The sequence below is a fragment of the Lithobates pipiens genome, unplaced genomic scaffold (assembly GCF_037356315.1).
Source record: "Lithobates pipiens isolate NorthernLeopardFrog02 unplaced genomic scaffold, aLitPip1_a1.2 Scaffold_23, whole genome shotgun sequence".
In the NCBI taxonomy this organism is placed as follows: Eukaryota; Metazoa; Chordata; class Amphibia; order Anura; family Ranidae; genus Lithobates; species Lithobates pipiens.
In genome coordinates, this window is record NW_027507785.1 from 70,166,147 (window position 1) to 70,238,235 (window position 72,089).

Below are 72,089 nucleotides of genomic sequence, written 5' to 3' on the forward strand. Positions count from 1 at the left end.
CCCTACCCATTCACCTGTGAAATAAAGTACAAAAAAAACACAACACAGGGGAAAAAATATTTTATTGCACAGCTCCGGGGGTCTTCCGTCTTCGGGGGTCTTCTCGCCGGACTCCTCCGCTATGTGTGTGTAGCTCTTTTACTAGCGGAGGAGTCCGGCTTTCTTCCTCCCCGCCGCCGGCCTCTTCTCCCGACTTCGGGGGTCTTGTCCCCCTCTTCGGTTCTTCTGCCGGGCCACCGCGCCTTCTTGTAGCTCTTTTACAGGCGGTGGCCCGGTCTTCTGTCGCCGCTGCCTTCCGTTCTTCTGTCGCCGCCTTCGGTTCTTCTGCCGGGCCACCACGCCTTCTTGTAGCTCTTTTACAGGCGGTGGCCCGGTCTTCTGTCGCCGCTGTCGCTGTCGCCGCCTTCCGTTCTTGTTCTTCTTCTTGTTCTTCTTCTTCTTCTTCTCCAGGCGATGTTGACACGTCGCTCCCTCCGGCCGGAATGCCAGAGCCGCGCTGTGCGGTCACTTATATAGTGACAATGGGGCGGGGTCACATGGTATATGTCACATGGGTTGGTCACATGGGTTGATGTCACATGGGGACTATGACATCGTAAGGGGGCGGGGTCACCATGTGACCAACCCATGTGACATATACCATGTGACACCGCCCCATTGTCACTATATAAGTGGCAGCGGAGCGTGTCCCTGGCATTCCGGCCGGAGGGAGCGACGTGTCAACATCGCCTGGAGAAGAAGAAGAACAAGAACAAGAAGAAGAACAAGAACGGAAGGCGGCGACAGCGACAGCGGCGACAGAAGACCGGGCCACCGCCTGTAAAAGAGCTACAAGAAGGCGCGGTGGCCCGGCAGAAGAACCGAAGGCGGCGACAGAAGAACGAAAGGCAGCGGCGACAGAAGACCGGGCCACCGCCTGTAAAAGAGCTACAAGAAGGCGCGGTGGCCCGGCAGAAGAACCGAAGAGGGGGACAAGACCCCCGAGGTCGGGAGAAGAGGCCGGCGGCGGGGAGGAAGAAAGCCGGACTCCTCCGCTAGTAAAAGAGCTACACACACATAGCGGAGGAGTCCGGCGAGAAGACCCCCGAAGACGGAAGACCCCCGGAGCTGTGCAATAAAATATTTTTTCCCCTGTGTTGTGTTTTTTTTTGTACTTTATTTCACAGGTGAATGGGTAGGGGTACATTGTACCCCATACTCATTCACATAGGGTGGGGGGCCGGTATCCGGGGGCCCCCTTCTTAAAGGGGGCTCCCGGATTCCGATAAGCCCCCCGCCCGCAGACCCCGACAACCAACGGCCAGGGTTGTCGGGAAGAGGCCCTTGTCCTCATCAACATGGGGACAAGGTGCTTTGGGGTGGGGGGGCCGCGCGGCCCCCCCTTCCCCAAGGCACCCCCCCATGTTGAGGGCACGCGGCCTGGTACGGCTCAGGAGGGGGGGCGCGCTCGCTCGCCCCCCCTTTCCTGGCCGGCCGGGTAGCGTGCTCGGACAAGGGTCTGGTGTGGACTTTGGGGGAACCCCCACGCCGATTTTTTTCGGCGTTGGGGTTCCCCTTTAAGCCCATTCCAGGCGGCGGAGCCCGCGACGTCTCCTTCGCGGGCCCCGCCTACCTGTACACGCGCTCGAAATGGGCGGATTTGCCTCCGCCTTACGTGGGCGAGTCCGTTCATTTCAAAAGTTGAGCGGACTGTTTGGCAAACAGTTCGTTGAAACAGTCCGCTCGTGTGTGGGCAAGTCCGCTCATGCAAATTTTGAGCGGACTGTTTGCCGAAACTGTTTGACGAACAAGGTTGGGCAAACAGTCCGCGCGTGTGTACGCGGCCTGAAGGTTTTTTTTTTTTTTTTAACTTAGGTTATGGTACAGCTCATGGTTTCGCATCCAGGGTTCTGTGGTACCCTGGTAATCTATGAGAGGTTCACAGGGTGTCCTGCTACTAGCAACAATTGTAGCGTATTGATATCCAACCAACAGTTCCATAGCTCCCAATTGTCCCTGATTTCGAGGGACTGTCCCTGATTTGGAGCAATGTCCCTCTGTCCCTCGTTCCCCCTCATTCGTCCCTCATTTTGGTCTGATCCATATATTTGTATAGAAAATGCACTTTTATTTTTTTACCATAAATTTTTTATTTTTTCAAAAGAGAATATAACAATTAAGATTGTTGCAAACGGTACATATCATTGTAATAAAAAAACATTGCAAAGGCATATAAAGTAGGTTTCGTTCAAATCTTGATGGCCTAATCCAGCCTACCCCAAATGGGTTCACGCTGTAGGTCTGGGAGGTCACCACATTGAGCCGCAACTCAGCCTGTACAACTATAAGTAAGGGAATAACATTGGGAAGGGGGAGGGTAACAATATATGAAATTCAGAGAGTAGAGGATAACACAGATAGTGTTCTACATCCGCCTATTACTTAGTTAATTGAACAGATTATCTCAGGCTGTGGGGTAAGTTCGAATTTGCATTCTTTTAAAAAATTGGAGGCTCTAGGGTGGGATATCCAAGTCTTCCATTTTTTACTAAATGTGGTATCGGAATGATTTTTGTAAGCTAGCATTAATTCAAATTGTGCTTGTGTATTCAATCTGGTTATAACAGTAGATAGGTTGGGTGCTTCTGTAGATTTCCAGAGGTTAGCTATTGTAAGTCTTGATGCTATTAAGACGTGGACCACTATAGGTCTATGTATAATGGGATATTCCTCAAGGTCAATACTTAAAAGGGCTGAAGCTGGAGTAAGCGTGGAAAGGTTTCCTGTTATTTCTGCTATAAAGAATGAAACTGAGTTCCAAAAGCTTTTCAGGGCTTTGCAACTCCAGAGGGTATGTATAAGATTTCCAGTTTGCTCATTACACCTCCCACTATCTATCTTTTAAAAAGTGTTTCCCAGTGCTAAACCTTTCATCTAAATTCTAAATTGCTGCATTTGTAAATTTTAAAAGCCAATATAAAGGAATAGTATTAGTAAAAAAAAAAAAAAACCCTTGTGGATTTAATTAACCTTTTTTTGGTTAATTTTTTAAAGGGGTGTGACAGGGTGTGTGTCCTATGCCTACATACTTTTGCCAGTAGGTGTCCCTCATTCCCATCTCAAAATGTTGGGAGGTATGCAGTTCTATTCTTCTCCTGGCTACCATTGAGGCAGTAGACTGCTCTAGCTCTAGTTCCTCCCCTTGCTTTACTGCCACAGACACAAGACGAGGCACCATAGACTTATAAAATGAGGGGGATTCCACCATCTTAGTTGCTCACATGCTCCTGGCCAAAGGTCCTCCACCAGAAATAAATGAAAGTCCACATGGTCAGCCTGTTCAACAATTTACTGTAACATGAACAGGGTACACAGTTCTTCCCAATACATAAATACACCTCTTCCTTTTTCCATACAATCTCAGCATTACTGTACAATCCGGACTAGACTTTAACGTGAGGATACCAACCATCACTTCTCATTCCCTCAACTGCTGTTTCCCTTGGATGGGGTCTTTGACTGGGCCTATATTGGGCCTATTCCGAAGGGCATACACCACTACTATTACACTACTAAAACGTTTGCCCTACATGTTCTGTAGGTTACCTTTTCCTATCTATCAATCACTGCCCCAAAGCTCTTCACGCCCAAGATTATAAAGGAATAAGCTAGCCCCATCCGCAGTGCCCACCAAGGGGAACAGTTTCCCTGAAAGGTGTACTAACCGCTGCCTACATACCTAACAACAATTTGCTGGCAGACAAGTAAAAGAGATGTTTTGGTAGAAGAGACTTCTGCCAAAAATGTTAACTCAAATTTTGGTTTCCCTACTATAGTTCTACTTTAATTAGGTAAATGACAATGTTTATCTTTCTTTTCCAATGATTTTATTACATTTTAAGTTTAAGCCGCGTTACAATAAATGGTTGTAGAAGATGATTTCTCACAAATGTATGAAGCATATGAACAACGCAGAGGATATTATTTATTTTTTATGTATTATTTTATCTACAACTCATTGATCACATTGGTGTACCATGAGCTGCACAAAAGTATAATATTCCAGGGGTCCCCTAAGAACCTGCGTTCCTCCAGGGTAAAGAGGTTGAGGAAGACCGGTATAGCGAGTAACGGTCACATTGAACACATTGTGTAAGTGTAAGTGTATACCTCATGACTGAGGTATGAAACTTCATTTAATGTCTAGTTGAAGTGATGCACCACTATGGCCACTAGGTGGCATCTAAATTCTCAAAAAAATAGAATTCAGCTCAAATGTTACAGTATCTATCAGTAAGCATAAACACATTGACATGAATGACAAATCACTATTAATTTAAGAAGTGAAAACACTGTAATATCCTCCCTATTGTCTTATGCACAAAGCCGACCTCTAGCAGGATGCTGCATGACATCTTGTTTTTGTTCCATGTTCAGAAACAAATCCATACACAAACAACTAATTTATCTTATCTTATAGTTTAGTTACATGGTCATTCAAAGCATATGTAAACATTTCACGTATTTGCTTCTTTTCAGTGAGATAAAAAATAAAGACTATTGTCTAAAAATTAATAGGTCCATAAATATTGGGACATTGACACAATTCTAATCTTTTTGGCTCTATACACCACAATGGATTTTAAATAAAACAAACAAGATGTGCTTTAACTGCAGACTTTAAGCTTTCATTTGAGGTTATGTACATCCAAATCAGGTGAACGGTGTAGGAATTATAACAGTTTGTATATGTGCCTCCCACTTTTTAAGGGACCAAGAGTAATGGGACAGATTAACAATCATCCATGAAACTTTCACTTTTTAATACTTGGTTACAAATCCTTTGCAGTCAATTACATCCTGAAGTCTGGAGCGCATAGACATCACCAGACGCTGGGTTTCATCCCTGGTGATGCTCTGCCAGGCTTTTTCTGCAACTGTCTTCAGTTCCTGCTTGTTCTTGGGGTATTTTCCCTTCAGTTTTGTCTTCAGCAATTGAAATGCATGCTCAGTCAGATTCAGGTCAGGTGATTGACTTGGCTATTGCATAACATTCCACTTCTTTCCCTTAAAAACTCTTTTGTTGCTTTTGTAGTATGCTTCGGGTCATTGTCCATCTGCACTGTGAAGCGCAGTCCAATGAGTTCAGAAGCATTTTGCTGAATCTGAGCAGATAATATTGCCCGAAACACTTCAGAATTCATCCTGCTGCTTTTGTCAGTAGTCACATCATAAATAGATACAAGAGAACCAGTTCCATTGGCAGCCATACATGCCTACACCATGACACTACCACCAACATGCTTCACTGATGAGGTGGTATGCTTTGGAGCAGTTCCTATCCTTCTCCATACTCTTCTCTTCCCATCACTCTGGTACAAGTTGATCTTGGTCTCTTCTGTCCATAGGATGTTGTTCCAGAAATGTGAAGGCTTTTTTTAGATGTTGTTTGGCAAACTCTAATCTGGCCTTCCTGTTTTTGAGGCTCACCAATGGTTTACATCTTGTGGTGAACCCTCTGTATTCACTCTGGTGAAGTCTTCTCTTGATTGTTGACTTTGACACACATACACCTACCTCCTGGAGAGTGTTCTTGATCTGGCCAACTATTGTGAAGGATGTTTTCTTCACCAGGGAAAGAATTCTTCAGCCATCCACCACAGTTGTTTTCCGTGGTCTTCTGGGACTTTTGGTGTTGCTGAGCTCACCGGTGTGTTCTTTCTTTTTAGGGATGTTCCAAACAGTTTATTTGGCCACATCTAATGTTTTTGCTATCTCTCTGGTGGGCTTGTTTTTTTTTTTTTTTAGCCTAATGATGGCTTGCTTCACTGATAGTGACAGCTCTTTGTATCTCATATTGAGAGTTGACAGCAACAGATTGCAAATGCAAATGGCACACTTGAAATGAACTCTGGACCTTTTATGTGCTCCTTGTAAATGAGATAATGATGGAATAACACACACTTGGCCATGGAACAGCTGAGCAACCAATGGTCCCATTACTTTTGGTCCCTTAAAAAGTGGGAGGCATATATACAAACTGTTGTAATTCTTAGCCCTTGTACACACGGTCGGACATTCTGACAACCAAATCTGTTGGATTTTGTCCAACGGATTTTGTTCGAAACTGTCGGACAAAGTTGTCAGAAAATCTGATTGTACATAATGTGATGACGTTATTTCGTTACGACGGAACTACGTTCAGACTAGTAGCCAATAGCTTTGGTCTAGGAATTTGATCTGAGCATGCGTGGAACTTTGTCCGTCGGAGTAGGCTACACATGATCGGAGTGTGTCCAATTTGGAGCATTTTGTCGGAAAATTTTATGGACAAGTTGGAAAACTTGGTCCGTCGGAGTAACAGTCCGATGGAGACCACACACAGTCGGATTATCCAACAAAACAGTCCGATAGGACACATTCCGTCGGAATCTCCGACCGTGTGTACAAGGGCTTACACCTTTCATCTGACTTGGATGTACCAAATACCCTTAAATTAAAGCTGAAAATCGGCAGTTAAAGTATATCTTGTTAGTTTCATTTCAAATCCATTGTGGTGGTGTATAGAGTCAAAAACATTAGAATTGTGTCAATGCCCCAATATTTATGGACCTGACTGTATATTGAAATTAAATTACAAACAGGTGGACTCTATTTACTAATTAGGTGATTCTGAAGGCAATTGGTTACACTAGATTTTAGTTAGGTGTAAAGGGGGCTGAATATAAATGCATGCCAAACTTTTCAGATAGTTATAAAAAAATTGAAAACCATTTATCTTTTTCCTTCCACTTCACAATTATGTGCCACTTTGTGTTGGTCTATCACATAAAATCCCAATAAAATACATTTACCTTTCTGGTTGTATCATGACAAAACGTGGAAAATTTCAAGGGGTGTGAATACTTTTTCAAGGCAGTGTACATTATATGCACAGTTAATTGGGCAGGATTGCTTCTCCTTAACTATAAATAGTATTTAATGACAGTTAACTGACATAACCTACACGACACACCATATACCCTAAAAAAGTTCTCAGTGCTTTTCTTTACCTTTCCGATTTAAATCATTTGACAGCTAGATAAACTTTTTGCAAGAATTAATTGAGAGGGGTTCAAGAGTAAAGTATTTAAACCACTTGGTCGACTGCCCACCATACATACACTGCAGCAGGGTGGCCGTTCTGTGCTAGATCGCGTACCTAGTAAGTGATCTGACGCTTCCAGGGTCTGGGGCATGCGTGCGTGCCGCCGGCGACCCTCTCCCACTGTGATCACACACACAGTGGGAGCTCAGTGGCGGGCACCACGAACTCTGTCCACTGGCACCTGCCGATTACACAGTACAGAGGCAGAACGGCAATCTGCCTATATAAACAAGGCAGATTGCCATTCTGTCAGAAGGGAAGGTATTGATCCTGTGTTTCAGCAGTAAGGCCCCTTTCACACTAACGTCCCGTTCAGGCCCGCCTGTCAGTTTTTCAGGCGGACCTGAACGGGTGCTCCATAGAGCTCTATGGAGCGTCGGATGTCAGCGGTGACATGTCCGCTGACATCCGACCCGCTCCGATCCGAAAAAGTGTGACGGAGGAAAAAGCTATTTTTCCATCCGTCTGCGGATCGGATCGGATGACGACGGGCACTGCGGTCCGTCGTCATCCGATCTCCCATAGGGGAGAGCGGCGCTGTGACAGGTCCGTCCCTGCACAGTGTGCGGAGACAGACCTGTCATCTCCCTGCTCAGCGGGGATCGGCGGAGTGATCCCCGCTGAGCAAACGGACATCCACGGGGCGGATCAGAACTGATCCGCCCCGTGTGAAAGGACCCTAACATGGATCTTTGCCTTCCCCTAGTCAAATCCCCTCCCACCCTGTGAGAGTAGGCACAAGCTAGGCACACATTTAACCCTTTTGATCGTCCCTGATGTGAACCCCTTACCAGCCAGTGTCATTAGTACAGTGACAGTGCATATTTTTTTAGTACTGATCACTGTATTAGTGTCACTGGTCCACAAAGTGTCATTTTGTTTTAACATAAAGCTTATTTATTTTGAAAAACATCAAAACAAGAAAAAACAGCGGTACATTCTCAACAATCGTCAGAAAAATAAAATTGATGCATAATTCTATTAATCGTCTTCAGTTCAGAGGAATCAAACTATTCGGGGTATATTGCAATACACCGTGATGTCAGAGACCTAACAGTTATCTTCAGCAGTTAATGTGACAATTTAGGTTGGTTAAGAAAACACATTGCTTCTATATCTCCTTAGGGGGTGGGGGGAGAATCCCCCGTGGTTTAAAATGTTTGTAAGCATTATTCATACCTGTATCGGTAACGGAGGGGTATAGTGCGGTCAGGCCCCACTGCCATTTAAAGAATATGAGCTAGAGGCGGATATTCATGAGGGGAGGGGGCAGGGAGAGAACAAGGAGTATCCCGTCCCTACAACCCCAGTGTCCCGCTAAGTGAACTCCTCAGTCCTTTAGAGCTCAATCCACACAAAGTGTCATTTAGGTGTCAGTTTTGTCCACCGCAATATTGCAGTCCCGCTATAAGTTGCTGATCACTGCCATTACTAGTAAAAAAAAAAAATTAATAAATAAAAGTATCCTATTGTTTGTAGACGCTATAACTATTGTGCAAACCAATCAATATGCACGTATTGGGATTTTTTTTTTTTTACCGAAAATATATAGCAGAATACATATTGGCCTAAATTGATTAAGAAATTAGATTTTTTACATTTTTTATTGGGTGTGTTTTATAGCAGAATGTAAAAAATATTGTTTATTTTTCAAAATTGTCTGCCTTTTTTTTTTATAGCGCAAGAAATAAAAATCACAGAGGTGATCAAATACTACCAAAAGAAAACTTCTATTTGTGAGAAAAAGAGGACAACATTTTATTTGGGTACAGTCTTGCAGGACCGTGAAATTGTCAGGTAGAGTAACGCAGTGCCGTATCACAAAAAAATGGCCTGGTCATGAAAGGGGTAAATCTTTCGGAGGTCAAGTAGGTAAACTTACATAGTAAATCATGTTGGAGGAGTCAGTTTGCCAGATTCCATAAGAGGCACTAGTACCAGGATGACTAAATGTGGAACTGAAGAGGGGTGCTGTGTTTTAAGGGCAGTTTCACACTGGAACATAGTGTGGGAAAGGTACACTCCATGCACACTTCCCACACCACACGCAAATACACTTACGCATATACTGCCTTTGTGAGACACGCATGTGTGCCATTAATTGTTAATGGCACCCCAAGCACATCTCGCAATTGCATGTTGGCAGGCACCAAACCGCATTGTACTGCATCTAAGAATTGGTAAGCTGCAATATAATAAATTAGGGTTGTTACTGATTAAAATGTTCGTGTTCGATTAATCAATTTTTTTAAATCGATTAATCGACTAATTTTGATTAATTATAACGCACATACAGATCCAACTATTTTTAGCTCATCTCCTTGCATTGCAACTCTGTATTAGTCAGTGGTAAATGTGGTATACACTATATACAATCACCCGACACTAGTTTCCACAATCCATGACTTCACAGTTCACACAAATACATTTTAAATTCAAACTGTAGCACTGACGTAAGTAATTTATTTTTTGTCCACAGTAGTGTGACAATCCCTCCACCTCCGGTCTAACTAATCACTCTCACCTTATGGCATGGACCCCTATGCAAACAGGTGGTCATGCAAGCGGGTATCAAAAGGGTTAACACGGACCATAAAGTTCTCTCACGTCTCCTTAGATCTCAGCAAAGACGCCAGGTCATGGGTAGAAAGAAAAGATCTAAGTGCTCACCGCTTAACTGTAAGATTTAATTTTTGTGTTCAAACACAAACTACTCACATAAAGATTATAAAAACGCAGCATGTAAAGCCGACAATCGTGTTAGTTCCGTAGGACAGCAGCGGGTGACGTCATGCGCAGCTCCTCCCCCATATGCGTCACTTTCAATCAGAACTTCAACGTCACCGGACTCCTCCCCCCTTCCCTTTGTTAGCAAAGGAAGGCATTTGGGGAAGGGGGAGGAGTCCGGTGACGTTGATGTCTGTGACGTCACCAGATCTCAGACGGAACTCCCTGAAGACCCGGAAGCTGGCGGAGAGGTGAGTGAGTACCGATTAAAAGAATTTTGATCAATCAAAAAAATGTATTGATTAATCAAGGAATTAATCTTTAATTTCCACAGCCCTATAATAAATGTTTTCTTTTGGGTTAAATACCACTTTAAAGTGATACTAAACACACACTGTTTAATTGACATTGTTCCTTCCATTTCTGTATGTGGATGAGGTCACTGTCATTTTTTAAATTAAATTTAAAGAAAAAATTTTACTAAATCTAAGTACCTTTTTGCTGATCGATATACAGCTATCACATGACCCAGATCTTTCCCAGCCTGTTTGCAGGGAAACCTAATCAGGAGTAGCTTCTAGTCCTCCAGGGTCCATGTTGGTCACATGTTCAAAAAAATAAATAAAATCAAACAGCCTTTGGAATACAGAGTAAAAGACATAATTAATATCAATAAACTTTTTGAAATTATCATACAAATATATATTTGAATTCAAATCTTTATTATCTTTTGACGATAACATGGCGTGGGCAGATTTCTGCCAGTCACAGGCTGTGTTACGCTCCTCCAGCCTATGTCTTAGAATAAGAGGGAAGTTAAGCATCCATTAATCTACATGTAATATCCCACCCCATTATGTTTAGCTGTTTAGTGGACATGGAGGAGGAGGGAGGGAGGGAGTGGGCTGGCATTTACCACCGTGTATACGCCCACATCAGGGCTATCTTAATAGCATCATGGGCATATTGGGCGAAGTAAGGCACTGGGGCCCCTACCAGTCAGCCCCAATTTACACACCCATTCTCAAGAATTAAAGTATAAAAAGTTTATAGAATTATAGAATTAACATATATTTATTAGTACTTTCATTAAAATTGATTTTAAACAATAAGAAAAATCCATAAATCAAAGAATAATCAACAAAAATGGCACAGTACAGGAAGGGCGGAGGCAGAAATGCACAGTACAGGGGGAAGGGGTCAGGAGGGCACAATACTGGGAACAGAAGGGCACAGTACAGGCTGCCCAGGACACAGCCATCTGGGGATAGCTTAGTAAAAGGCATGACTGTCCCAGCAAATGCGGGACAGTTAGAAAATATGATGTACAGCAAGATTATCATAGGGCCCCCATGCACCTGGGGCCCCTGGGCATTGCCCAGGTGTGCCCATGCATTAAAATGGCCCTGGCCCTCATGTGTGATTCTATAGTCACCTGTGCTGCTCAGATGCGATAGGGAGGAAATGCTCAGCATAGAAACTCACTGAAAACTGAGCATGTGCAGAGTTGCCACCAGAGCTGCAAAATCCCTAGCTGAATTGGAGACATGAACAGAAGGGGGAGATAGAGAGCAGCAGGATCAACCAGTCTTTTGCAGAATACAGAAAACGCATCTCATAGGGCCTGAGTGAGTATGAACCACATGTAACACCATTTATTATAGTTTTGTATGATGTGGATTCAGTGACACTTTAAGTTACATAGCTGAAGATATGAACTTGTGTCAAATTTTCCATGGTACAGATCTTAAAATGGCATCATATGTGGGAGACACATGGTTTTAAAGCTCTCCACCCCTATTTGGGGATGGTTGTTTCAATTTGACGTAGATCACCTCTTTCTTGCAAAACAGTTTTCTTTTCCATGTCCTACTGAATATAATGAGATTATATATTGTGAACAAAGCATACATTATTATGACATTCACCACTATTACAACAAACAGGCTCCATTTATTCATTCAGGAGATAAAACCCTGAGTAGGGTATTGATTTTAGATAGTAATACAGCTACATTGACTCATATACTTTAGCCTCATGACTTAATGCCAAATGTATTTTTCTCACGTTCCTTTATTCTGGCATAAACATTCGATTCAGTGAGGTAAAGATACAACTCAAGGTTGTTGTTCAACGTGTTATTGCCACTACTGTACTAACCCATGTATAACAAAGAGGGAGGAATGCAAGGCCCGCATATATGGCAAGGGCTCACAGTGACAAAGATCCCACTCCTACATGCAGATATCTTTAATAATGCAGATTTGATCTTTCCCACACAATGAGCCAGCGATAGAGCGTTCATATTTATCTACGTACAAATGGTAAAAAATGTGAATGCGTAAATGTGTGAGTCACAAAAAAAGGGCAGGTACTGAAACTGGACATAGTCCAAAGGATTTGTTTTGTTTGCCATTATAAAATGTATTTTCACTATCAAATCTATTTTGTAGTATCAAAAAAAAAAAAAAACAGGTTTGCCTTTTAATCATTGTGATAACAATTTAGGAGGACTTCACTTAGGAGCTTTCACTTCCACAGCTACAGAGCAAATTAATTTTGCATGCTACAGGGCCTAAGGCAGCTAACGTTATATAAGGAGACAGTGATCTTCATACTTTCAATTCATTTTTTCCATCTATCTTATAACAGAAGACAGATATGGATATAAAAAAAAAAATCACAATGGTTTATTTAAATGTTAACTCTATTTTATTTTAAGCCTATATTGGGGGTGGTCTCTATGTTTATCCCACCTGGGTGATACTGTAAGCTGTATGTTTTGAAATTCTGTATGTTCTATTGTTGTTGTCCATGTGCCTGTTATTTCTTCCGGCATTAAATAAAAGAATTACAAAAAAAAAATGTTAACTCTATGCTGTTGTAAAAAAAAATATAGCAAATAAAGAGAATAATATAACATATACCATTGCTAAACAAGCCGTGTTGTAATGTAATGTTGTCAAAAATTACCTTAAAGTGGAGCTCCACCCAAAAGGGGAAGTTCCACTTTAAGCACTCCTGCCCCCCGTCACATTTAGTATGTAATTTTTTTTTGGGGGGGGGGGGCAGGGGTATACCTAGAGCATTTGGCACCCGAGGCAGATCCTATATCTGGCACCCCACCTTCACTGATCATGTGTATATGCACTCAGCCCCTTCATCACACCTCTACACATTCAGTCCCCCTCACACCTCTACGCACTCAATTCCCCTCACACCTCTACGCACTCAGTCCCCCTCACACCTCTACACACTCAGTCCCTCTCACAGCTCTACGCACTCAGTCCCCTTCACACCTCTACGCACTCAGTCCCCATCACGCCTCCACGCACTCAGTCCCCCTCACACCTCTACGCACTCAGTCCCTCTCACAGCTCTACGCACTCAGTCCCCTTCACACCTCTACGCATTCAGTCCCCCTCACACCTTTACACACTCAGTCCCCCTCACACCTCTACACACTCAGTCCCTCTCACAGCTCTACGCACTCAGTCCCCCTCACACCTCTACACACTCAGTCCCTCTCACAGCTCTACGCACTCAGTCCCCTTCACACCTCTACGCACTCAGTCCCCATCACGCCTCTACGCACTCAGTCCCCCTCACACCTCTACGCACTCAGCTCCTCTCACGCCTCTACACACTCAGTCCCTCTCACACCTCTATGCACTCAGTCCCTCTCACAGCTCTACGCACTCAGTCCCCCTCACACCTCTACGCACTCAATTCCCCTCACACCTCTACGCACTCAGTCCCCCTCACACCTCTACGCACTCAGTCCCCCTCACGCTTCTACGCACTCAGTCCCTCTCACAGCTCTACGCACTCAGTCCCTCTCACAGCTCTACGCACTCAGTCCCACTCACGCCTCTACGCACTCAGTCCCCCTCACACCTCTATGCACTCACTCCCCCTCACACCTCTACACACTTAGTCCATCTCACACCTCTATGCACTCAGTCCCCCTCACACCTCTACACACTTAGTCCATCTCACACCTCTATGCACTCAGTCCCTCTCACACCTCTATGCACTCAGTCCCTCTCACACCTCTACGCACTCAGTCCCCCTCACACCTCTATGCACTCAGTCTCCCTCACGCCTCTATGCACTCAGTCCCCCTCACACCTCTACGCACTCAGTCCCCCTCACACCTCTACGCATTCAGCTCCTCTCACGCCTCTACGCACTCAGTCCCCTTCACACCTCTACGCACTCAGTCCCCCTTAGGCATTAGACAAATGATAATTCACCTTTAAAAATGAACATTTAAGCCCAAAGAATGAGTTTACACTACTATGCTTTTAAATGGAATATGCATGTAAACAAGCATAAATGCGCATACATACACGCATAAACGTGCACACACACGTGGCATATGAGGCTTTTTTATGCCAATACCTGGCAGAATGTTTGGAGAAAAAATGTATACATCTGTGTGCATGTAGCCTTATACTTTTATTACCCTTAATCCTACCTGTCTATACTTCCCTTCATTGTTGGCCTACTGCTGCTGTCTGAACACATGGATTGGTGCCTTGATCAATTGTAATCTTTTATTTAGCCCTAAGGTTGGCCATACATTTGACAATGCTTACAGAGGCTTGATGAATGTCATTCCAAAGTACTTCAAAGTTGACACCCTGATAATTAAATAGTTCATGATGGGAAGCAGCTTCCATTTACAATGTCATCTTATTCATTTATCTCTCAATATCAAAAGTACCTGATTAATTACCTTAAAGTTCATTAAATCTTGTTTAAAAAAATACAATGAAATTGTGGATTCATATTGATTTTATATTTTTATGCATATAATTTCATTTTATTTTATTATCAAGATTTAATATGAATTTTAAGATAATCACCCAGGTACTTTTGATAGTGATAGATTAATGAATAAGGTTACTTTGTAAATGGAAGCTGCTTCCCATCATGAACTATTTAATTATCATGGTGTAATTAGCAATTTGGCCACAAGGTTGGAGATTTAATAACAGATTAATAAATTGCATAATGTAATTTTATATATTAAAAAAAAATATATATATATATATATATATATATATATATATATATATATATATATATATATATATATATATATATATATATATATATTTTTTTTTTTTTTATTATTATTTATTTAATATGGTTTATTAATTCATATTGTAATAGCAATTTGGCTGTATGGTATGCACACAGCCACATCTGCTGTGCTCATATAAGCACCCATTTCCATCTTAATGATATAATACTTTAGCTTACCTTCCAACCCATTCATCCCAATGAACAGACATGACCCGCATTCCTACATCCTCATTTCTGCCTGACTGCTCCTCAGCTAGGCCCCCCTGGTTCCCCATTAAAGAGACATCACCAGCATTCTTACATTCTCCAAACAATCAGCATGTCTATCCTCTCTGCCCTCGACCAATCTTTTATTTACATTTCCAAGGAAGCCACGCCCTGGAAGGTTTGCCTCCAACCAGCTAAACACCTCCCACAAAGGTTGTGACCTCACAGCAGTAACACAGGATGTGAATGCCCATATAAGGACAATACAATGCAATACAATTCAGAAGAAAGTACCAACCACACGCATGTATACATTTAAATAGTCAGTGACGCAAACTGACTAAATTCTTTCAATGATGGAAACCATACAAAACCAATGAACGATGACTACAATTCCGTTGCTAGAAATCCTTAATATACATTGTTCCAGAGAACAATGTATACCTGGATTACTCTACACCTCCTTGTGGATGGAAGGTTAGACACGGATGTGCACTGCCCATCTCCATGTGCTGATCAGACACAGCAGAGACAATGAGCACACATCCGCCTACAACCAATCCCTGCAGAGCAAGCATATGCCCCCAGACGATTGTCTGTACAGTGTACAGGGGCCCTTTTGCTGGCGGACATACCCCCACTCCGCAAACACATTTTTCCAATCCCAAGAAGTTATCCACTATCTAACAGATCTCAACCAGCGTCAGTCTGCCCCAGTCAGCTCTTTTAGAGCGGGCTGGGGGAGAATGAACACAGGAGAACTCTTATGACAATACATATAATAAATACATCTAAAATTTTCCACAACAATATGAATTGATGTGAAGATATATTTATGAGGTTAAATTAATTTATTCTCCAATGTCTGAAGTTCATGGTTCATAAGTTGCTCCCATTGGTAGCAGTGTGTATATATTCAGTGATCCAGCAGCACTTTCAGCTGATTCCCTTGAAAATGTCTCCTATGATGAAACACGTCGGAAGGGCTAGTGCTGACATCATCATGTTGCCAGACTCCCACACTTATAACAGTGTACAACGAAGAGTACCTTTTTATAACAAATAAACAGTGGATGTGGTTTTACACTTTAGAGTATTTGTAATTTATATCTTTGCCGGTATTGTGCCACATCCTTGCTAGTGAGGCCTGTAGTTCCCAGACTCCCATCTATACATGAGTGCACCTGACAGATCTCTTGCTTCATTGAGTGCTACAAGACAATTTGTTGTCATTGACGTATCACGTTTTGTATTTGGATGTGTTTTTGAGTGCTGCTGTACACAAACTTCTTATGTTATTTCTTAATTTTTGTTGTATATTTGCCCCAAGCGTTGCCTTTATCTTTTATGAGACATTTTTATGTTTTGGCACTTAGATTGGCATCAAGTTCTCTATGCTCAAATGTTACAACCCTGTGCAATAGTCTTACATTTTATGATCCTGTTCCATTGCCACGCAGAAAAAAATGGAGTAGATAATGCAATATGAAAGAATCTGTAAAGCTCAATGGTTGTCCTTGATAAGTTCGTAAAAGAAGGCTTTCTGCCCATTTGTTCAGCCCTGAGATGACACACATAGAAATTTTCTTGCACTGAATGTTGTTTGTTGACAAAATAAACACGTAAAACTGTATTTTACCGAGCAGCAGGAATACTCAAGGATCGAATACTTTGTATGGGGTAGAAAAATAGAATGTGCAGTGTATCACAAGTCAATCCCCTCAAGCTGTGCTGTATGAAGTACAGTGATGGACCAAAAATTGCCAAATAAATTCCTCTTTGGAGGAAGAATTTTTTTTTTACATCATTTAGGATAATAGGATAATGATTAGTAAATCAATGGAACACCATGATTAAATCAGATCAGGTCAGGTTATATTTCTTTAAGTTAAGTCTGTTCTTGTAACAGTTACAGGTATTCATTTATTATCTCTTACAAAGATCTCAGTACTACCCCTTGCGATACCTTCATCTTCTTTTCTCTACAGAAGAACAGAATGAAGAACATCACCACCATCTCAGCCATTGTCCCTTGACTAGAGCCCAAGGACTGATTTTTAATAATAGATATAAGGCAATCATTTATATATATATATATATATATATATATATATATATATATATATATATATATATATACACATATACACACACACACACACACACACACACAGTACCTCACATTTTTGTAAATATTTTATTATATCTTTTCATGTGACAACACTGAAGAAATGACACTTTGCTACAATGTAAAGTAGTGAGTGTACAGCTTGTATAACAGTGTAAATTTGCTGTCCACTCAAAATAACTCAACACACAGCCATTAGTGTCTAAACCGCTGGCAACAAAAGTAAGTACACCCCTAAGTGAAAATGTCCAAATTCTGCCCAATTAGCCATTTTCCCTCCCCAGTGTCATGTGACTCGTTAGTGTTACAAGGTCTCAGGTGTGAATGGCGACCAGGTGTGTTAAATTTGGTGTTATCGCTCTCACTCTCTCATACTGGTCACTGGAAGTTTAACATGGCACCTCATGGCAAAGACCTCTCTGAGGATCTGAAAATAAGAATTGTTGCTCTACATAAAGATGGCCTAGGCTATAACAAGATTGCCAAGACCCTGAAACTGAGCTGCAACACGGTGGCCAAGACTATACAGCTGTTTAACAGGACAGGTTTCACTCAGAACAGGCCTCACCATGGATGATGAAAGAAGTTGAGTGCACATGCTCAGCGTCACATACAGAGGTTGTCTTTGGGAAATAGACATATGAGTGCTGCCAGCATTGAAGGGGTGGGAGGATACAAGAAAAACAGTGACGCAGCGCCAATCTAAGTGCAGCAATATTGTAACATATTTATTTAAGTAGTAATGCACTCACTCGAAAATGGATAAAAGTAGGCACATCATGGTAAATGTCAGATGGACAACAGGGTTCCAGAATGATCATCCAGGCATCGCTGTGGTGCCTTGCTCGGTGGCACCAGTGGTTTCCAGTGTCCCGGGCTAGAGTGTACAAGAGGAATCCGTCACTCAGGAAGTCCCTGGTCTCAGTGGGGGGAAGCTATGACGTGTGCGGGTGTGGAGCATGCATGCTCCTTCATCGGGCTTCAGATGGCGCTGCTGAGCAAAACACCACAGTGATGCCAGTAGGATTGTTCTGGAACCCTGCTGTCCATCTGACATTTACAATGATGTGTCTGCTGTTACAATATTGCTGTACTTAGATTGGCGCTGCTTGTCTATTTTTCTTGTATCTCCCCCCCAAAGTTCCTCTACTCTCCAGCGTGCTGCCTTCTCTGTGCCAGCTATACTCCCTGTAGTAATCACCCAGGCTATGGATTTTCCTTAAAAACTCTGCACCTCTATCAGGAATCATTCTTAACATTTTTATTTATTTACTCTCTGCTGCTCATTTGTCTTGGACTATTTGTTCAGTATCCTGACTTTTTAACCATTCCCTCACCACCCCAGACAACACAGCTTTGCCTGCTGCAAATTGTATATAAAGTGAGAAAAAAACCGCGCTATCCACAAACAACAAATAAATAATAGCTGCCAGCACCGCAGACTTACTGCAACAAACAAAATGGTGAAATAATAAAAAAGGTGCAGCGCTTAGATTATGACAATATCTATATAATCTTTTACCAGTGTAAATAATATAATCAACTTTAATAGTGAAAAAAACTCTGCATAAATTAACACTATTAATGATTCTATGTTTTAGACAACACTAAATCCAAATATACAAAAAAAATTGATATACGTATATCCACCAAGGTGAACGTGTTAAGAGTCCATAAGTGAAACAATATGGTGACAAAGTGCAATATCTTGAGAAGTTATAGTGACTTCAGTGAATACTTTGCAGAAATCCACCACCACTTGAGAGGAGGCTTACCAGATGTAATGGACCCAGTTAGGTATATACCTAGTGAGTCACACGAGTTTATTGATGTAAAACAGCTGGCAAAACTTGTAACTTCTCATGGGTACCAGAGTAGACAGAGAGATGACCCAAAAATAGATGAAATGGCTATCCACCTTTTGGGGTGACTGAGGACAGAGATTCTTCCACGTATATTATAGGCCAAAAAGAAGAAAATACAGCCTCATAGTGAAATACCGTTTAAAACTTTTATTAACATTAAAAGCGTAAATGGGTACTCACATATTACAGGCAAATACAAGCATGGAAATAAAATCTGGCAACGCAGTGGCATCAACGGATGCTCCCCAGATGATGCCTGTTTAGGAGAAACGCGTCGGGAAGGGCTCGTTGATGCCACTGCGTTTCCAGATTTTATTTCCATGCTTGTATTTGCCTGTAATATGTGAGTACCCATTTACGCTTTTAATGTTAATAAAAGTTTTAAACGGTATTTCACTATGAGGCTGTAATTTCTTATTTTTGGCCTATAATATACGTGGAAGAATCTCTGTCCTCAGTCACCCCAAAAGGTGGATAGCCATTTCATCTATTTTTGGGTCATCTCTCTGTCTACTCTGGTACCCATGAGAAGCATCACAACTAGGGTTGTCCCGATACCACTCTTTTTAAGCCCGAATACAAATACCAATACTTTTTTTCCAAGTACTCGCTAATACTGATTACTGATACTTTTGTGTGACCGTTTTCAAAGCACAATACAGATTAGGTGGCACTGATATGCAGCACTGATAGGATTAGGTGGCGCTGATGGGAACTGATATGCCACACTGTTGAGCACTGACTGATGGCTGGCACTTATGGGCACTGGTATGCATCACTTACCCATGGGCACCGACTAATGTCTGGCACTGACAGATGGTTGTCACTGATGGGCATTGGGCACTGATAGGTGGCATTTATGGACACTGATGGGCAGGCACTGAAATGCCATGAGAGGAAAGGCTGCCTGCGATGCCCATCTTGGTACTCCTTGCACTCGTCCACATAAAAGCAGCAGCAGCTATCTTGTTACACCCAGCCCAAGCTATATGGCCTGAGTGTAATAAGATATCCGCATCTGGCTTACTGCGGCCAAGTACAGGGTGTACCAAGATGGGAGTCGAGATGTCCAACCGCTGACGTCGACATGGAGCATCACTTCTGTTGTACCGCCCACTGACTTCTGGTTGCGCCAGGTCGCCTAATCTAATGAAACACCGCCTCTCCCTAATCTAATGAAACACCGCATCGGGAGCATTTGTGCGAGTACAAGCACAAATGCTTCGTATCCGTACCGATACTGGGACAACCCTAATTACAATAGAGCCATTAAAGTGGAACCATAGGCAAAATCAAAGCTGGCCTATATGATGCAGTCTGTCAATATCAATAAAGGAGAAGTCCAGCCTGAGATTTTTAGGCTGGGCTTCTCCTCTGGGTCACTGGAGTGCAATTCATTTTGCACTCCTGTGACCCGTTTTCAGCAGAGAGTGGTCTGAAGTCCACTCTCCGCTGACGTCACTGCTATCAGTCGAGGCAGCGCGTCACCCCGAATTCCCAAGTCCGGATCCGCCAGCTGCCTTAACTGATGCCAGTCTCAGCGAGCCTCCACAGCTCAGTGCTCCAATGAGCATGGAGGATCAAAGCAGGAGAGATGCTGACTGACAGTAAGGCATTGCAGTGTGAAAATAGCAAATATTCATTCGCTATGGTCACACAATTGGGTGGGATCAGGGCACACTCTCTGCTCCCAAGCCCCTCCCCCCCGGCTCTAATCAGGTGCTTCAAAAAATACACCCCCTCCCGCCCCTGCCATAGGAATCCATGCGATTGGCATCCTGAAAGGGCTGGGCACATGGATAGGGAGGCGGCAGGTGGCTAGTAGGGTGTAGAAGTTTATAATGGTGCACAAAGAAAACCTGTGACTTGGTGTAACTGTAAGGCAGGCTTGATCCCCACCCCCACCCCCCCCAATGGCTTGTGTACAATTTTTGGGTAATTTTTAGGCATTTTGCCAAGGCACCCCTGACAAAACTTCAAGGCACCCTGGTTGAAAAGGCTGCTCTAGTATGATATCAGCCTTAAGCAGGATCAGAAAGTCGATTGCTGCACCTCATTTCACAATAATACTAAACTCTATTAGACATTTAATACCAAATAATGAGAATTTGCCTTCTTAACATTGCTTTTTAGAGCATTTATGTACCCTCCACGTAACATGGCCAGGACAATTCTCATTTATTAACATTGTTTAGCAGCTCTTGTTAGCATGTATTCTGCAAACATACAAAATTAAATATGTATAATCTTCCCACACAGAAAGTGTAATCTTCCCACGTTGAAAATCATTCTGTGCGAAAATATAACAGTATATTAAAGCTCCAGTTTATTCTGGTTAATATTTTGCCCTACCTGGTTCCTTCTTACACCCCCCTTTCACCATATGTTAATTACATTTTTAAATGCAACCTTTCCATTTTTATTATATACCTTATTTTAGACCCAGTAATGTTGTCAATGGGTCTCCCTGTATCTCTATGCAATGTAGATAGATCATGGCTGGTGAGAGGGGCAAGCAGTACATATGTTCCCTAAAAGGCTAAGTTCCCCTTTGGTAACATGTGTAGTGCTACCCCCATCTGAGCCACTTCATAGGATGGGTATTCTGTTCTTTGCCTCAACCTCAGTCCCTCTGATACACTAGGTTGGGTGTAGAAACATACAATATCTCAGGAAATCACTGAAAAGTAATACTTAGTAACCAATAGTAGTGTTATGTCAAAGTAAACTGTCACCAAAACAGGTAGTAAAGGCAAGAATATATTGTCAGCCAATATGGTTGATAACTAGGCGAACATAAAATGGATTAACAAAGTTAAAATACAATTTAGCATACAATGTGATTAACAGTAAGGACTAGGCATAAGATGAGATTTGGCATCCAGATCAGCATAAACAGTAGCTAGGCCACCTCCAGGGCTGGTCTGGGACAAAAATGTGGCCCTGGACTTCTTCCAGGCCGGACCACTTTAATTTTGCAAACATGCACAAAAACAGTATATAAACTATACGCAATTGCGCAAAAAACATAAGTAGAAACATTCCACTGTAAATATAAACAGATTTTTTTTAACTCTTTTAAAAGAAAAAGATTCCAACATTACAGATGCCTTTAGAATGACATGTGCAAGTTATATAAAAGGTACTGGGCATAGGACAGAACATATATCTGTTCTCCAAGTTTTACAACATTTATTCTTCTGTATGAAAATGTGTTAACTGAAAATATACTCTAACTACATCCTCACTCACCTCTATTATTTTACTTATTTATTCTCCTCTGCATTTTACTCCACCTTCCTTATCACATCACTGCGTGAAGTGGAAGGGCTAATGTCATACAGGAACATTGCTACAACCTCATTGGCTGGAATTTCAGAAACCGGCATTGCTGCATGGCCATTGGCTGCCTTTCAACAATGCAGCGGCGCTGAGGCTGAGCCGGGTTGTGCACTATGAATTGAGGTGATGGGTATTGTGGATGACAGGTCTCTCCCATACCAGCCAGCCGGACAAACCCACCCCAATCTCCCAGGTGGCCGGCCAACCCCCGATGGACACCCAAGGCCCCCCCATTCACTGGCCATTAGCCTTTCTACTTTTTTTCTCTTTCTCATATAGGCAGTACAGCGTTGCTCAGAGATAGGCGTGGACCAATGCTGTGGTGGAAAATTTCCAAAGTACATACCTTAGTGAAGGACACCAAGGTACATTTCAAATTAAAACCATCAAAAAAACACACTGTCTACTCTCTGGCCTAGTTCTACAAGTACAAATAAGTTTAAAATAACATTTATATAAAGACTGCTTGTGGTATATATTTATATAAGTGCCCACAAAATTCAGCCTCATCAGTGCCCACAAAATGCAGCCTCATCAGTGCCCATCAATGCAACCTTACTGTGCCCATGAAATGTAGCCTCACTGGTGCCCATAAAATGCAGCCTCTCCAGTGGCCATCAAATGCAGCCTCACCAGTGCCCACCAAATGCAGCCTCACTGTGCCCATCAAATATTCACTATTTTCCAAATATGCATTAAGTGCTGATACCTGGCTTTTATGGATATGAGATTGAAGACTTCCTGGTTGAGGACCCAATCGCCCTCTCTCAGCTGTGTTCTGCTGAGTAAGTCCGCCACCACATTCTTTTCCCCTTTTAGAAACACCACCGATAGGGAGAGTGTTTGGCCTTGGCCCAGCTCAGGACAACGGGATTCTGCTCCTCTCTCTCATGTCGCCTTGCTTGTTTACATATGCGATGATAAGGAGTTGTCTGAGCGCACTTAAATGTGGTAGCCTTGTAGTTCCCTCCGGAAGGACTTGAGTGCCAACCGGATGGCTTTCAGTTGCTTCCAACTGGATGACCTTTTGAGCTCCTCGTCCCTCCAGGTGCCTTGTATCAGTAGGGTTCCTAAATGTGTGCCCCAGCCTTTGCCGTTTGCATCTGTGATTACCACTGTGGAGCCCGGGATGAGCCACAGACGACCCTGCGACAGGTTTACCACCTTCTTCCACCACCAGAGGGATATTTTTGGGGAGGAACGTATGGTAAGGTTTCTAACAACTCCTGGCTGTGGTCCCATACTTTTAGGACAAAGGATTGCAGGGGATGAAAATATAGCCCTGCCCACTGAACTGTTGGGATGGTTGAAGTTAGCAGACCCAGAGTTGACATTGCTGACCTTATAGAGACCTATTGGTTGTTTTGGAGAGAGGCCACTGCCTTGTCCAATTTCTGTAATTTTTCTGGTGGGAGAAAAACTCTCAACTGAGTGGAGTCTAGCAGATACCCTAGGTAGGTAATGCGCTGAGATGGAATCAAGCTGGACTTTTCCAGGTTCAGCAGCCACCCCAAACCTGTCAGGATTTTCTTTGTCAGTTCAAGATGTCTGGATAGCTGTTCTGGAGATGCTGCGAAGGAGCAGGTCGTCCAGATATGCCATTATTGAGACTCCTTTGAGTCTCAGAAAAGCCATGGCTTCTGCCCTGACCTTTGTGAATATTAGGGGTGACAAGGATAGACCAAATGGAAGTGCCTGAAACTGTAGATGGATTGTTTCTCATTTTATGTTGGATGGAGAAACCTCTGGAATGCTTCTGCGATAGGGACATGGAGGTAGGCATCCTTGAGATCTAGTGACGCCATGTAGTAATTCTGGGGTAGCAAGGCTCTGACCGTAAAGATTGATTCCATACAGAACCTCTTGTAGGATGTCAACTGGTTTAGGGATTTTAAGAGGGCCTCTGCCTTCACCTGGGAAGGTGTGTGACTAGGAGTCTTCATGGGGGTGGTCTTGTAAATTCCAGGTGGTACCCCCTCCTTATGATCCCCAAGATAAAATGACCACTCCCCACTGTGGGAGGAAGGTCTCCAGTGTTCCTCCCACCATGTTTGGAACGTCATTGGCTTTTTCAGGGCTGTTCAGGAGGATGCAAAATCGTGCCTCCTCTGCCCTTGCCTCTTTGGCTCCAAGTTTTCCTTTCCCCTTCAGGCTCCCCCTTAGTTTCTGTGGATTAAACCCTTTCTTTGTCTGACCTGGGGGCTTTCTTTTTGTATGCCATGCGGTCTAGCACAGTTTCTAGACCTGGGCCGTAAAGCAGATCTCCCATCAGTGGGATCCCACACAGTTTAACCTTAGAGGTACTATCGCCCAGCCACGTTTTTAGCCAGAGGGCTCTTCTGGCCAGGTTGGCTAGAGCTGAGGTTCTGGCAGACATGCGAACAGACTTTGTTGATACATCCACTATATATGCCACTCCTCGCAAAATAGTAGGAAAAAATGCCAATATAGTTTCCTTGGCAGTTCCCGCTTCAATATGAGCTTAAATTTGGGAAAGCCAATGCTCCAGGTTTACGGGTCACTACTGTGACAGCCATTTCTGGTTTCAGATTCCCTATAGCTGATTCCCAGGTCTTCTTTAGGAGGGAATCCATTCTTTTATCCATATTATCTGCTAGAGCTCCCATATCCTCAAAGGCCAGATCTGTATGTCTGGAAAACTGGGAGAAGGAAGCGTCCAGTTTGGGGTTTTTATTCCACATGGACGATGGATCTTCTGAAAATGGGAACCTTCTTTTCAAAGATTTAGAGAAAAAAGGTTTCCGTTCAGGATCCTGATACTCCTTCCTTACTGTTTCTACGAGGACATCACGGACTGGGAAAACCTTATTTTTCTGTTCCCCCAAGTCCCTGTACATCTGGTCGTGGAGTGTCAGGGGTTTTTTGTACGCCTGAATTTCAAGGGCGGTGTAAATTTCTCCCAAGAGGTCCTCTACCTCTTCTAGGGAAAGCTTATATCTTGAGGGTTTCCTGGACTCCCCATCCCGGTCCTCTCCCTCTGGCTCCTCCTGGGAACCAGAGGCTGCACTATCCAGATCTTCCCTAGACTCCTCTCTGGAGGCCCGGTAGCTCCCTCTGCTGTTGGGAGGACCCTGTGCTTGCAAAGGGGTTGTAATTTGGGGTGCAGGTGAGGGATTAGTTGGAAGCTGCAACCCTTCAAACAAAGATTTAAAAGACTGAAAGATGGTATAAAGTTCCTTCACTGAAGTCGCTAACCTCAATTCCTGCTCTGATTCCCTTTCTCTGACTAAAGTATCTATAAAGTCTTTGCACAATACTTTTGTCCAAGATTCCACTAGGGTATCACTACAAGAGGTGCACTTTCTCCTAGAGCTATGTAACAAACTTGATTATTCAGTAGCTTTCTGAAATACATGCAAGAACAATACAAATAACATCACCTTCCCTTGCATACAGGTTACAACCTTGGGAGTGTTCTAGGCCTTTTAAAAAGGTAAGGACCTGAGCCCCCCCCCAACCACCCAGAGGGACCCCCCCCTCCCCCACACTACAGGAATCATTGTGGAGGGGAGGAATCCTAGATAAAGAGGACCCCCTCCCCAGGGTACTCTTACCTTTGGATGGCTGGAGCTAGCATCGCTGTGCGCTGTCTGGGCTTCCGTTTCAGCCATGGCCACACTGGTGGTTGCTGCTGTGGAGTCTCACGCTGCCTGTGCTGTGTTCCCAACTCCTCTACAGAATGTCCCCGACCCACTATCACAGAACCGGAGGTCGCAGGTCTAAGGGAAACATCCGCCCTCCACCGGAAATTATGTCACCAGCCGTGATGTCACCGCTGACAGGGCTTCCATCTTTACTTGATCTCCCTTCCAGGTTCGCAGGAAGCCACCATTTGATTGCCCAAGCCACAATGACGTTACCCCCGTGCATGCGAGTGGGAGTCGCGCCCGCGGACCGGCTTTCTCTATGGATGGCTCTCCGTCCATTGAGAGTGCAGTGTGCATGCGCCAGTGACATCATCAATGCTGCTAAAGTAATAATCTGCTAAAAGGTGCACGTTTAGGAGATAATGTACCTACAGGTAAGCCTTATTTTAGGCTTACCTGTAGGCAGGGCTGCTGTTCGAAATCATGGGGCCCCATATAGCCTTCCTGACAGGCCCCCCTCAACCCTGCCTCCACCCCCCTAATGGCTCCATGGAAGAGCGGCACTGACATTATCTGCCTAAGCCCCAAAAATGAAAAAAAAAAAAAAGTTTCTCCTCTTCTCCCACCTCCTGGGCCCCTCTGTTGACGCGAGGTGGCCCAGGGAAAGTAATTTAAGTCCTAATAACCAAGCAGGACTGGGGATGTGGTCTGGTAAACTCAATGTATTCATTTGAAAGAATTGAACAATAAAGCTGCCTTGGGCCTCCCCTGTTTAGCTGATGAGACCTCGGCCCAGTGCAACAGGACCGGTTGTATTGCCTTAAAAGCAGCCGTGCTTGTAGGTATAAATAAAAAAAAAGGCTTTGTTACCACTTTAATATGCTTTAAACCCCTGAGTGCGCCCTACAATTTTTGGCAGTCCCCACACCCAAAAAATACCTACATGATGCATGATGAACAACTAAAAACTAAAAAACAATGATTGGTGGAAGGATGCTATCTGGAAAAACGTGTATGTGAAAAGGGAAGGATAGAAATTAGTAATATACCACAGCTGACAAATGATGGCTATAGGGAGCTCCAACAGTCTTTTAGCTAGTACAAAACATTTTGTTACCCAAAAAGTGTTTTTTCTTTTACAGCACTCATTTTATTATAATAGAAACAGACATTTTCTAGTCACATATGCAGTAAAATATATTGAAATTAAAAAAGATGGAGCACTACAAACGCAGCTAGTGCGATAAGGAAATAGTTCCAAGGTCCAGGTGTGCCAGTAGGCAAAGTTAGTTTACTGCTGAGACCAGACCAGGGTTTAGGGCAGCCTTTCTCAACCTTTTCAACACAGAGGAACCCTTGAAATAGTTCTCTGGTCTCAGGGAATCCCTGCTAAAAATTTGAAATCTACAACTCATGATACATTAGTGTGATGGTCATTGGGAAGAATTACCTCCTTACAGATAGCTAAAAAGATCAATGGAGTCAGTGGGAACTTATCTGAGAGGCAGAAATTGCCCAATGCTGAAGGAACCCCTAGCAACCTCTGGAGGAACCCTGGTTAAGAATCACTGGTTTAGGGCTTCTGGTCTGTATCAGTGTGGATAGCCAGCTGTAGAGAGCAGAAGCGACTCTGTGGATATGGGTGATATAGAGGAGCGGCGCCACTCTGAGTGCAATAGGTCAGTTAAAATTAAATGTTTAACAAAAGAAAAATCAACTCGAGGCTCTGAGGCTGAAGACGGTCACACGACAAGCACGTCGACAGTGATGGACAGGAGGCATGGTCAAGCTTGCGTTTGGAGCATGCACGCTCCTTCATCAGGCATATGGAGCAGCCATCTTTGGTGTGGGTTTTTATGGGGTTGGAGAGGGGCAGTACTTGTGACTGCAACTCACAGCTGACCAATGTCAGTGCTGGATCTTCTGCTGGTCGCTTGTTGCCGGGTTACAGATGATTGGGTTATAGTGCTAGCATTAATGGTGATGTTACACGCTGTTAGCATGTTTGAGTTCATTAGTAGGATAATTATATTGAGATCAAATTAAGGAATATAAAAAGGTGGAAATTTAATATAATAAAATCAACATGAAAATGAATGAGTTCGTTAAAAAATTGAACTTATGGATTAATATCAATATAATTGCTGATATAATTTTGTCCACCATGGTATACTTACAAAGGGGGTTTGCAGAAACATGACAATCACTAATGACCGTAAGGGCCTGATGTATATAATAAATGATCTATAAAAATATCCATTAAAAAAATCTCATGAATTATCCATAAAAAGGTTTATACATTTTTGTTGCATACATACATCTACACATATATAGTATGTGTACGTAAAGGCATGGATACATGTATACTTGAACATGGAAAAAAGAGACCCTCTCCGTGTATTGGGAGTAGGAGGTATAGAGGGGCCTGCACACAGGTTTTGAGTTTATTTAATATAGCAGTAAACATTAGGAGATTATGGAAGTATATGCAAAGTGGAAGCAGTATAATATATTGCAAGATTATATTTTGCTTACTCCTTTTAAACCAGTACTCTAAGCTTTAGACTCCTTTTTGTGTTTTCAGGTTCTCCTGTGTTTCTTTGATGCAAAAGTACTTTTATCTACATAACTCAATCGTTCATCCTGAAATTTACATTTAAATGACGCATCCCTTATAGTGGACCTGAACTCAAAAAGTGAAGATTTTATATGTAGGAGGGAATATAAAGAAATGGTCATTTTGCCTAAACAGTACCCTGAAAAATCACCTTTTAAATTTTGCCTAAAAAATAGCAGTGTGCAGCTTGACATATGACTGTGCCTAGTCGCTTCTGTACTGTAGCCTCATACTGTATCTGCTCTGTGAGATCCCCTAAGGCACTGCTGCATCTGATTGCTAGTCTCAACAGATTTGCGTGAGATTTGTCAATACTGTGATGTGCAAAGATCATGCTGTGTGGAACTACCCGCCACGAGGATATGCTACAAGAACTGTTGTATATTTCCATGTATATGATGAGGATTTGCGGTTTTATCTAAGTCTCATGCTGTGGAGCCCTACACAGCTGTTTAGTGTGAGTAATTTTCTTTGAATTTTAATAAACTGTTTTTGAAGGAGAAGTCCAGCCTGGGCTCATTGGCTGGACTTCTCCTAATGCGCGTACACACGAGCGGACTGTATGGCGTACTTAGTTCGTCATACAATCCGACGGACAGTCCGTCGTACTTTCCACTGAACGGACTTGACCACACACGGATGCACAAACAGTCCGTCGAAAGCTTGCGCGATGACGTGTACAGCACGTACGACGGGACTAGAAATAGGAAGTCCAAGACACAGCAAAGCACCCTTCCGCCGAGTAAATCCTTTCTGGGCATGCGCCATTCTTAGTCCGTCGAACTAGCATACTGACGAGCGGATTGTCCGCTGAAACCAAAGTACGACGGACAGAATTTCGAAAAATCCGAAATTCTTAGTACGCCGGACTGCACGCTGAAAAAGTCTGCTGAAGCCCACACACGAGCGGATTGTCCGCTGAAATGTGTTTCGACGGACTAAGTACGCCATACAGTCCGCTCGTGTGTACGCGGCATAAGGGTCACAGGAGTGCAATTCATTTTGCACTCCTGTGACACATTTTCAGCACTGAAGTCTACGCTCTGCTGATGCCGCACAGATTAGTGAAGGCACCGCGTCATCCCGACTCTGGGAGTCTGGATCCGCCAGGTGCCTGGACTGACGGCTGTATCAGCCTCTTAGCAAGCCGCTGGGACGACTGCTCCCTGCCCCTCCACAGCTCAGCACTCCAGTGAGTGTTCGGTGGCTCGGTTCTTAGTGTAGAGGCGGCGGGGGACAGATGCTGCATCCACCTAGGTAAGTATGATTATGGGAAAAAAAACAATTCCCATACTTCTCTTTTAAAACAGAAAGCACTATTATTCCTTTGTGTCTCTCTTGAGTTGGAGCGATAATCTAAGGCAGAGTGGAGGTTGGATACCTAACCCCTTGGACAGATGCAGTATATGCTGGTTTGACCACCCTTAAAACAGGGGTTCATCAGTAGAGGCGAGCACACACCCAAAAAAGGGCACCAAAGTTCTAGGATTTCACTATTACTGGAAACTACATGGTGGTGGTGTGGACATTCAAGATTTTACATAAGACAGTTTGAGGAACTTTTAACCGGTTCCCGACTGGCTCCCACATATATACTGTGGCAGAATGGCTATCCTGGGCAAAATCCCATATGGGTATGTCCTTCCCCTTTTCGGCCACCAGAGGGCATGCTGCTGCTGCACAACGAAGGACCTGATGCGCGTGTCTGGCAGGCGCAATCGCCGATGGCCATGCGCGATTGCATGCATGAGCGCCAGCACGGAGATTTGTGAGTGTAAACACACAAATCCCTGTGCTGTCAGAGGAGACATTAAGTTTCTTCCTAGTAAGTAGGAACAGCGATAGGTCTCCTCTCCTACTCAGTCCTATCCCCATACAGTTAGAACACACTGAGGGAACACACATTTAACCCCTTGATCGCACCCCAGTGTTAACCCCTTCCCTGCCAGTGACATTTACACAGTAATCAGTGCATTTTTATAGCACTGATCGCTGTATAATTGTCAATGGTCCCAAAATGTGTCAAAAGTGTCCGATCTAATAATAATAATAAAAATGCCATAAAAATAACATAAATCTTTCCCATAGATTGTAGATGCTATAACTTTTGCGCAAACCATTCAATATATGCTTATTGCTAAATTTTTTTTACTAAAAATATGTAGAAGAATATATAGCGGCCTAAACTAATGAAGACATTTTTATTTTTATTTTTTAATTTGGGGATATTTATTATAGCAAAAAGTAAAAAAAAATGTTTTTTTTTCAAAATTGTTGCTTTTTTTTTTTGTTTATAGTGCAAAAAATAAAAACCACAGAGGTGATTAAATACCACGAAAAGAAAGCTCTATTTCTGGGAAAAAGGATGCAAATTTAGTTTGGGTACTTCATTGTATAACCATGCAATTGTAAGCTAAACCAACGCAGTAACAAATTGCAAAAAGTGCTCTGGTCAGGAAGGGGGTAAAATCTTCCGCGGCTGAAGTGGTTAAAGATTGTGGACTATTACACAGTCGCGTGCCTTAGTACAGTGGTTCTCAACCTCAGTTCTCAGGTACCCCCAACGTGCCATGTTTTGGGAACTTCCTTTAGATAAAATAGCTCTTATCAATACCATGTCATTGATATTGATTTAAAGCAGCTGTGCAAAATAAAGGAAAACCTGAAAACATGGCCCATTGAGGGTACTTGAGGACTGAGGTTGAAGACCAGTGCCTTAGTACACTAATATGATTATATGTGGATATAAAGTATATAAATGGTTTTATTTTTTTTACTAATATAATTTTTTCACTAATATGATTGATATTATGTTGGTATCAACCATGACTTTATGACCACTGACAGGTTTAGTGAATAACACTGATTATCCCATTACAATGGCATCTGGAAGTTGGTGGGATAGATTAGGCAGCAGAAAAAAAGGGCATCACAGTTTGTTGTGTATGGGGCTGTGTAGCTGCAGACTGGTCAGGGTGCCGGTTCTGACCCGCGTCCTCAGCCAAAGGTGCTTAAATTGGGCACATGAACATCAGAACTGGACCACAAAGCAATGGAAGAAGGTGGCCGAGTCTGATAAATCACATTTTCTTGTGGGTGGTGGGGTGTGTGTGCTACACTTTCCTGGGGAACAGATGGCACCAGGATGCACTATGGGAAGAGGGCAAGCCAGCGGAGGCAGTGTGATGCTTTGGGCAAAGTTCTACTGGGAAACCTTGGGTCCTGCCATTCATGTGAATGTTACTTGACACCTACCACCTCCCTTTTTTCTCTCAGTAAACAGTCAGACTATCTAACCATACTGGCTATCTGGCCCATACTGGCCATCCCAGCTATTTAAATCCATATATAGGCTACAACAAAAGGAAACAGGTTTTTGTGAACAGGCAAAGATCCCATTGGGGTGGATTTACAAAAGGCAAATAGAAAGAGTACTTTGCAAGTGTACTTGCACTCATTTTCCCCAGAGCTTAGTAAATGTGGTAAAGCTCTGTTGATTTTCATCGCCCAATCATGTGCAAGCAACCATGATTTTCCTTGCACCTGACTAGGTATGCTTTACAGTGTATGCCCCATCCGACTTTTTCCATTGAAAATTCAGACAGACTTAGATAGAGAACATTTTCTATATTTTTACGACTGAAAAAATTCCTATTGTAAAAAACGCTCATCTGTATGCTGTTCCAACGCACCAAAAACCATGCATGCTCTGAAGCAAGTACGAGTCGGAATTGCTTGGTCTGGTAAGTGAACTAGTGTTCATAAAGCCGCGTACACACGTAGCCGTCTGTCCGACGTACTTAGTCTGGCGGACTTCCCGCCAGACTGTCCGTCGGACTTTCCGAACGGGCTACTTGCCCACACATGGCGCTTTTTCAGCGGACTAATACGGCGTACTAAGTCCGCCGTACTATCCGCCCTACTTTTGAAATGAACGGACTCGTCCACACACGGGGCCCGCGAAGGATACATCGCTGGCCCCGCTGCCTGGTATGGACTTAAAGGGGAACCCCAACGGCGAAAAAAATCGGCGTGGGGGTCCCCCCAGGTCTACATCAGACCCTTGTCCGAGCACACTACCCGGCCGGCCAGGAAAGAGGGGGCGAGCGAGCGCCCCCCTCCTGAGCCGTACCAGGCTGCGTGCCCTCAACATGGGGGGTGCCTTTGGGAAGGGGGGGCCGCCACCCCAAAGCACCTTGTCTCCATGTTGATGAGGACAAGGGCCTCTTCCCGACAACCCTGGCCGTTGGTTGTCGGGGTCTGCGGGCGGGGGGCTTATCAGAATCCAGGAGCCGTTCTTCTGTCCTTCTCTTCTTCTTCTTCTGATGTTGCCTCGCCGAGTCCTCCGCTCACAATGACGGGGACCGGGCACATGGCGAATTATATAGGGACAAGGGGCGGGGGTCTTCGGTTTATGTCACATGGGTTGATGTCACATGGTGACCCCGCCCCCTTACGATGTCACAGTCCCGGAGGATGCTGGGACTGTCGCCATGTGACTTCAACCCATGTGACATCAACCCATGTGACATCAACCGAAGACCCCGCCCCTTGTCCCTATATAAGTCGCCGCGTGCCCGGTCCCCGTCATTGTGAGTGGAGGACTCGGCGAGCAACATCTGAAGAAGAAGAAGAAGAAGAAGAAGAAGAGGAGAAGGACAGAAGAACGGAAGGCAGCGGCGGCGGCGGCAGAAGACCGGGCCACCACCTGTAAAAGAGCTAGAAGAAGGCGCGGTGGCCTGGCAGAAGAACCGAAGAGGGGGACAAGACCCCCGAAGTCGGAAGAAGGGCGGCAGTGAGGAAGAAAGCCGGGCTTCTCCGCTAGTAAAAGAGCTACAAGAAGATAGCGGAGGAGTCCGGTGAGAAGACCCCCGGAGCTGTGCAATAAACTATTTTAACCCTTGTGTGTTGTGTTTTTTTTTTGTACTTTATTTTAGGGGTACATTGTTGATCAGTATAAGATATGATCAGTTATGACACCAGCCATTGGATGGTTTGACAGTTTGGTTGAGAGCACAACCAATGGGAGTGTTATATTTCCGGCACATGCCAGAAATTAAACTGTTTAAGGTGCGCCCTTTACAACTATGACTCATCTGCTGTCAGCGGGACTCCACCTCAAATGTGCTCATCCATGTCTTTATGGACCTTGCTTTGTGCACTGGTGCAAAGTCATGTTGGAACAGGAAGAGCCCATCCCCAAACTGTTCCCACAAAGTTGGGAGCATGAAATTGTCCCAAATGTCTTGGTATGCTGACACCATAAGAGTACCCTTCACTTGAACTAAGGGGCCAAGCCCAACCCCTGAAATACAACCCCACATCATTATCCCCCCTCCACCAAATGGACCAGTGTACAAACCTACGGACTAAGGCTGGGATGCCATTAAAGTCCATGAGTGTGTGAAGGCAGACATCCCAATACATTTGGTAATATAGTGTAATAAAATGAAAGTTTTTTTGTAAAATGAAATTGCTCATTTGAGTAGGCTGTTCATCCACTCAGCTATATATTTGAATGCATTTATATATAAAGTATTTGTTTAAGCTAAAGAGGAGCTCCAGTCATATTTGTGTTTATTAAAAGTCAGCAGCTACTGTAGACTGTGTACATAAACTGTAGCTGCTGACTTTTAATAAGCAGACACTCACCTGCCCCACAATTCTTTCCATCAGTGTTCTGTCCCCGGCACTGACATCTCAACTGGGCACCCAGCTGTGAAAGCCAAGTGTCCAGTGTGCATGTACAAGGCGCACTGCACATTGTTAATGGTCCCGCAGTCTTATGGGACCTGTGACATGTCTCAGAAGATTATAGGGGAGGGGGGAGGAGAACGTCCGAGTGGAAGTGCTAGCGGATACCCGCCCCCCCCCCCCCATAAAAAAAAGTGGCATGTTGTAAAGAGGAGGGGGAGGAGGCATTACAGTGGAACTTTGCCTTTTGGGTGAAGCTCCGCTTTAATGGTCCATTGTGGGTCAGATACTTTACTAGCAAAAAAGTCTGTGCATGAATAATATAGGCAGTTCAATGCATACCAAATTAGCATGGCCTGGTGCAGCAAAGTAAAAATTTGTTCTCAAAAGATCATCACATGGGGTTTAACACCTAGAAACACTGCCACATTCTGCCTGGCGTTATCTTTCTAAGAAGAATCTACTGAAGAGAGCGGAAAACAGAGCCCCTCGTGACCACAATATAATAACAATTTGTGAACAGTGAAGGAATTGAATTGTTCTCCTGAGCATTTTGATTAGAAAATTATCTTGCAATACAAATTGTATCTTACAATTAAGTAAAAATAACACATACAGCTATTATATATAAAATATATCTTTGGTTCAGATGGTGTCAAGCGAGTGTGGCAGCAACGAGGTGGGGAGTACAAAGACAAGTGTGTCTTACCTACAGTGAAGCATGGTGGTGGGAGTGTCATGGTCTGGGGCTGCATGAGTGCTGCCGGTGTTCTGTCCAAAAATGTCCGCCTATCGAATTGTGTCCGCCTCGTACTGCGCAGGCGCAGCGCTTGCGCAGTACGGAGCACAAGGAGATTCGGAAAATCTCCAAAGATGAACGGCGCCTGCGCCATGAGTCCAGGTGCAAGCCCCACCATCCAAGTGGACATAGGGCTGCACATAGTTAGAGGGCCACTCACAGGCTCGCTCCGCTCGCCACGCTTCGGGCACGGCCTCGCTTCGCTCAACTCTTTTTTATTCCAACTCTATGTCCACTTGGATGGTGGGGCTTGAACCTGGACTCACGGCGCAGGCGCCGTTCATCTTTGGATATTTTCAGAATCTGCTTGTCATGTGTACTGCGCATTCGCAGTACACAGCGGAAACTATCCAACGGGGGACAGTATTTGACAGGACACCGGCACTGGGGAGCTACAGTTCATTGAGGGAACCATGAATGCCAACACGTACTGTTACATACTGAAGCAAAACATGATCCCCTCCCCTTGGAGACTGAGCTGCAGAGCAGTATTCCAACATGATAATGACCCCAGAAGCTGAGGGTAAAGATGATGGACTGGCCAAACAAGTCTCCAGACCTAAATCCTATTGAGCATCTGTGGGGTATCCTCAAAACAGAAGGTGTAGGAGTGCAAGGTCTCTAACATCATCCAGCTCTGTCATGGAGGAGTGGAAGAGGACTCCAGTGGCAACCTGTGAAGCTCTGGTGAACTCCATGCCCAAGAGGGTTAAGGCAGTGCTGGAAAATAATGGTGGCTGCACAAAATAGTGACACTCTGGGCCCAATTTGGACATTTTTACTTAGAGGTGTACTCACATTTGTTGCCAACGGTTTTAAATTCAATTATTATTTGCTGATCCGAAAAATGATCCCATCCATGACTCTGATCCGAGGGAGGAACGATACGTTCCGTGAGTTTTTTGATCCGTTGCACCTCTAATATATATATATATATATATATATATATATATATATATATATATATATATATATATATATATATATATATATATATATATATATATATATATAGATATATAGTCATGGTCCAAAAAGTAAATTTTTGGAACTTTGCGTGGAATGTGTCAGATTTTGTTTTGTTTCTCCACTGTTTTGTTTCATACCAATACAAACAAAAGAAATAAACATCTGAATGCCTAAACATTGGCAATTGCAACAATTTTCTGGGCAAAGTGGTGCATTATCTGCAGGTGTGCCAATATTTTTGGCTATGACTGTGTATATAGGCACACACACATTTTTTATTTTATTACCATCACAGGTTTGTATTCAGTGCTTTAATATGTATATACACTTTTTATATTATTACCATGACAGCTTACAATCAGTACTGTAAAAAAAAAAATATGTTTTTTTTTCTACATTACTATGACCATTTAGCTTCCAGCACTGTACAATTGTACATCTCTGATTTAAATTTTGCTTATGACTGAACATTAGTAAACCAAAAAAAAAGTGAAATTACTTCTACCATGTATTTCTACAATCAGACCAGAGGTTTACAGTGCAATGCTGTGTTCCTTCTAAATCCATTACTATCACTGTCTGGGTGACCACATCTCTAGTAACCTTGCTGGTAAGAACTGGGAGTTCCAGGACTAAACAAGTGAGCGGAACATATGAGGTTCGCTTGGGGGCGTGTCCGCCTGACTGCCGTCCTGTGATTGGCTGTGGCTGCGCACCTTTGTGCGGCTCTCAGTGAGTCATGGAGGTTGGTGAGGATGAGCAGAGCTTTATAAAGGCACCGAAGTTCGGAGAGATGCAACCAGCGGCAGACTTTACCTGGCTCCCGTCCGGTGATCTTCTTGTATTTCTTCATCTGCTCCTCACCTGAGCAAACCTTGACCTCCCCCGCGGATCTCACCTCCGGCCACGCCTTCGCCACTATGAGGACACTGACCTGTCTGTCGCTTCTCCTGGTCTCCGTTTTCCTTCTTCTGGAGTACGGGGACGCCGCTGTCATCACAGGGGTGAGTGATTTACTAAATCTTCAATGTGATAACATCATACTGCTGGGCTTCCTGTGTTTGCTCTCTGCTTTCTGTCTGCAGCCTGACACTTGCTAGCATTCTGACTTCCTCTGAACTCTTGTGGGTGCCCACTACCCAGGGACGCTGTTAGAAATTATGCCCCCCAGCCTTCCTGACAGCCCCCCCCCCCCATAAATTCTGTCTGGAAGCCAAAATTCTCCCCAAACAATAATGCACATACTCCCAGTTCAAATCCCCCTCCTATCACAAATCTTTGATTCCACCCCCAGCTCAAATACCACCCTAATTCCCCCTCCTAGCACAAATCTCCCTCACTCCAAAAAAATCACCCCCCCCCCAGCACAGATCTTCTTCCTTCTCAAACTTTCTATCCTAGCTCAAATCTTCTCCCCCAAAGCCTCCCTGTCAGCACAAAGCTCCACCAATCCCTCCTATTGGCAAAATTCCCCCACCCCCTTCTGGCAAAAAATCCCCCCTCCCAGTACAAATCTTCGTTCTCCAATCCCCCTCCTAGGACAAATTCCCACAAATGCCTCCTTCTAGCACAACCCCTTCTAAATTACCCTTCCCAGCAACAAATCCTCCCTCCCTACCCAAACCCCCCCTACCCTTCCTAGCACCAACATTCTCGCCTCCTGGCTCAACCCCCCCCCCCCCCAAATCTTCCTCTTATCACATAACCCCCCTCCCCCATTCTTTCTTTTAGTACATATTCCCCCTCCCCAAGTCCCCATTACACTTCCCAGCACAGATAGCCACCCATCCACCTCCCCCAACTTACAGCGGGAAGCCACTACAAAGCCAGGAGGAGGTGCGCTGTGTTGTGCTCCCCCCTCCTATCAGAAGAGAGCTTGTCTATACATGAGACTGGATCGCTCTTAGATCACATTGGACTGTACACACACACACACACATATACACACACACACACACAAACACATATACACACACACATACCGTCCCCTATTTCCTCCAAGGGCTGATAATCTTCTGACAGCAGGAAATGTGGATAGGGGGCGGTGTGTGCAGTCCAATGCGATCTAAGCATGATCTGATCTCATTTGCTGTATAGACAAGCGTTCTTCAGACAGGAGGTGGGGAGGGCAACACAGGGCAGCTCCTCCTGGCTGTTTCCTCTCTATCTTCTCTCATCTCAGTGCTCCAGTCTCCTGTCTCCATGTTCCGGTCCAGAGTGCGGGCGGGCGTGGGGGGGGGAGGGGCTTGGCAGCCACTGGCCAGCACAACATCCATTGGATGGGCTGGCCTGGGGAGTAGAACAGAAATTTGGGTGGGCACAGCCCACCCCAGCACCCCCTTTAATCCGTCCATGTTTGTCTCTCACCCAGCAGCTAAAAGCCAGCAGGAGGGAGAGGTGGAGAAACCAGCTTTCAGTTGCTGCATAGAGCCGCACAAGGCATTATTCTGACATCGTTCGTTTCTATGCTCCACCGATCCTCCTGCTGTCCGGACCCCTCTGTGTGTTTGAGTCCCCTAGAGGAGGACCGGTGGTTCCCCCCTATTGGCAGCCCTGCCGTTGCCTTCCAGGGTCTCATGGAGTGACCCATACCTACATACTGTGCATGTGCCTTGGCATTATGGTGCTAGGAATGAGGAGCAGTCATGTGACCTTAAATTGGTTCTTAAGTTCTTGTTTTGTTTAGCTAAAATAATAAACATGTCATGCTTACCTGCTCTGTTCAGCGTTATTGCACAGAGCCACTAATGCCTTTTCAGGGGTCCCCTACTGGCTTTTGCCACTCCTCCCCTTATGAATGTGCCCCAATAGCAAGTCATGTGCTATGGGGGCATACATGTGGGCATGTTCCCAAGCCAGGCTGTATACATCCATAGACACACGAATTGTGGCTCTGCCTTGCTCTCTGCTCACAATAGTTGATTGACAGCAGCAGGAACCAATCACTCCCCCTGTTGCCTCTGTGTCCTGTGAGGACGGAGATTGCTCAGTCCCTTTCTCTGCAGCCTCAGCTGCACTGGACTGTGAATGAATGGGAAGTGCTAAACGCTGAGCGGCTTCCTGTTCATTCACAAGCTTAAAGTGTCACTAAACCAACATCATAAAAAACTATCAATAAATTACGTATTACATGCTGTTCATACTCAGTCATTATGAGATTCGTTTTTTTTGCATTCTGCAAAAAACCTTGTTCTCTATCTCCTTCTTATGCCCAAGTCCCCACCACGGCTTGGGATTTTGCAGGGCAGTGTTGGCAGTGGTGGCAGCAATGCACACTCGGCTCGGCTGAGCATTTCTTTACTATCATTTCTGAGCAGCCCATGTGACTATAGAGATATATACATAATACATGATAAATGACAGCCCACTCCCTCCCTCCTCCATGTCCACTAACCAACTAAACACAATCAGGGTGGGATATTACATGTAGATTGATGGAGGCTATATCTCTTTCTTATTTTAAGACACAGGCCGGAGGGACATAAAACAGCCTGTGACTGGCAGAAATCTGCCCACACCATGTTACTGCCAAAAAAATAATAAAGATTTGATTTCAAATATATATTTGTATAACAATGTAAAACAGTTTATTGATAGTAATCATTTATTTTTACTTATTTTAATTTATTTTTAATTTATTATTTTCCTATACATTAAGTTGAAAAAATACCGTGCAGTCGCGGCCCCCAACCCCCTTGTTTTACTTACCTGAGCCCAGAATTTCCGTCAGCGCGTCCATTCAGCCTGCATTCAGCCTCTATGGACGTCGAATGCTGGATTCGGGAGCGCGCCCGCAAGGCGCACTCCCAAATGCGGGGAGGAGCCGCAAGAGCTGCCAAGGGACCCCAGAAATGTAAGTTGTATGTCGCCTGTCAGGGGCCCCCGCCAGCCCTGCACCTACCCCATCCAGGTCATGGCTTTAGCGCCCCCCTCCATGTCTCCTCCCGATTCCCTGCGGTCGCTTCTCCTCCCAGCCAATCAGGACTTAGAACTTGCAGCCAATCGGGTCTTAGAACTCCCGGCCAATTGGCTGTCAGGACCCACTTCCTGATTGGCTGGGAAGAGAAACAGGAAGACATTAGCAAATATTAAATGGCTAATGTCACACAACTGGGTGGGCTCGGGGCGCAGTGCTTTGTGCCCCGAGCCCAACCTTTTTGAAGTCAATTAGAGCATCAGGCTCTAATTATGTGCTTTAAGAAAAAAAAACATTGAAATCCATGTGTCCTGTGAATTGCATGTAGATTAGGGGCCGGGCGTATGGATTAGGGGGACAACTCCCCGTATGAGCATCGCCACTGCTCCCAGGGCAAGATGTCCTCTCTATCTTGGATGATTTGGATGCATATCTTGCAGGGAATGGATGTTGGTACCCTCCCTGTAAGGACGTGACACCCCCCTAATGGTCATATCATTTTAGTATTTTTGATTTTCATTGAGTATAATGATGCAAAGACTGAGAGTTTGTATCACTGAGTAGTAGTGGCTGGTGCTCCATTTTTTGGGGATGGCAAACCCCCCAACCAACCCTCTGCCTGCTCATCGGCCCCCCTCTTCTTCTCGCCAGCCCCGCTTGCAAGCACACCAGCCCCGCACTTACCCCATCCAGGTCGTGGGTGGCTTCCTCAGCTTTTTCTCCCGGCCAGTCCGGTCTCAGGTCCTGCTTCCTGTCCTGATTGCCCAGGAGGGGTAGCAGGAAGACAATAGCGAATGTTGATTCGCTATTGTCACAAGTGGGTGGGCTCAGGGCACAGTGCTCTGGGCCCCAAGCACAACCTTTTTGAAGTCAATTTAAAGCCTTCGGCTCTAATCATGTGCTTTTACAAATAAAAAAAAAACCCCGTAGAACTCGATGCATTCGGCGCCCGGCATGGAGAATAGAGGCAGGCGCATAGAGATTGGGGGGCACACCCCTTATGGACGGACCGCCTCTGTCACTGAGACATAAAGGTCCCTGCATGTCACATGACTGATCTGAAGACGTCTGAATAAAGGTAAGTGTTAAAAAATATCAATGGTAGTAAAAAAAATTAAAAATAAAATACACTCAAACCTCAACGTTGTACTTTAAAATGTAATAACATAGGTCTTACTCGCAAAATACAATTAAACGCTGACAATTATAGGTTACATTTAGCTTTCCTGTTAAAGGCCTTGACACCTGCTTGCAATCGATTTTGAAGCATCAGTCAACATAGATTGAACATGTACAATGCAATTTATTGTGCCAATCCGGGAAGTGTTTGATTTTTTTTTAACAATCGTAATTTTATAGTAATGCAAGGACTTTTCTTAATGGCATTCCACTGAATTTTGTTGTTTCCATTATGCATTTCAAGAACGTGACACATTTTTGTAGTGTGAAATTAAGTTTGTAAATTTTTTTTATTGACAGGCTTGTGAAAGGGATGTTCAGTGTGGAGGAGGGATGTGTTGTGCAGTGAGTATTTGGATGCAAGGCCTTCGTATATGTACTCCGCTTGGCAGACAGGGTGAAGACTGTCATCCAGCAAGTCGTAAAGTAAGTCCTTGATGATAATACCTGTTACAAATGCTGCATATTTGGGAATAGAAAACTCCAAGTTTATTATCCTGTTGTTCCCTGTGCAAAAACAGAAAATTGAATGTCAAATACTTACCACAATTTTCCTTGGAAAATGGAGCTCGTCAGGAAAGAAAAATTGCGGTATTTGACATTCAATTTTCCGTTTTCCCTGACTGCTCCATGTCAGCACACCCAGAAAATAACTAGCCAAGGAAAGGATAATTCTATACGCTCTTTCATTTTGGCTAGAAGCAGAGGCCAGGATGCATCTGCAGAACTCAACTGTCCTTAAAGTTGCTGGCTCGATACAGTAATGAGCCATGAACGTACAGTGTGTATTGAGGTCCATGTAGACCGCCTTGCAAACTGTCACTAGGGACACTGATCCTGCTACCGCCCATGAAGCAGATACACTTCTAGAGGGGTGCATTGTGACCCCTCTGGCACAGGCAGCCCCTTCAACTTGTAGGCCAACAAGATGAGCTTCACCAACCAAGAGGCAATAGTCCTACTTGATGCCTTTTGGCCCTTCTATGTTCCAGTCGGGATGACGAACAGGTGTTTTTCGCTTTCCTGATATCAGCTGTTGCTGTGACTTAGGACTTAGGGAGCACAATTTCCTGTGTGATGTGAAATCTGGAGGCCACCTTAGGCACAAACCCAAGCCTTGATCTGAGTACAATGATTCTGAAGAATGTAAGACAGGGTTCCTTCAAACCCTAGGGCTGCCAACTCTGACACCCTCCTGGCTGACATGATTGCTACCAGAAACGCCATTTTCAACAAGAGATACCACAGAACTGTATTCTTCTTAAAAGTGTCTGATATCAAGAAGTGCAGTACCAATGGAAGATCCAGTTTTGGGAACATCAGGGCTTTTGGCGGTCTCATACGAATTGCAACTTTTAAAGAATTGTGTAATCAAGGCATTAGTTGCTCACTAGGTGCCAGTGAAGACAGAAATGGTTGAAACGTGGATCTTCAGCTTCCTTATGCAAAGGCAGAACACAAGCACTGACTGGTGGAGCTCCAGAATGTGGCATACTTGCAGAGAGTTTGGTGGAAAATTTTGTATGGTTTCAAACTCTGTGAATTTACTCCACAACCTACTGTAGGCACTGTTGGTGCTGTCTTTCCTGACTTTCATGAGGGTATTCACAACCCTCGCTGAGCACCCATGATCCATTAGCCTCTCCCTTTCAAGCTGCTGGATGAAGAATGGTCTTGGCACACTGGCAGAGGCTTCTTAACACTTAACAAGAGGAGCAGAGGTTACCAAAGCCTCTTCAGCCAATCCGGAATGACGCCAAAATTGTTATTCTCTCCTGTCACAATCTCTGCAGGAAGCTGAGAATCAGCAGGATGGATAGAAAGGCATAGGCTGTCTTGAAGGTCCAACTTGCGGTCATTGCATCCGTCCCCACTGCTTGGGGATGATAGGACATGGAGAAGAATTGTGTCAATTTGTTGAGTGGGGAGGCAAACAGGTTCACCTCTGGGAGAAAGGTCCAGACTACTAGGTCCCTAAAGACCACTCGTTATTGTTCAAAGTCATTCTGGACAGGTAGTCTGTCTGAGTTTTCATCCAGCAAGTCATATAGACTGCTGTTAGCAGATGTACTTTGACCTGGGCCCACTCTAAGATTGGTGCAACCTCCCTCAGGAACGAGATACTACAGGTGGCTCCTTGTTTCCTTATGTAAGCCACAGTTGTTGTATTGTCCAGCTTTATGAGCACAGCATCACCCCAGATTAGGTGCCTGAAAACCAGGAGAACCTGAACTGCTGCTATTAATGCCAGGGTGTTTGAGACCACCCTGGTGGTTTGAAAGGTTCATTGGCCCTGAAACCATTGGCTTGTAACAGGGCTCCCCAGCCTGCCCTGCTGGTGTCTGACTTAAAGTGTTTGTAAACCTAAAAAAAAACTAAGATCCTGTTCCTTTAAGGCATGAATAACAGCACAGTTATTCTCTTCCTAACTGGTATTAAATTTGTTTGATCCTGCCTGTTCCCGAGTCCCCCTGCCTCTACTGACCATGATAATCATGGCTGCTGAGCCCTGACTACCATGGTCATGTTACATATGTCCATCATCTCCTTGTCTCTCCTCTGACAGTCTCTCCCCCCTGCCTCCCTGTCCACACAAGGGCGTTTCCTCCCCACCCTCTATTCCACTGTATAATGCAGCACATTTCAAAGTACTGTATTTAATGCAGATATCCATCCATTACCAAAACTATAAGTGTTTGTTAGAATTGAAAAGGCTAAATACCATATCTGATACCACAGGTCGCATGATTCCCCTGTGCTGGCTAGCCTTGATCTACTGACACGACTGACATCACAGGGGAATCTCGGCCTCTCCCACTTCTCTCCATAGATCAAGGCTGGCCAGCACAGGGGAATCTTGTGACCGCACGGCTGGGGTGTCAGAAAAGGTATTTAGCCTTTTAATTTCTAACAAACACTTACAGTTTTGGTAATGGCTGTATATCTGCATTAGCCACATGTAAAGTCACTTTAACACTTTAACCACTAGCCACCGACTCGTCAGCAAGTTCCGACTGCTTCACCACCAATCTAGGCTCATTTTTATGTGGAGTGTGACCTTTGTCTTGTGTTGCTTTGTCTGAAGTCTTCCGATCTCCATTGATCCAGGAATCCGATCTGAAAAGAACAAGAGTTCCACTGGGCCCATTTGACCATCAGAATGGTTGATGCTATGATGCGCATGCATTCTACTGCCGGGAGCTGAGTACCTGTTCAGTCTGCCACCATGATCTTTAGCATAACCAGGACCTTGGCCTCTGTCAGGGCCTCCGCTTTCACTCGAGTGTCTATCTTTCCCAAGGCAGGAGTCTCCAACTTTCCACACAAAGGGCCAGCTTACTGTCCTTCAGACTTTAGGGGGGCTGGACTGAGGCCAGCGGGAATACATTTTTTTCAGCATCAGTGAGAGTAAACAGTGCCTCATCTTTGATATTAGGGTAAGGAATAGTGTCCCATGATGTAAGTGGCAGGAATTAGAGTATCTCACAAAAGTGAGTACACCCGTCACATTTCTGTAAATATTTTATTATATCTTTTTATGTGACAAAACTGAAGAAATTACACTTTGTTACAATGTAAAGTAGTGAGTATACAGCTTGTATAACAGTGTACATTTGCTGTCCCCTCAAAACAACAAAGTGAGTACACCCCCTAAGTGAAAATGTCCAAATTGGGCCCAAAGTGTCAATATTTTGTGTGGCCACCATTATTTTCCAGCACTGCCTTAACCCTCTTGGGCATGGAGTTCACCAAAGCTTCACAGGTTGCCACTGGAGTGCTCTTCCACTCCTCTATGATGACATCACAGAGCTGGCGAATGTTAGAGACCTTGCACTCCTCCACCTTCCATTTGAGGATGCCTCACAGATGCTCAATATGGTTTAGGTTTGGAGACATGCTTGGCCAGTCCATCACCTTTACCCTCAGCTTCTTTAGCAAGGCAGCGGTCGCCTTGGAGGTGTGTTTGGGAATGTTATCATGTTGGAATACTGCTCTGCGGCCCAGTCTCCAAGGGGAGGGGATCATGTTTTGCTTCAGTATGTCACAGTACATGTTGTCATTCATGGTTCCCTCAATGAACTGTGAACACTGACACGCCCAACACCATGCTTGACTTTAGGCAAGACACACTTGCCTTTGTACTCCTCACCTGGTTGCTGCCACACACGCTTGACAGCATCTGAACCAAATAAGTTTATCTTGGTCTCATCAGACCACAGGGCATGGTTCCAGTAATCCATGTCCTTAGTGTGCTTGTCTTCAGCAAACTGTTTGTGGGCTTTCTTGTGCATCATCTTTAGAAGAGGCTTCATTCTGGGATGACAGCCATGCAGACCAATTTGATGCAGTGTGCGGTGTATGGTCTGAGCACTGACAGGCTGACCCCCCACCCCTTCAACCTCTGCATTAATGCTGGCAGCACTCATACTTCTATTTCCCAAAGACAACCTCTAGATTTGATGCTGAACATGTGCACTCAACTTCTTTAGTTGACCATGGCGAGGCATGCTCTGAGTGGAAACTGTCCTGTTAAATGCCTGTATGGTCTTGGCCACCATGCTGCAGCTCAGTTTCAGGGTCTTGGTAATCTTCTTATAGCCTAGGCCATCTTTATATAGAGCAACAATACTTTTCAGATCCTCTGAGAGTTCTTTACCATGAGAGTGAGAGCGATAACACCAAATTTAACACACCTGCTACCCATTTACACCTGAAACCTTATAACACTAATGCCGCATACACACCACCGGACTTTCCGGCATAAAAGGTCAGGCGGTTTTTCTGACGGACTTTCAACGGAGTTACGGCGGAGTTACGACGGACTTCCGAACGAACGGACGTTGACAGTCCGTTCGTTTTGAACGTGATGACGTACGACAGGGCTAGAAAGCGAAGTTCAATAGCCAGTAGCCAATAGCGGCCCTTGTGTCGTATTTGGTCTGTCGGACCAGCATACAGACGAATGGTTTTCCTGATGGGAATTGAGTCCGTTGGACAGATTTGAAACATATTCTATTTCTAGGTCCGTCTGAATTTTTTAAAGAAAATCTATTGGATTATCCCACACACGATCGGAATATACGGCGGAATGATTCCGTTGGACCTATTCTGCCGGAAAGTCCGGTCGTGTGTACGCGCCATAACAAGTCACATGACACCGGGGAGGGAAAATGGCTAATCGGACCCAATTTGGACATTTTCACTTAGGGGTGTACTCACTTTTGCTGCCAGCAGTTTAGACATTAATGGCTGTGTGTTGGGTTATTTTGAGAGGACAGTAAATTTACGATGTTATACAAGCTGTACACTCGCTACTTTACATTATAGCAAAGTGTAATTTCTTCAGGGTTGTCACATGGAAAGATATAATAAAATATTTACAAAAATGTGAGGGGTGTACTCACTTTTGTGAGATACTGTATGTCCCATTGTTGGTGTCAGTGGGCAGAATAGTGTCTCATATCAGTGGTATGAATAGTGCCCCAAGGACTGGATAAAGACAAGCAAAGGGCTGCTGTTTCGAGACCCCTGCACCCGAGGTAATCTAGAGTCTGAGATGGTACAAGGTGGCTCTTTTCCCAGTTGTTTAACCAACCGATCTCCTCCAGCGTTGAGATTGTCATCTCTTGGTGCAAAAGCAATGTATATTTGTCCTAAATTAAGAGCAGGATGTTGTCCAGTTGGTGGTATATCTGGATCTCCCGAGAGCATAGATATGCCAATAGGGCTAGAAGGACCTTCGTTAATACCCTGGCAAAGCAGTTAGTCCAAAGGGCAAGCAAATCAATTGGTAATGTAGTTACCCCACAGCAAAATGCAGAAACCTCTGAAAGAAGGGACACACTGGGATGTAGAAGTATGCATCCTTGAGATCCATGGACAGGAGCTAATCCTGCGGCTGTATAAGTCTCAAGATCATTTGGAGCAATTGCACCTTGAAGCGATCCCTTCTGATATACTTGTTAAGCTGTCTAAGATCTATTACTGATTTTATTTTTGCAGCAAGGAATTTTTGTCAGTAGAAAGAGCAGGCGAGGTTCTGAGGAAATTCCAGGAGTGCCCATACCAGTCGCTTTGAGCGTACTCATGGGTCTCCTATCTTTTGCACCCACACTTGCTGTAACTTGAATAATCTGGCTCCCGTTGATTGTCAAAAAAAATATCTAGGACTCTTTTTCCCATGGAAGGGGAAGGCCTTTTCGATTTTAAGATCCATATTCATCTGTCTATACAGCACATCTTTAAAAGTTACCACATCCTCAAGCGATAAGGTCACGTGCCTGGCATGAGGGCTTCATCCACCACTTGTGGATCTTCTAGATTTTTGACACTCTGCTATCTAAAGGGATATGACTTTGAAAATTGATTTTAAAAACAAAAAACTCTTTTGTCCACCTGCTTCCATTCCTCAGTCATAATCTCATGAATCTCCTCCATAATCTGGCATATTTACCATTTTTCTCACCCAAGGAGTCAGAGGCTGAGGACTCATAGATTTCCACACCTTCCCTTGTGGCTGGAAACAGTTGATGGAAAAACGAGTGTGAAGTAGATGGCACCGAAGCCAGTCAAACAAACTTCTGCCGCCCGACCATAAACATCAGAATTCTTCTTGCATGCATGCCTAGGGGAACTCTGCCAGCACAGAGGGATACAGCAGACCCCAGACAAGGATCTTTCAGCCATAGTTACTGCCATCCCATGGACCAGATACAGGGCTCCTTGGATTAAGGGGTATTTACCCAGTACACCAGGGAACACGTTCAGCCACAGGCTACCATGCATGGGTGGACTACCAGCCCTTTAGGCCAGCCAGGTAAAGGAACACCCCAGGGCCGGCACACAGGAGGAACAAAGAGGAGCTAAGAGGCTGTAGGTGGGCTCAAATTGATGAGTTTAGGTCTTGGAAGTGTAGTCAGGGCTGGGCCCAGTGCCCAGGTGTACTGACATGAAGCTGTCAGGGAATCATAATTTTGGAATGGTGCCAAAAGTATGTATTTTTTCATCCTTTTGCATTTATGACAAACTAAAAATTTTGATCAGCTTATTTAGGCTGCAACACCGATTACTTACTTTGGCTGTGCTTCATCTTCTTCTAATCTTGCGTGCCTTCTTAATTGAGCCAGTCCAAAGATCACCAATGCAGGTTTCCTGTTTTAGGGTGGCTCCATTGCCTCGCAGGGTCCTATGGAGCCATCCTTGTGCCTTTGTACACCCAACAAAAAGACAATCCCAAAATATAGAGACAGTAATCTATGACCCTTCTCCCCTCCTCCAACCTCCAAGTTAATCAGTTAACAGCAGCTAGAGACTGTGCTGTCCCTTGTGACCAGCCCCATGTTACTTAGGCACCATTCACACATGCAGACCGTTTGGACATCAACACATCTCTATGGAAAAACTAGTGTAAACGATTGATCATCCATTTGCATCCGCTTCCATCAATATCCATTTTTTGGAATGGATCAAAGCCCTATTTTTCTACTTTAAAAAAAAAAAAAAAAGATCAAGCGACAAAATGGATATAAACTGACACATTGACTGTTTTTGCATGTAAGAATGGCTCTGGGACTCAAGTGGTTAAGAACTCTAGCTGGCGGATGAAAAATACTGATGTAAAAACAGATGTACACTTTGTTTTTGTTGAAAAAACGTGACTGAACTGATGAAACAAATGGTCTGCATGTCTTAAAGGGGCCTTAGTCAAAAAGTATTTTTCCTGACAGGTAGTTTGGGAAAGCAGCACTTGAAGAGTAGTGTCTTTGGAATGCATAAACCATGAATGCTTGGGCACAAATATAAATAACTCTTTATTGAAGAATGTTAATTTGATTTATCAGAATGTATTAAAGTCAAAATCTGTGAGATTTAAATGTATGGCCTAAATTTCTAGAACTTTTAGAAGGGCATTTGCATAGCCACAGAGTCTTGATTGCTTTGCTCGACTGTAGTGTAATCTAAAGGGAACCTACTCTGTATTTAGCTGTCTGCCCAGAGTTTGTAGTACTAGAATAGAAGGTGTGGTAAAGGGTGACATTTTTCATATACAGTACATGTTAAAACTAAAAAAATTTATTAGAATCCCTAAATGTTATTTTAATATTTTCTGAAAGCAGGAGCCCTGGAGAATAAATTGGTGGCTGTTTTAAAAAAAATGTTGTCACACAATATTTGCACAGCTATTTATCAAATGCAAATTTTCAGGAAAAGATACACTTAAATTCATTTTAGTGCACACAAACACAATAAAATCCACAATTTTTAAAAAAATATAAAAGACGATGTTGTAGAGCTGCACGATTCTGGCCAAAATGAGAATCCAAATTTTTTTGCTTAGAATAAAAAGATCACTGGATATTCCGAGTAAATGAAATACAAAACATGGAGTGTCTTAACGAAGGGGGGAGGAATCAGAAGCCGGAGAGGGTTATATGGACAAATGGGCATCATGGAAAGAATTAAAAAATTCATGGAGATATGTAGAGGAAATCGTACAATAAGTTAGGGAAAGACAATACACGGTTAGAAATGGTTGATAAAACATCGGTCCTCCTGAGATTACTGCAAGGAAGGGAGGAGGAGGGGAGGGGGGAGGGTAGGAGGAGGGGTATTAAATGTTAAGCTTGTTTTGTATATTCTAAAAGATATCAAGAAATGTTGGTTTTTGTGGAAGAATGTATTTTATACTTTTTCAAAAAAATAAATAAATAAATAAAGAATTAAAAAAAAAAAGAATAAAAAGATCACGATTCTCTCACAATTCTCACGATGTAAAATCTTTCACGTTATACAAAAAAAAAAATGGGCTAACTTTACTGGTTAGTATTTTTTTTTTATTCATTAACCTCCCTGGCGGTATGATTCAGTCCGGTTTTAGGTGCTGAAAGCGGTACAATTATTTTGCATGGGAATTTGGCATTTTATTTTGTAGTCCTGTACTTCTTAGGAATAACTCTCTTAAATCTGTTCAAACCAGAGTCTAGCAGACATCCCGGGTATGATAAAGTTTATAATATAATAAAGAATAATAAACATTATTCAATAATGTAATCAAATCCAATAACACTGAAAAAGGGACACTTTTTGGTTGCTATGGGCAATCTCCAAATTCCAGGCAGAAAAAAACTGTATTTATAATATAAAAGTGCATGCAGGGCACTGCACAGACCACTAGGGACAAAGGGGGTGTGTATTTTTTAATACAGCACTGTAATCTGTAAGATTACATTGCTGTGTGTGTTTTGTGTATTTTAACTTTTTGGAATTTGCCGCCGTTCTCCGCTCCGGTGCGCCGTAACGTCGCAGGGAACGGAGCTTCGGCATTCGGCACTGTGAATCGAGCGGAGGACAGCTCGATCACACAGCGCGGGGGACATCGCTGGATCCAGGGGACAAGGTAAGTAAGTCTCCCTGTGTCCTCCTCTGCATCCAGCGAAGCCATCCCGAGTCTGGCTCGGGGTTACCGCTTCTATCAGCAAATTCCTAACCCGAGCCAGACTCGGGATTACCGCTAGGGGGGTTAAAGTAATTTTTTTTTTTTTAAATTGCATTTGTCTATTCCATTGACAAATTGTTACAATGTTTATACGTAAGTTCAACTGATAAAAAATGTTGTGATTCTTGGCAGACTGCCCAGTTTTTCTCTTCCTTTCTTTTGAAGGCTGTGGCTTCAGAGGAGCAGAGAGATATCTTTGCATAGAAAGAATCGTGAAACACTTTAGTCAAGATCGCGATAACAATTCTTGACGATTAATTGTGCAGCTCTACGATGTTGTGTCGAGTAAATAGATACTAAACATGTTAAGATTTAAAATTGTGCACACCTGTGGAATGGTGTACCCAAAATTGTCCATAGGTGACACGTTAAATGCCTATCCAGGTTACCAGTGACAAAAGTGACAAAATCCCCCTTGCTTCTGGCTTCATTCGTCACAGAGGAGATTGGGGAACGGATGTATCTTTCATCTAATTATATGTGCAGCCCAATCAGTGCGCGGGTGGCTGTACAGCTGCTCAGATCACTTTTACAGTAAAGCCAATCACCTGCTCTAAAAATGATACCAAGATCATGGCTGCATTTTTTATATGTTTTTTTAGGGCCTGTATGGTCTTTTTTAGTATACTGTTTTTATTATTATAGGTTGACAAATTTGCAAAAGTATAAGTAAATTAAAAAATGTATTGTATATCATTTTTTTGTTACAATTACAGTATTAAAAGATTACACAGCAGGCTGAAGACATTTTTTTTATTTTCAATGAAGCCTATAGGTCATAGCTGACATAATGATCACATGACATGGCATTTTGATCAGATGGGATTGAGAGATACCAACCACACAAAGTGTCCGCTGTTGGCTCTCAAAGTGGGGGTGTTTATAAATTAATCAACAGCATAGGACATCATGCTGGGAATCATATATATACAGATTGTGGACAGGAAGGGATTTAATTTAAAAAAACTGTATTCTGACTATCGTTAACTATTTAATGTATTTTTTTCTTTAGGTTCCGTTTGCTGGTCTAAGATTGCATAACTCATGTCCATGCCAATCAAACCTAGCCTGTAAGAAGTTGCCCAATGGCAAATACCAGTGCATGCCAAGCTAAAAAAGCAAAGATTATTTATTTTTAGAATATTTCAATACATGCTATTGCAAAGGATTAATTTATGCTGTCAAATTGTATTCTTGAAACCTTTTGTGGAAGCTAAATTCCAAAAAGTTGCAACTATTAGCTCTATTTGCCCTTACCATACCTTCCAATCAGAATTTCTATTTAATTTATTTAATTGACAAATAATCCTTGATTTTGAAAAACTACCCAAATGACACCACACCCAAATTAGAGAACAAAGATACTAAACACAAAATATTGGGAGTAGTTTTTGGCCTGTGGATTGCTTCACCAGCCACATGCATTGTATGTGTACATAGAAAACACCTCTGGGTTCCTGAATAGGTTTAACTGTGAAATGCATTGAACTAAACCACTCTCACAATATGGTTTCTGTAGTGGATGATAATACCATACTAAACTAATGAAGCCCTAGAACTGTGAGAGTTGGTGCACAGAGGCAAAAACATATACTCTGATGTATAGGTGTTACATATTGCAATTGGCTGGTGGTCTACTTTTATGTTCTTCATTTAATATTTTAATACTTTATTTGAAACAATAATTGTGAGGATTTTGCTATTATTAAGGTTAGGCACCTTGGAAATCCCAATATGTTGTGCTTAGTATATTTTTTTCATTGTTCACTAGAAACATGAAAGGGAGAATCTGATTTGTTGCTTTAGCTAACAAGAAGTTATTTTTCTAGTTAATTCAACCATAAAGCCTTCTGTCTCCACAATCTAAAGAAGAATTATTACCAGCAGTTAATATCTTTGTTTAATCCCCCAAAGGACTCTGTTCAGATACATGCAGTGATTTGGATAAAAAATAAATTTCTTTTCTATTTGTTGGCTGTAGTTCCACCCCAGGTTGTAGCCCAAGTTATGGGCATTCCTATGGAGGTGTTGCAGCTAGCACTGAAGCCACCAACCCCCTATTTAGTCTAACAGATTCTGCCATCTAATCTTCCAGCCCACTTCTCTACCTCCCTGCCATTTTCCATGTTTTGAAAATACTTCCTTGTACTGAAAGGAAAGATTGAGCCCAGACCTGGCCGCCAACCACCGGCTTTTCTCATGAGACTAGAGTTGTTGGCAGATCCTTGCTACAACAACACACACCAGCTACTATTCTAGTCTCTTTCCCCAGAACAGCAGGCTGGCAGGTCTGGGCTCAGCTATCTGAGAGAGACTGGAGTAGTAGTTGGTGTGTGTTGTGGGTTTGTGTAGGGACGGTGCCAACATAAGGCAGCTCAGGTAGCCACTTAAGGTGCCATGATAGGGGGGGTGCTAAAGCCGGTGCTCAAGAAGTGCTTATGTTGATGTCGGCCCTTTTTACAGGCAGCTTTACCTAGCTCAGGTCAGGCATATTGTTCGGCAACTACCAGCACAGCCTCAGGCTCTGAACTTCAGCCACTGCCTCCCCACTGTGACTTCCACATGCACTCCCTCTTCCTCCTCCCTCCCAGATGAAAAACAGATGCCTTTGGTTTCCGAACACTACCTGACCCACCTCCACCACCCACTTCTCACTCTCTAGCCCCTGCAATGACAATCAATGCCTTCCCATCTGGGTGGTAGCAGAGTCTGCAGAAGTCTCCCCTGGAGACATTCACTGCTGAACTGGAGGTGTTTGTGAGATGAGGGGGAGGAACTGAGTGAGACAAGGTGGAGGGGTCACTAGGCACAGGAGCTGGAATGGTACGGTGGGATCCTGCAGCCTCAGTGAAAGGTGCTTAACCATCTATCTTATTATACAGACTGTACATATTAGAGAGAGAGCTCCTGAACACACAAGGACATAATGGGGACTGAGAAGGGGACATATAAAGAGGGGGACAGAAGGGGGCATAAAGGCTGTCAGAGAAGAATACATGAGGACAGAGCAAAGGATATAGGGACAAAACAGAAGACATGGTGATTGGTGAGATGTAGAAAGAGTAGGGAAGATGGGAACAGAGCAAGGGACATGGGGAGACGGAGACAGGCAGAGCAGGAAACTTGGGGACAGTCACAGTCGTGGTTACTATTACTAAATTGCGCTTTTCTTCTGTCCATAAATGTCTGTAGACATGAGAAAAAAGCCCTTTAGATTTCCACCATCATCAACATATTACCAGCTACTACTCTAGTCTCTCTCCTGAAAATAGCTGGTGGCTGGATGTGTACTTAGTCTTTCCTTTCAGTAAAGGGAAGTATTTTCAGTACATGGAAGATGGCAGATGGGTAGAGCAGGAGGGGCACAGGGCTGGAAGATTAGATGGCAGAGCTGCAGATTTTGGAATGTTCTGTCCCGGCAGCTTTCAGAGCGAGCAGCGGTGGGGTTTGTGTGGGCTCTCCACATTGTGCCTGTTAAGTCAGAACCAAATATATATTTATCTCCTTGTGAGCAGTGTGGTTGGACATCAGATGGGGAAGAGGACACGATGTCAACCATGCTAGCTCAACAACCACTGCACAGCTACAGTGTCTCCTGGGGGATTGAATAGTTTTAGATTGTGTTGATACTTCCTCTTTAAGCTTTTAAATTCCCCAAACCGCTCTTCAATCCACAATAAACTGCTTAGTGAAATAATGTATAAGGCTTGGAGTGATAGAAACTTGGGAAGCTGCAAAGCAAACTCTGCTCTGTGAAATCATCCATGTTTATTTAAGAATTTATGATGGATTATGTTCGCAAAAAAATTGTAATAAGTAAGTATGAGCTGCATGGGCTGTCTTTAGTCATCTCTAACAATTAGCAGACAATGATATGAAAATACAAACTGGGGGGGTTTACCAGAACTGGAGCGTGCAAAACCTAGTGCAGCTCTGCATGGAAACCACTTTCCACGTTTTATTGTCAAAGTTAAATTGAACAAGCAGAAGTTAGAAGCTGATTGACTACCATGCAGAACTGCACCAGATACTGAGTGCTCCAGTTTTAGAAGGTCTCCCCAGAGTATTTTACATCTGTCAGAAAGCTACAAAGAATTTTTAGCACTGCAAACACTACATAGTTTAAGCCAGAGACTGCTTAGCTTAGCTCCCAGGGGGTGCAGAGTATAAAGCGCCACCCATCTGCAGCCATAAAGTTTTACCGGCATTAGGAAGAACCGATTTGCTTATCTGCTGGTGAAATATGGTGTGTGGGTTCCTCTGAACCAAGATTTTTATTTATTTACCTATAACAGATGTTTATATAGCGTTGTCAATTTAAACAGCTCTTTACATACTGCACATTCACATCAGCCCCTGTCCTCAAGGAGCTTACAATCTAAGGTCCTTATCTCATATACACATACAGTACTAGGGACAATTTAGATAGGACCAATTAAAACAGAACGTCATCCTAAAAAGGGAAGTTCCATTTTATGTCCCCCCCCCCCTCTTGGGGGGTGTAGGTATCTAGTTTGGTCAGGCCTAAGTGATTCCAGTGGAAGTTTTCTCCGGCTTCCCTGCCTGTAACATCCTGGGACAGGTCTCAGGAGGCTGCGGGACCAAAGTGTCCTTTTCGAGAAAGTCAGCAGTTTAAACAGGCTAAATAACCTCTATCAGCATGTTTTTTTGGAGTGTGGGTGGAAACCATAGTACCTGGCAGATGCCCACACAAGTACAGAGAACATGCAAACTCCATGTATGGTGTCCTGACTGGTATTCAAACCAAACTGATAATACATTTTAGGCATGATATAGCGTTTATTCACCAGTTTCAGGGATCGTCTACTTTTTTGTTGCAAATGTAAAATCCCTGTAACAGCATATTCCACTGTAAAATATATATATTTGTATGAGAGAGAGTTAAACCCCCAGTCAGGTCTTTCTTGATGTCTGTGTGCCCACTGGAGAGAATTACCTTCCCTATTTGTCCTAATGTCCATTTTTACCAGAACAGAAGGTGATGGTAAATACAAAATGTTACAGTTGTCACCACATGAGAAGGTGAGGGGAAATCTTCTAACCATTCCCTATTGTATCCAAGATTATTAACCCCCCTCCCTCCCCCCCCCAAAAAAGTTTTGGCCTTAGATATACTTAAGAAGATTGTCTCCCCTCACCACAGCGTTTGCCACACCACCTTCCTACTGCAGTATCCCAGCCAGTTTACGTTCTAGCCTCTGGGATGACGTCATAGGTCCCCCCTAAGTGACATGAAGTGAAGTATTCCGTTCTGGTGAATGGCCATTCAGGCTTGAGTACTGCCACATGAGGGAAATCTTGTGCATCGTCATAGCCAGCAGTCGAGGGAACATGGCTTGGTGGAAATACAATTGGGTAGGTTGGTGGGCTGGTTTAAGACACTCTCCCTTTACCGTGAATGAGCAGAGTGACGATGTCTCCTAAATGAGGCATACATATATTTTTGATAATTTATTTTGATAGTGAGGCATACATTTTTTTTTTTAACCCTATCTATACAAATTGTAGTAGATTTAGTATTTATTTTATAAATTATTTTTGCACCTCTGCTGTACTTTTACTTTCCTCAAAACGGAGCTTGATGCATTGTGTTATTTATTTGTTTCTGCAATAACAATGAAATTTCAGAGAAACACACAATATTTGACCATTGTATATTACCAAACGTATTGGGACGTCTGCCTTTACACACACATGAACTTTAATGGCATCTCAGTCTTAGTCCGTAGGGTTCAATATTGAGTTGACCCTCCCTTTGCAGCTATAACAGCTTCAACTCTTCTGGGAAGGCTGTCCACAAGGTTTAGGAGTGTGTCTATGGGAATATTTGACCATTCTTCCAGAAGCGCATTTGTGAGATCATGCACTGATGTTGGACAAGAAGGCCTGGCTCACAGTCTCTGCTCTAATACATCCCAAAGGTATTCTGTCGGGTTGGACACTGTACAGGCCAGTCAAGTTCCTCCACCCAAAACTCACTCATCCCTGTATGAACCCTGCTCTGTGTACAGGTGCGCAGCCATGTTGGAACAGGAAGGGGCCATCCCCAAACTGTTCCCACAAAGTTTCGAACATTGTCCAAAATGACTTGGTATGCAGAGGCCTTAACAGTTCCCTTCATTGGAACTAAGGGGCCAAGCCCAACCCCTGAAAAACAACCTCACGCCATAATCCCGCCTCCACCAAATGATTTGGACCAGTGCACAAAGCAAGGTCCATAAAGACATAGATGAGCAAGTTTGGGGTGGAGGAACTTTACTGTCCTGCACAGAGTCCTGACCTCAACTCGATAGAACACCTTTGGGAGGAAATAGATCAGAGACTGCGAGCCAGGCCTTTTGTCCACTACAGTGCCTGACCTCACAAATGCACTTCTGGAAAACTGGTCAAATATTCCCATAGACACACTCCTAAACCTTGTGGACAGCCTTCCCAGAAGAGCTGAAGCTGCAAAGGGTGGACCAACTCAATATTGAACCCTATGGACTAAGACTGAGATGTCATGAAAGTTCATGTGTGTGTAAAGGCAGGCATCTCAATACTTTTGGCAATATAGTGTATATTTATATATGTATGTATATTTCTGTATCAGAATATCGACATCGACTCTTTATAGATGGTTGTTTTTTTTTTATCACAGATGTATTTTTTTGTCCTTATTTAGCAATACATTTTTTAATATTACAGGGAAACAAAACTATCCAAATATTCAATTTATTTACAGTACATGTAGAATTCTAGTAAAATTAAGTGCAGCGTCTTTTTTTAAACAACTTATTGGGTACTTTTGTAGACTTATTTATTTAAATATATAGAATAAATTGTGATGTGTAGTTACTTATGAAGGGGGATCGGAAATGAGCTCTTATCTATTTGGCTATTTAAAGATGCACACATTAGAACTCACAATATTTTTAGCTGTTAGTTTATACTTAGCTTTACCACATTTAGCTTTTATTTTTCTTATATTATTCATTGTAAGAATATATATCACTTTTATATAATTAATAAAGTTTAAAAAAAAAAACAAGTTAAACCTAAACAGCACAGCTAAAGGAATACTAACATAACTATTGTAAAATCAGGTGCCGAGAGTTCTGCATTCATTTTAAAAGTTTGCGCATCACTGAACTTTTCTGAATGTTATGGAATACATGCCACTGCGATTTTCACCAGCTCTGTATTCTTGGCTTATGCTTTCATACTTTTAATCATGACAACTGCTAGGCTTCATAAAAAAAATGGATGAGCTGTATACCAATAAATGCAATGAAATAAAAAAAGCTTTTGCAATATTGTGTAAAGAAATTATTTATCATGCTTGTTGTATTGAGGGCTACAGAAATTCTTGGAGTGCATAGTTTTTTTTGGCTGCAAAAGGTAGATTAAATCAAAGGTGTTACTTCAATTATATGGAAAAAAAAAAAGAAGAAGAAATCCCACCACTGACACTGGACCAGGAGATGAGAAGGAATCTCTAAAACTGGCCGTACATTATACAATTTTCTTGTTCAATTTCTTTTAGATTTGCCTTCAACTATGTAGTGCAAGGACCTGCCTGATTGCATACAAATTGAAAGTGTTTAGGTTTGACCTCATATTATATGGTTTTGGTAAATCTAAAGGAAAATTGTATAAGAATATTGTAATGTAGTCAGCATTTTTCTTACTTCCGCCAAGCACGGTGAGTCGAGTTATTGCCAAAGAGCTCAATTTTGGTCTCATATGACCACAGCACTTTCTCCTAATCCTTCTCTGAATCATTTAGATGTTGATTGGCAAACTTTAGACGGGTTTGTACATGTGCCTTCTTGAGGAGGGGGACCTTGTGGGTGCTGCAGGATTTCAATCCATGGCGGCGTATTGTGTTACCAATGGTTTGTTTGGTGACTTGAGATCATTCAAAAGCTCCATCATTGTACTTCTGGGCTGATCCTTCACTTTTCTCCTGATTATTCTTATCCCATGATGCTAAAGGTTGAGGACAATTGATGGTTATTTTGTATTTTTTCCATTTGCGAATAATCGCTCCAACAGTTGTCTCCTTCTCACCAAGTTTTTTGCTGATGGTCTTGTAGCCCATTCCAGCCTTGTGCAGGTCTACAACCTTGTCCCTGACATCCTTTGACAGCTCTTTGGTCTTGTCACTGTGGACAGGTGTCTTATACACATAACGAGTTGTCATTAGGAGCATCTTCTTAATTTGACAGGACTAATCTGTGTACCACATGAGCACATACTGTAGCCAGTCTGTGGGAGCCAGAATTATTGTTGGTTGGTAGGGGGTCAAATACTTATTTTACTCACTGACCTGCAACTCAATTTATAACATTTTTATGATGTGTTTTTCAGAATTTTTGGTTTATAGTCTGTCTCTATCATTTAAATAGGTCTATCACGGGGTCGGCAACCCGTCAGTAGTGATATACCCATTGATAGTGAGAGGGTGGTAGGTAGATCTCATGTCTGCCGACCGCGCTGTCGAAACAATTCCTTCTTAATTCCTGAGCAGAGCAGCACACACAAGCAGCCCCTCTGCAGCATTGCTTCACTGACTCCTGTGATCCTCCTCGCCAATTTTCTACATCTCATATAGGCACTCTGTATAGATGTGAGGGGAGAGGATGGAAAGCAGCATGTCTGAACAAGCAGGTAAGGAACTGATCATTAGGGAAGGGCAAACAGTAGTGAGCTTTATACTCCTGATCTGTAAGGATGAGCTGTATACTCCTGAACTGTGATGTTGAGCTGTATACTCCTGACCTGCAATGCTGAGCTGTATACTCCTGACCTGTGATGCTGAGCTGTATACTCCTGACCTGCGATGCTGAGCTGTATACTCCTGACCTGCGATGCTGAGCTGTATACTCCTGACCTGCGATGCTGAGCTGTATACTCCTGACCTGCGATGCTGAGCTGTATACTCCTGACCTGCGATGCTGAGCTGTATACTCCTGACCTGCGATGCTGAGCTGTATACTCCTGACCTGCGATGCTGAGCTGTATACTCCTGACCTGCGATGCTGAGCTGTATACTCCTGACCTGCGATGCTGAGCTGTATACTCCTGACCTGCGATGCTGAGCTGTATACTCCTGACCTGCAATGCTGAGCTGTATACTCCTGACCTGCAATGCTGAGCTGTATACTCCTGACCTGCGATGCTGAGCTGTATACTCCTGACCTGTGATGCTGGGCTGTATACTGACCTGTGATGCTGAGCTGTATGCTCCTGTCCTGCGATGCTGAGCTGTATACTCCTGACCTGTGATGCAGAGCTCTATAATCCTGACCTCTAATGCGGGCTATATACTCCTGATCTGTGAACTTTAGTTACTCCTGACATGGATAAGTCCATATTTTTACATTGACATTTGTATTATATTTTTCTAAGGGCCGGTTCACACCAGAATGTGGTTTAGGAAACATGCATTCCATGCGTGTTTCCAGCACTACTGGTGAGCACACTGTGATCTGCATGCAGGTGCCAGTGTATTGGTAACAGAACCCCAAAAGCAAATCTCAAATGCAGTGTGCTTGTGGGCACCACATCGCATGGTTTTCCACAGTACCACGCTGTTTGCTGCCGCGTGCTTTTAAAATGAATGCATGCATTACTTTTTCTGCATTCCAGTGTGATTTGCAGCCAATTCAAATGAATGGGCTGTCAAAATGCACCTCACAGAAAAAAACTTGGGAAATGCACAGGAGTGTGTGCCGCAGTACCGCGTGATCCCGGAGTGAATTGACCCCAAGTTTTCTTCAAAACTGCCTTACTTTTTAATACCTTTAAGGCCTTGCTAGGTTAGCTCCCAAAAATAGTATGTTGTGCCCGGTGATCTTTGATTTCTCTCATGTTGTTCAGCTGGATCTCCACATCTAAGGTTGCATACCCCTGGTCTATTACATTAAATGCCAATAAAATACATTTACATTTTTGGCTGTAACATGACAAAATATGGAAAATTTCAAGGGGTGTGAATACTTTTTCAAGGCACTGTGTACACAGTGGGGATGGAAAGTATTCAGACCCCCCTTAAATTTTTCACTCTGTTATATTGCAGCCATTTGCTAAAATCATTTAAGTTCATTTTTTTTCCTCATTAATGTACACACAGCACAACATATTGACAGAAAAACACAGAATTTTTGCAGATTTATTAAAGAAAAACTAAAATATCACATGGTCCTAAGTATTCAGACCCTTTGCTCAGTATTTAGTAGAAGCATCCCTTTGATCTAATACAGCCATGAGTCTTTTTGGGAAAGATGCAACAAGTTTTTCACACTTGGATTTGGGGATCCTCTGCCATTCTTCCTTGCAGATCCTCTCCAGTTCTGTCAGGTTTGATGGTAAACGTTGGTGGACAGCCATTTTTAGGTCTCTCCAGAGATGCTCAATTGGGTTTAAGTCAGGGCTCTGGCTAGGCCATTCAAGAACAGTCATGGAGTTGTTGTGAAGCCACTCCTTCATTATTTTAGCTGTGTACTTAGAGTCATTGTCTTGTTGGAAGGTAAACTTTCGGCCCAGTCTGAGGTCCTGAACACTCTGGAGAAGGTTTTCATCCATGATATCCCTGTACTTGGCCGCATTCATATTTCCCTCGATTGCAGCCAGTCCTCCTGTCCTTGCAGCTGAAAAACACCCCCACAGCATGATGCTGCCACCACCATGCTTCACTGTTGGGACTGTATTGGACAGGTGATGAGCAGTGCCTGGTTTTCTCCACACAAATTTCTATCTTGGTCTTATCAGACCAGAGAATCTTATTTCTCACCATCTTGGAGTCATTCAGGTGTTTTTTTTTTTTTTTTTTAGCAAACTCCATGTGGGCTTTCATGTGTCTTGCACTGAGGAGATGCTTCCGTCGGGCCACTCTGCCATAAAGCCCCGACTGGTGGAGGGCTGCAGTGATGGTTGACTTTCTACAACTTCCTCCCATCTCCCGACTGCATCTCTGGAGCTCAGCCACAGTGATCTTTGGGTTCTTCTTTACCTCTCTCACCAAGGCTCTTTTCCCCCCCGATAGCTTGGTTTGGCCAGACCGCCAACTCCAGGAAGGGTTCTGGTCATCCCAAACGTCTTCCATTTAAGGATTATGGAGGCCACTGTGCTCTTAGGAACCTTATGTGCAGCAGAACTTTTTTTTGTAACCTTGGTCAGATCTGTGTCTTGCCACAATTCTGTCTCTGAGCTCTTCAAGCAGTTCCTTTTGACCTCATGATTCTCATTTGCTCTGACATGCACTGTGAGCTGTAAGGTCTTATATAGACAGGTGTGTGGCTTTCCTAATCAAGTCCAATCAGTATAATCCAACACAGCTGGACTCAAATGAAGGCGTAGAACCATCTCAAGGATGACCAGAAGAAATGGACAGCACCTGAGTTACATATATGAGTGTCACAGCAAAGGGTCTGAATACTTAGGACCATGGGATATTTCAGTTTTTCTTTTTTAATAAATCTGCAAAAATGTCAACAATTCTGTGTTTTTCTGTCAATATGGGGTGCTGTGTGTACATTAATGAGGACAAAAAAATGAACTTAAATGATTTTAGCAAATGGCTGCAATATAACAAAGAGTGAAAAATGTAAGGGGGTCTGAATATTTTCCGCCCACCCTGTATATATACATTTTGGTAAATATTTTATTCTATCTTTTCATGTGACAACACTGAAGAAATGACGCTTTTCTACAATGTAATGTAGTGAGTGTACAGCTTGTATAACAGTGTAAATTTGCTGTCCCCTCAAAATAATTTAACACACAGCTATTAATGTCTAAACAGCTGGCAACAAAATTGAGTAAATAATGCAATGTCCTGTGAGCCACCACTATGTACCTCCATAGGGTTAACAGACACTGTTCCTATTTTGAATCAGCTGCTAGCGTTATACATGTCTCATAAGTCATGCAAAATTAGTTCAAATATACTGTAGTACACTGCGCTATCAAAATTAAACTTTCAAAAATAACGTGACAATAGTGCTTGCTATAAATTAAATATTCAAAAAAACTATAAATTATCCACAATAAAGTGACAATAGTGCTACGATATACATGCAATGCTACAAATAAAGTGCACTCACATGAAAATTATCATAACATCCTTATAATAAAAAAAAGTCCATATAAATATAAAACATCAATCTAAAAGTTCATACATATATTAAGCATGTGAAAATATATATATATATTAAGCATGTGAAAAAATATAAAAAGTGCGCTGTGCAAATTTCACAATTCCAGTCCACAAGTGCTGCAAAATCCTTCATGCGATCCAGTGGATGTTGTGCAATCAAAATATTAAAAAGCTGTGTTCACACTCTGGTATCCCCCCTAGGTATTAGCTGCTCACCTTAGAGCGTGTGATCCCGCTGTTTAGTCTAGGTCAATACACGCTTTAGAACCTAAAATAGTTCAGCTGTATATACGGAATCCTAGGTGGACTGGTATACCTCAGTGTACCAGTGGGGTCCCTCTTGTCCAGGTCATGGATGGGTCTTTGCCCGAAGGGTTTAACAGTCTTTGCAGGATCTTTATAGCAGACAAACAACTCTTCAAGACAGGTGTATTCACCACACTTCGAGCACTGAAAGACAGGAAGTAGTGCTAGGAATGTGGTGAATACACCTGTCTTGAAGAGTTGTGTGTCTGCTGGAGGCAAGGACTGTTAAAGCACAAGAGGGACCCCACTGGTACACTGAGGTATATGTGAAGTCCACCTAGGATAGAGTTGCCACCTCATCCCTTTAAACCCAAACACATATGAGTTACACAGGTTCTGAGACTAATTTCATGCAGATACGGAACCAAGTGAGTTTAATTATCACCTTAATCAGCCACAGAAACTGTGCAAATAATATGTGTTCGGTTTTAAAGGGATGAGGTGGCAACCCTAACCTAGGATTCCGGTTATACAGCTGAACCATTTTGGGTATGTTATCTCTACCATAATGTATGAACATACATTAAACACCCTTCAAAAAAATTATCGGAGTGACATGTGTGTGGGCTGTGACCAAAAAAACAAACTTGACCATTGACCAGTTGAACTGAGGACCAAGGATATAGACATAACTGAGAGTGCACAGATCTGGTAGGATTTTTACAGGAAAACAAAGTCCATGCATTCAGCATGTTGCTTTACTAACAGTATTACTGCTGAGTCGCACAAGGCAAATACAGAAACATTATGGACAAGTCTGCTTTAAAATGTTTGCCCTGCCTGTAACCTCCTCTGGGTTTTAAAGTGGTTGTACAGCACCTTTTTAGAACTTGTACCTATAGGTAAGCCTAGAATAAGGTGTGCCGTTGAAGTAAACAGCGCATGCACTGTGAACGAGTGCCGTAAAATGGGGGCGCTGGAGTGACATCACGTGGCTCCGGCCAGTCACACAGCCGGAGTCCACACCCCAGAAGGAAGAGGGGCAAAGATGGATGCTTCCTGTAGTGCGGACATTGCATCTTCGTTTTCAGGTAAGTGCCACATGATGGGCTAGTATGTGATGCATACTAGCCCATTATGCTTTTACTTTTCAGGGAACAAAAAAAAGAAGTAAAACCCATCAGGTTTTCCTTTTTAAAGTGGTTGTAAACCCTTACAAACCACTTTGACCTACAGGTAAGCCTAGATTAAGGCTTACCTGTAGGTCCAAGAAATATCTCCTAAACCTATACGGTTTAGGAGATATTTACCTGAAGACAGCCAACGCTGTCTATGGCGCATGCGCCGTAGACAGCGGTGCGCAGGCGCACTGAGTAAGCCGCAGATCGCGGTGATATGCCGCGAGTGTTGGCTCCCATGCGCCGGAGTGACGTCATCGCTGCTCCGGCGAATCACAGTGCTGGAGCAGCGAGACCCACCAAGAAGATGGACACTCGGAACTACAGGGGACAGCGGTGACTTCGCTGGCTCCTGTGTCAGGTAAGTGACACATAATGGACTACTATGCGATGCATAGTAGTCCATTATGCTTTACCTTTGCAGGGAATCAAAGAGGAAGTAGACCCATCAGGGTTTACTTCCTCTTTAAGTGATAACTGAATGATATTATTCTAGATAGGAACCACATACAGTTTTATGAAGTAGACTATTTACACTTGCAGTAGTTTTCCACTTTGAGGGCAGAATGCGTCAAGCTTGTTTTGAAACCAGGGAGTTGGCCTGTTAAACGTGAATGGGTTCTCCATAGCAAGAGATCGGCACATGATTTCAACACATTTCTGGTGTTTGTCTCTGTGTCTAAACACTGCTTTTTTTTAAATAAATATATCTCCATCTTCAACATATGGCCAACAAGCAGATAATGTTAAACTGCTCACACAATGTTTTACCACATAAAGCATAACCCTAGTCAATAATAAAACAAAAATGAATAGCTCATTAAGAAAAAATAAAATAAAAAGCAGTTTTTACTGCAATATTTATGTTTGGTTAGCATATGCAGCTGAAATGCTTATTTTCCACTGCTAGATGTCCTCAGTCTAATGCCGTGTACACACAACTGGACTTTTCCGGCACAATAGGTCCTACCTAATTATTCTGTCAGATAGTTGTGTGTGGGATAGTCCAATCGTTTTTCTTTAAAAAATTCAGACGGACCTAGAAATAGAACATGTTTCAAATCTGTCCAATTGACTCAATTCCTATGAAAACTGTTCACCTGTATGCTGGTCCAACGGACCAAATACAATGCAAGGGCAGCTATTGGCTACTGGCTATTGTTCAAAAGGAACCGACTTTCGAACGGACTTTAGTCCGTTCATGTGTGAGCAAGTCCGTTTGTTCGGAAGTCGGTCGGGTAGACCGTTGGACCTTTTCTGCCGGAAAGTCTGGTTGTGTGTACACTGCATTAGGGTTGAATAACAGCCAACTTCATTCAACCCATTTTCTTTGAGCCTAGGCTGTTATGGACCAGCCTATCACTGGACAGTGGAGAAGAAGCTTAGTGATGAGCCAGGCAAAAATAACTTCCTCTCCCATTCTGAGCTCTGCTGTACAGGGTCTGCAAGGGCTGATATCCAGTCAAATTTAAGTATACTGCTTGCATTTTGGAAAATATAAATTTAGAGGTGAACATGTTTTGATTGTTTTACAATTCAAACAAAGGAAGGGACATAATAATAAAATAGTCAACAGTAATGGCTATCTGGGTATCAAAGGGTAAGTGGACTTGGTACCCATAATATCAGCTATATCCAATTAACAGCATGGATTCATTCTAAGCCCTTGTACACACAGTTGGACATTCTGACCACAAAATCCGTCGGATTTTTCTCAACGGATTTTGTCCCAAACTGGTGTTGCATACACACTGTCGGACAAAGTTGTCGGAAAATCTGATCGTTCAGAACGTGATGACATTTGTTTGTTATGACGGGACTACGTTCAGCCTAGTAGCCAATAGCTTTGCTCTCGTACTTTGATCTGAGAATGCGTGGCACTTTGTCCAATCGGAATTCTCTACAAACGATCAGACAAAGTCACGGTCCCATTGTGGTTGGACAAAGTCACCGCGTTGTCCAATTCGACAACACGGTCCCATCGGACATTTTCTGTCGGAATTTCCGACCGTGTGTAAAGGGCTAAGATGGCCGCTTCTCACATGGGCCTGAGTTGCTAGGTTACTGCATTCGATTTAAACTGGATGGTGTAGCAAGATGGTGCCACTTCTGATGATGTCCTCACAACAAAACACATGAGGCGGAGCTACTGCTTCATTGAGCCACATCCGGTTTCAGTCCATGGAACGCATCGTGACCCAGACTTCCTGTTTTAATACCATAGAAGCTTGTTACCTGCTGGAATCCTGTAAGTGTTCACTTTTTTCCACAAATAAACAATGTTATATGGAGTCACGCTATGAGTACCATTGATGTATTTTCATGATAACACTGGGGTGGGGGAGACCATAATAGCCAGCCATGGAAATCCTCATTACAGTCAGGGGTACTGTGAAAGCTTGTTGCACCTTGGTGGGATTGAGATTTTCCAGTGAGTGCGGTACAAGGGGGGCACAAGTGTGAAACGCAATCACAGCACTGGTTTCACCTTGCGGAAATCATTTATTAAATGTTTGCTGTGATTTTATGGACATTTCTCATCTGATGACACTATGCATTTTTGAATGTTCAATTTATACTACAGCACCTTTATCGATTTATTGCACATAGCACCTTAATATTGAATATGAAAACCTATGCATTATGATTTTACAATTAGCACTTTTGAAATGTGTCACTTGTTGATTAATTTGTTGATTGATTTGTTTATTTTCGTGGTATTCACTGCACACATTAGGACATTATTTAAAAGCAAGTCCACTTACACTTTGATACCCATATATCTTTGCCATCCGCCTTATGGTGGCTGACAGTGAAGGCAGCAGCTATTAATAGCAACTGTAGTCCATAGCATGGATATATATACTTTTTTTTTTTTCAGTAATCGCTATCGCCAAAACATGTCATACTTAAAGCAAGAATTATGAGCTAAGGGTTGTATTACAAAAGGCGGACCTGGCTAATCATGAAAACCACAAATGAAAAGAATTTATTAGTCATCATAAGAATGGAGTATCAAATATGCGTGTAGCAAGGCTACTAGGATTTCAAGCATCTGGACTCATAAGATGGACAAGGAGGCCGTTGCCTAGTAAAACCATAAAATTACACAACTATTCATTAAAAAAAAAAAAAAAAGAAAAGGAAGAAAAAAGCAGGGAAGATGGGAAGGAGAAGAGAAGAGAAAAGGAAAGGATAATAAAAGAGAATAGGAATAGGAAGTGAGATATGAAGGCCCAAGTGATCCATTGTATCCAGAGAGGTATCAAATAATGAAAAAAACACTGTGGAACGGTTGTCAAGGGGAAGGAGAATCAGAGGGAATGCGTAACATAGTTGACCAGTACTAAGGATCTGAAAGAATCTCGGGGGTTAGCTAAGTCACCCCCCACCTGTGTTAAGGGGGAACAGAGTTTAAGTCTCCCGGTATAGTGAGCATCCCTGCAAGGGTATCAGAAGAAAAAAAATGGATCCAAATACACCATTAAACTTTATATTTGTCAAAAGAATCATTATCAAGTGCTTACATTGTTTCCATTCACATAATATCATTCACAGTGGAAACCCATAATGATAATGATGGGATAACATCCGCCTTTCAAAATAAGGGGATGATTTGCCGTGCTTCAGATAAAAAAAGCGTAATAAGCTCTGTTTCTGTGAAGCTATGGAGCCTGGGAGCATGGATAAGAGGGCGATCTTCGGAGTAGGTGTCAATGACTCCTAAAAGTTTTTATTATATAAAGAAAACATGAATGTAACAATGTATTAAAGAATACAGAATAGCATTTATATGTGTATTTTATATCTCTCTTAAGGTTCAACTTAACATTAAAAAAAAGCAAAAGAAGGTCCACAATCCTCACCATACACACTCAAATTCACTCAAATCACTAAATAACCACACAATATTGTTCATTTGTAAATTGTTAAATCATTTTTATTGAAAATGCATAAATTTAAAACAGCATTACAATGGCACAGTTATTAAGTACGGTTATTAAGATTATTAAGAAAAAGATTTTCATATTCAAAAATTGATCCTGGTAATAAGTTACATTTCAGGAGAATATATTTCCAGCTTATAAAAAAACGTCAACTCATTTTAAAAACATTAGCAAATATCGTTTAGAAAACAGCAAGTCTTGGTTTCCTTTTAACAATGCATAAAAGTAGAAGAGAAAAGAGGAAAAAGTCATTGAAATCCAACAAGTGAAAAATATTTGTAATGTTCTTTGATGTAATGTTCACTAATATACACTCAGTTACATATTTACAATTATCAAAAGCATATCTGCAAAATTTTAAGCATCACTATACTGAATAGATATCACACTTACTGTCACAACAGGTCACATTTCACAACACAATTGTATGTTTTTTCTAAAAGAAAAAAAAATCACGTATGTATGGTACAAATATTTGAAAGGCCAGTAAACATAATTTAAAATCAGTGCCTTACAAAAAAAGTTATAAGTAATGTTTTTAAATACTGTATTTTGTATAAAATAAAAGGGTCAGTCCACCCAAGTGAGAACTGGTAAGTTGGGTCAACCATTGGTGACTTATATCTCAAGGGGGCCTGACATTAAGTGTGTGGAGTGTTCTGAAATCATAGGGCATAATGTCCCATCCCGATCCACCATTAACTCAACACCAACCCATTCCTTGCGGTGTACAGAAGATTTGTTTTAACCAGTATGATAGCCCTATGCAAGCCAGCTGTAATCCTCTGCATATCAACAATCAGCCTGTGAAAGAAATGCACAGCAGTGTAAGCCAATCAGGATCTAAGGCAATGCACAGTGCTATGAATTACCGATAAAACAATTTGAGCATGCAGAGATGGCCTCATGAGTGAGCTGATGCTCCTTCACTATCCAATCACAGACTTGGTAGAGCTCCACTGACCTAAAGAGGAACTTCACCCAAATTGTACAAATTAAAAAAGGAACCATTAAAAATTTTGTAAAACATCAATGTAATGCCAAAATGATGTTTACTGTTATGCCCCGTACACACAATCAGACTTTCCAACAACAAAACCGTGGATTTTTGTTCGAAGGATGTTGGCTCCAACTTGTCTTGCATACACACGGTCACACAAATGTTGGCCAACAATTACGAACGTAGTGACGTACAAGACGTATGTGATATCTCCATTATGAGCGCTAGTTATATCTCCAGCTCGTACTTGATTCCGAGCATGCGTGGACTTTTTGTCCACGCGATCGGAAAGTCTGACAACAAACATTTGTTGGCAGAAAATTTGAGAACCTGCTAGCCAATATTTGTTGGTAGAAAATCTGAAAACAAATGTTCGATGGAGCATACACACGGTCAGACTTTCTGCCAACAAGCTTACATCCAACATTTGTTGTCGGAAAATCCGATCGTGTGTACGGGGCATGAAGCCTCATACACACGATCAGATTTTCTGCTTTTGTCTTCAGATTTACCAAAACCATGTAGTGCAAGGGCCTGCCTGATTGCAGATAGACTGAAACTCCTAAGGTTTGACCTCATATTATATGGTTTTGGTAAATCTGATGGAAAAAATCAGCAGAAAATCTGATAGTGTGTATGGGGCTTCAGACTACATTTAAACCATACAGGTGTGACAGAGCACTGCACGTGTCCATGCGTCGAATGTAGGGCAAGCCCAATTATTTCAAGGGACTGCCCTATATGTGAGAAATACACAAAAGAAGCCCCTGACACTTTTTCAAAATCAAGCCACACTAAACCATATAGTGCTGCTGTACCATGCGGTTTGGCACACATGAAAACACACGTTAGCATATGAGTGGGGGTGTTATTAACAATGGTACCACTGGGCGTCAGCTAAAGGGCAGAGCATTTCCATGCATGTTGGGAAAGTTCATGATTTTGCACGCTCCTGACATGCACAAAGTGTAAACCTAGCCTTAAATGCATCTTTTTCTTTAATTAATACTTTTAAGCTGTCATATTTCATGTGTAGTATGGGCAGAGAATACAAAAGAGCAGCCATTTTCAGTAAGGACAAAGAGCTGAAAAGTAGCCATGAATATGATAGCCTTCATCTGTTTTTACATTTTTACAACATTTGTAATGGTGCCTTTACCAGGAAGTAAAGAGACAGATAATCATCTGTTACTTTACTTCCTGGTATTCTGTGCCACCCCCAACGAGGTGATGAGTTGGACAATCTACTGCCTGTTCAATCGGTGACCTAGCTGGTGAGTCATGTTACTTGCCATTTTATTGGCACCACGTTAATATGATTCCGCAAGTAGAGTGCTGGGTTTGTGTGAAAAGGATTAGCAGAGCTTGTTCATTCAGTGGGGGAATCATATTGTTTACACTTGACATGGTATCAGCCTTTCCCAACCTTTTTACCTTACAGGAACCCTTGAAATAATTTTCAGGTCCTAGGAAACCACTGATAAAGATTTTTTTGAGATCAATGGGAAAAAAGCCCCTTATATCGGGGGTCAGTAGAGAATGCTCCCTACGTTGATGGTCATTGGGAAGAATACTGCTTGGTGATCAATAGGAGGAATGACCCTCTTATGCTGCGTACACACAACCAGACTTTTCAACAGCAAAGGTCCGATGGAACTAATCCGTCAGACAATTCGATCGTGTGTGGGCTCCATTGGACTTTTGCTGTCCAAAAATCTGATGGACTTTAGAAATAGATCATGTTTCAAATTTTTCGGCCGGAACTCCGCTGGACCCAGTTCCTATTGAGAAATCCGTTCGCGTTTATGCTTGCTAGTCCGACGGACAAAAACCGACACTAGGGCAGCTATTGGCTACTGGCTAGGAACTTCCTTATTCTAGTCCAGTCGTACATCATGATGTTCTATCGGACTTTGGTGTGATTGTGTGTGGCCAATTCCATTCAATTGGAAAGTCCATCAGAACTCTGCCGAGAGTTCGTTGGGAAGACCGTCGGCTTTTAAATGTGCCAAAAACTGCTTCCTATACAAGCCAATGGCAAAGACAAAGCACTTTGTAGCAGGTTAATACCGTTTAAAAGATGCAGGTTAGAAGAAAGCCAACTGCAGGTCAAATGTGCCTGTCAATGATCTCAGAATTGTCTCAAACTGATGTTAGATGCAGGAGAAATGCACTTAAAGCAAGCTGCATTCGCTTATCAACACACGCCCAAAGCACCTTATGCTAACCATCAGGGATGAGCTCAGCCCTGTTTGGACATGAAACTGAACCCAGGAAGCTGTCAATGTGGACAACCAATCATATGTGCCCATGGCATTCCCCGCCCCGCAGCTACACTCCCCTTTGATATGTGCAGTTGCAGGGTGGGGATTGCCTTGGATGCTTATGATTAACTGCCCGTAGTGACAGCTTCCTAGCAGCATAGCTCCTGTGGGTTCGGACCCATGTCTGAATCCATCTCTGCTCATCCCTACTAGCCATACATGGCACAAATTGTGCAAATTTCTGCTGAATTTAGCCGAAAATCAAGCTGTGTGTGGCCCAGGTTGGCAGTACTCTACTCAATAAAAAATTGGTGAGCTTTAGAATGACAGCACAATGCAAAGCAATACGGCCATGGCTAATGCATGACGTTGGCCTTCCTTCTTCCAGTGCTGTGCAGGAGAATATGGGGAATAACATCAAGATCGATTCAGGTACTCATGCCAATTGTATGTATAAATAGATTTTTTTAAATACATAATATATTACTGTTGGAATGGTAATTTTATATTTAGAACTCTACCTA

At 43.0% G+C, this 72,089-nt stretch overlaps 1 protein-coding gene across 1 annotated transcript; it reads left to right on the top strand.

The window, feature by feature from the left end:
* The first annotated feature begins 36,938 nt into the window (after positions 1-36,938).
* PROK2 (prokineticin 2) lies at positions 36,939-56,482 on the top strand. Its single transcript, XM_077451833.1, has 3 exons — positions 36,939-37,180; positions 41,572-41,697; positions 51,780-56,482. Exons 1-3 carry the CDS (start codon positions 37,097-37,099, stop codon positions 51,879-51,881), a joined length of 312 nt encoding a protein of 103 aa, XP_077307959.1. The 5' UTR covers positions 36,939-37,096; the 3' UTR covers positions 51,882-56,482.
* Positions 56,483-72,089: the final 15,607 nt, after the last annotated feature.

Excerpts from the sequence above, each read along its gene's own strand:
- PROK2 (XM_077451833.1), top strand. The coding sequence starts at position 37,097 with ATGAGGACACTGACCTGTCTGTCGCTTCTCCTGGTCTCCGTTTTCCTT. Across the intron at positions 37,181-41,571 it reads ACGCCGCTGTCATCACAGGG|GCTTGTGAAAGGGATGTTCA; the intron begins GTGAGTGATTTA and ends TTTTATTGACAG. Across the intron at positions 41,698-51,779 it reads GTCATCCAGCAAGTCGTAAA|GTTCCGTTTGCTGGTCTAAG; the intron begins GTAAGTCCTTGA and ends TTTTTTCTTTAG.